This window comes from Magnolia sinica, chromosome 18 (assembly GCF_029962835.1).
Source record: "Magnolia sinica isolate HGM2019 chromosome 18, MsV1, whole genome shotgun sequence".
In the NCBI taxonomy this organism is placed as follows: domain Eukaryota; kingdom Viridiplantae; phylum Streptophyta; class Magnoliopsida; order Magnoliales; family Magnoliaceae; genus Magnolia; species Magnolia sinica.
Genome location: NC_080590.1, coordinates 10,976,212 through 11,048,300, shown reverse-complemented (window position 1 = coordinate 11,048,300; position 72,089 = coordinate 10,976,212). Strand labels below are relative to the sequence as shown.

The 72,089-nt window shown below is 39.4% G+C and overlaps 2 protein-coding genes across 4 annotated transcripts; both read right to left on the bottom strand.

The window, feature by feature from the left end:
• Positions 1-13,476: 13,476 nt before the first annotated feature.
• LOC131233893 (malate dehydrogenase-like) lies at positions 13,477-22,189 on the bottom strand. Of its 3 annotated transcripts, none has more exons than XM_058230729.1 (7): positions 22,037-22,189; positions 19,201-19,359; positions 18,919-19,094; positions 15,821-16,098; positions 15,391-15,526; positions 15,183-15,294; positions 13,477-13,925 (listed from the first exon to the last, which is right to left on the bottom strand). In XM_058230729.1, exons 1-7 carry the CDS (start codon positions 22,080-22,082, stop codon positions 13,831-13,833), a joined length of 1,002 nt encoding a protein of 333 aa, XP_058086712.1. In that variant the 5' UTR covers positions 22,083-22,189; the 3' UTR covers positions 13,477-13,830. The 3 variants fall into 3 exon arrangements, with proteins under 3 accessions (XP_058086712.1, XP_058086713.1, XP_058086711.1); XM_058230730.1 differs by lacking the exon at positions 22,037-22,189 and adding an exon at positions 21,894-21,933; XM_058230728.1 differs by lacking the exon at positions 22,037-22,189 and adding an exon at positions 20,924-21,077.
• A 3,408-nt stretch (positions 22,190-25,597) lies between these two features.
• On the bottom strand, positions 25,598-70,164 carry LOC131233892 (uncharacterized). The gene is made up of 16 exons (XM_058230727.1): positions 69,845-70,164; positions 55,307-57,258; positions 54,672-55,175; positions 48,122-48,286; positions 46,483-46,901; positions 45,934-46,397; positions 45,793-45,851; positions 45,567-45,674; positions 43,660-45,482; positions 43,249-43,357; positions 42,644-42,824; positions 29,635-29,702; positions 29,288-29,397; positions 28,280-29,158; positions 25,871-25,973; positions 25,598-25,778 (listed from the first exon to the last, which is right to left on the bottom strand). The coding sequence occupies exons 2-16, from the start codon at positions 57,246-57,248 to the stop codon at positions 25,756-25,758; spliced, it is 6,957 nt and encodes a 2,318-aa protein (XP_058086710.1). The 5' UTR covers positions 57,249-57,258; positions 69,845-70,164; the 3' UTR covers positions 25,598-25,755.
• Positions 70,165-72,089: the final 1,925 nt, after the last annotated feature.

The following is a 72,089-nucleotide window of genomic DNA, read 5'->3' as shown; positions in this document are numbered from 1 at the left end:
TCCCCACGATGAGCGTATCTCGAAAACCACTCCCACCGCTAATAGAGGTTGACCAAGGGTTCAAAATGGACCGTGTCTATATAGAATAACAAACCGTTAAAAGAAACTGACGAACGGTTCAAATACTTCGTGCATGTACGGCCCACGGGATGATCGAATCTGCACGGTGAGGATCGCCTTATCAACGGGTCCCATCTCACACTTGTGAATCGTTTCCAAGTGGAGGCCGAGGAAGGTGAGTATCTCTCGTTGCTGCCAAACAAGTAGTATGAGTTTTTCAATAGGAAGCGGGTGTACCCATGCCACAGTACGCGCGCGGGGTGATTTTCACCTCGGATTGCATCTTAGATGATGATCTGAACCGTTCATGTTTTCGTTACTGCCATATAATCATGATGATTCTTAACTTTGACTCTTGGATTTGAATTTGATCCGTTAAAACTTTACTTTTCAATGTTCTAATTCATTTTCATGCACTATCATCCCTTCAACAAATGTTCCTTGGGATGGCCTCTGTAGCATAGAACTCAGAACATGAATAGTAGGATGACGAGCCTTTAGAGGACCCACGTCGACACTAAATCCCAGCTGTCAGATCTGTGGCCTTAAAAATTAATAATAATATAACTGTGTGAATGGTCCACATTTGAAGGGTAAAACTACATTAATCTGAAGTCTAGGACTGTCCAATCAATATGAGTTTTGTACCATCAGACGTAGAATATAGGGCCCACTAGATGGACGGCCTAGATTCCTTGACTATGCAGCAACGTGTACGGTGGTGAGTGGACATAAACGGAGACAGATTCACCAAGATGTGGAGGTTTACAAGATCGGGACCGTTTATTCTTCGGACCTGGCCGCACCATATGACGTATGTGTTTAATCCATGCCGTCCAGCCACTTTTTCAAGATTATTTTAAGGACGAGCCCAAAATGAGGCAGATCCAAATCTCATGTGGACCACACTATAAGAAACAGTGGTGATTGAATGGAACTGCGTGTGGCCCACTGTAATGTTTACTAACCATCCAACCTTTATTAGGTCATAACGGCCTGGATGAAGTGAAAACACAAACATAACTTCTGTAGCCCCATAGGAAGTTTTTAATGGTGGACGTTCAATCAACACTCTTTTCTTGCGGTGTGGTCCAGTTGAAATTTGGATCTATCTCATTTTTGGGCTCATGCCCTAAAATGATATGAAAAAACAGATGTACGACGTGGATAAAACAAATATATCATGGTGGGTCCAATGAGCACTGTCCAGTAGCCACCTCGCTACTGTCTACATCAGTAGGCAATCCACGTCCATATGGGCCACGGACACGTCAGCGGCGGATGAGCCCTCCCTGGCTTGTAAATGTCTGACACGTATCCTGTGGGGCCCACTGCCACCAGCCGTGTGCGATTAACACACTCCTTTGTCCCTGGTTTAAAAATCCAATGAGAGAAACATGTTTTCTACGAAAATAAGAGATGATTTACGTACACGTCAACGTTGGATGGTAGGAAGATATCTTGGGTATAACCATCAAGAAATATGAAGGCCATGCATTAAAAAAACTACTAAGAGAAATGATCACATGCATGCACTGTATGTAAATTTTCACGTGCAGACTCGTCCACCCTGCTAAAATCGTTACATTTTTAGGACATCCGAGCCAAGCAAAGGGTGGGCCAGACCATGAAGATTACCTGAGGAGAAACTAACCTGGTTCGAGCCATCAGGTGGGCCTTATGGTTGCAACAAATGGACTGGCCAATGGTTTGACTCAACATACAGTTGTGGCCCACCTAATGAGTAGATTGGCCTGATTTTGATGGTGAACGATCTTCATGGGATGGGCCCGCTTTTTCATGATTTGGATGTCCCAGAAACATGATGTGGTAGTGGGAAAATGGGTCTAATCATTTCTCAACTAATGCATTACTTTTATAATAAAAATATATGGATGAAAGATGAGCATGCCTAATCTTCCAGAGGCCATAGGCGTACAAAATAGGGATTTTGATGAAGTACTGCCCATATTTATATATAATTAGATATAACCACCCAAAAGTTTTCTTTAGATATCACCATCCACATTTTGATGGGCTTCTTTATTTTACCAATTTCTATCAAATACATTACATCCATTAGCTTATTTCTGAAGATCGTCCACCATCAAAATTAGGGCAATCCACTCAATAGGTGGGCCACACCTGTAGGTTGAGTCAAACCATTGGCCTGCCTATTTATTTCAACCATAAGGCCCACCTTAAGGCTCGATCCATGTTAGTTTCACCACAGGTGATCTTCATTATCTGGCCCACCGTTTATGTCCATTGGATTATTTCTGAGAATGAGAAAATAGCCACTAAAAAGTGGCCATACCTTTGCATATATTGATGAAAGGTCCATACCATTGTCCATCATCTTGAAATGCTCAATATGATTGTTGAACTACTTTTGAACGGTGTAGATCACTGTAAACCATCTTGGGAAAGTAAAGATTGTTGTTTACACTTTTGAGCTATCGAAATCACTATTCACAGTCCAAATCACTAATCACCTAATATTGAATGGTCTGGATCGCTGCTTATTATCTTTGAATGGTTCGTATTTATTGTTGATAAATGTCCTAAATCTGTCATACAGGCTTAATGACATCAAGGAAATTCGGCCAGCCCAAGAAAGTTTGGCTGAAAATCCAGCAACATATTCTTTTGAAATTTGTGAGAGGTTCGGCTAGCCAAAGTGTCGGTTCGGCTAGCTCAAGCTCTGCTTAGGCTAGCCTAAGATTACACAGTTTGAATACAGACTGCGTAAATTTAAGGCGGTTTCCAAATTATTCTAAGTTGGTGCGAAAGTTGGATTTCATAATCTATACATTGGAGTTCCTAGGATGCTCCATGTGTCATTCTAAGATATTCCAAGGCTTCCTAAACTATTCCAAAGATTTTCTAAATAGTTTTAGGATTTCAAAGGGTGTAGCAAAGGTTAGATTTGAGAATTGTTCAAATCGTGTAAGTCCTTTCTCTTTGTAATTTCTGTTTTCTAGTAAAGATCTGTCGCTTTGTGCAGTGGTTTTTTCCTGAAAGGGTTTTCCACGTTAAATTGTTGCGTTCTCTTTGTGTTTGCTTGGTGCTTTTGGATTGCGATCCTATATTCATCTCTGTGTGATTCCGCCGTTTATCTCAACGATATTATTGTCCATGCAGTTTTCAATGATCCAAAAAAGTGTTCATGATGTTCTATTTTTTATTTCAAAAAAAAAATTATTTCAGATATTTTAAATTTTTTCTTCAAAAGTATTTTAAAAAATAATATGATTTTTTTGTCTCGTAGTGTTGTGGGTTTACTTCCACATCAAATTGGCAAGGAGAAAATTTTGTGCATATAAGAAGAGAAATTTAGATATGGTTTAAGTCCATTACAAGGGGCACGTGAATTTGGTTGTGTGAGGGGGCTATGTTCTTAGCCCTAATCTATACCATGAACTGCACTTGTGCGCCAGGTCGGGCTCTAAACACAGTATAGTGTAGTGCATGTGCGATTATACTTACCAAAAGTCTAGCTATTTTATTGACGTTTGAAATCTCAGTTTTTGTAACCATTGACAGCATAGTCGAAATAGCATGAGTTTCAACCAATCATCTCTATGCTTTCATACAGTGGTGGTTCATGTTGTACTACAAACAAATCAACTTCAAGCCAAATGATATTCGTCACACCTTGTCTGCCTTGATTTCAATATGTCTTTCTAATTCCAAGTACTTAAATTTTCATTTTCCATTTTATTCTTCTTTTATAGATTATAATTTCAAAATTACGAATATACAGATTCAAAATTCCAACAATCTTAAAATTTATCTTATGATCTGTACATTTGTAACTATGGAAAACATCACAGTCGACCCGACCATTGAAATGTCCAAAATCGAACCATTCTCTAAATGCCATTTTAAAATGTGGAAACAGAAACTCACATTTGCTTTAGATACACTTAAAGAATCATATGTACTGTCTGATCCTTTCAAATATAATCCCAATATAGAATCTGATGTAAGCGATGACCATAAATGCAAAAATCATATCCTAAATTTCATTTATAATGAATTATATGTTGTTTATGCATCTTATGTAATAACCAAGGATATATGGTTTGCATTGACAAAGAAATATATTTTAGAAAAAGCAGGTACCAAAAAGTATGTTATATCTTCTTTTCTAAACTTTGCTTTGATAAATAATAAGCTCGTCTTTGATCAGATACTTGAATATCAAAATCTATTATACATGCTTATATATGAAGGATTGAAAATGGACTATGTTTTTCTTAAAGGTGATTTAATTGAAAAATACTCTCCCTCCTAGAAAGAATACATAAATAACATGAAACATAAGAAAAGTGGAATGTCGATAAAAACTATTATTGTACATGTTCTGGGAAGAACCGAACTAACCTACTACATGAGACATATATGCATTATGAAGAGGGAATAGGGCAATGTTAACGAAGAATCACCTGAATAGGCTCGCCAAACCACCAATGTATCGACCACATAGATGAGCCGATCTGAGCTCTGAGGAGAAATCCCAGAAATAAGCTTCGAGAAGAGACTCACCTATTGAGCTGAATTGCTCAAATTTAGAGCTCAGTAATAAAACCAACCACCTTAGCATATCAGACTAATTTCAACCTTGGACGAGAGATATCTGGAAAAAATCTCACATCGTACCGAGCAAACATAGACCCAACGAGATCTTAATCGAAGATCACGCTGATTGAGGCGGAATCAAAGATATTCTCGGGAGCAGATTTCCACTCAAATTCGAACCCTACAGTATATCTTACAAATCCCACTGAGATACGCAAACCGTCTAACCATCTATAAATACACCCCCTACATTGGGAGGAAGGTACACATAAAAAAAAAAATTTCAGCTCAAATCATATTCCTATGATAGACCTACACACCTAACTTAGGCTTCGGAGGGTTCCCAACCAACAACGTCGCCTTCGTGGTCCTTTACCATTTTAATGGTGCAGTTATCCAAGTGTCAATACGTGCAATCACAAGCTCATCCATGTTCAAACAATAATAATACATATTCGAATGGAGAAAGTAAACCATATTCACAATCAAAAGGAAAATACTACTAGCACTGCTTTAAATGCCAATTTGGTTGAAATAAATCAGGAAAATAAAATGATCAAATGATCATATTCTTATTATGAAAAATTATGTCACTTTATTAATCAATGTTGATACTTGAAAAGGACTCGTTTTCATTGTGGAAATCAGACCATCGTGTTGACTAATGCAGGCTAAAAAATAATAAGCAGGAAAAATAAGTCAAAAAGAAAGAAAAATGCTTTTATTGTGATAAATTTGGACATCGTTTTGAAGAATGTAAGCACAAAAAGAATCCTTCCATAGACAAGATAAAATAGTTGTAGTAGTATCCAAAATAAACATTGTTAATGCTATGCATTCGGTATTAGACACTAGGGCTACACGTTACATCTGTAAGGATAAAAGCATGTTTTCCTATTAACAAGTAGTAGGGTATGAACACGTGTTTATGAGAAATGCTTGAACCTCCTCAATAGTCGGAAAAGAAAAAATGATTCTAAATTTCACTTCTGTAAAGACCCATGCACTGAATGAAGTTCTACATGTGCTTAACATCAGAAAGAATTTAGTTTTTGGCTCTTTCCTGAATAAAGTTGGTGTCAAGTTGATATTTGATTCAGAGAAAGTTGTATTGTTCAGGAATAAAACATTTGTTGGGAATAGTTAATGTTGTGATGGACTATTTATATTGAATATATCCTCTATTGATATTAATAAGAGGAATTCCAATTATACTTATTTGACTAAATTGCTTAATTTATAGCACAACAGATTAGATTATGTATATGTAAATGTTTTGAAAAGAATGAGAAAACTAAGTCTTATATCTAATTTCTCGAATAAAAAACTGAAAAAATATAAAGTGAGTGTAGAATCTAAATTTCATTAAAAAAAAATCATATAAATCACTTTTTAGAGCATCTGAAACTCTAAAACTGATTCATAGCGACTCGGATGATTTTAAGAATCACATATTTAAAAATGAAAAAACATACTATGTGACTTTCATAGATGATTTATCTAGGTTATACCTACTAAGAAGTAAAGATAAAGCTTTGAAGTACTTTAATAAATATAAGACAGAAGTTGAAAATTAGTTAAATAATAAAATTAAGAGACTTGAAATAGATATGGGATATTAAGATGAATCCGTACAGTTTAAGAAATTTTGTGAAAAGAATGATATTATACATGAAACTATTACCTCTGTACACATAAATAAAATGGTATAGTAGAAAGAAAAAATAGAAGTTTAAAAAAAATGATGACTGTAATGTTAAATAACTTTGATTTACCCTTCAATATGTGGGGAGAAGCTATACTTTCTACTTGTCATATTTTAAATAAAATACTTTATAAAATTACAGGTAAGACACCTTACGAACCATGGAAGAAACACCCATCTAAATATAAATATCTTAAAGTGTGGGGGTGCTTAACAAAAATAGGATTACCGGAAACTATAAAATAAAAAATTAAAAAAATTAAAAAAAGTTTGGACAAAAAACAACATACTATGTGTTTATAGAATACGCATAAAATAATGCAGCGTACGAATTCTTATTTTTGAAATTCAATGATAACATTTTGGTTTTTAACATTATTATTGAGGCAAGAGATGAAGAATTTCTCTAAGAATATTTTTTCAATGAAAATTATGTTTAAAGAAATTAAAGATATTGATGCTTCAGGTATTGCCTCAACTAGTAAGATCATATAAAGCGAAAATGTAGAAGAAATAGAAATGAGAATGAAAGTAAGAGTTAGAAAAGAGACTGACTTATAGATGAATTTTATATATTTCTCATTGAGGATGATCTTTTAACTTATATAGAAGTTATTGATTCTCCTGATACATCATTTAGGAAAGAAGTTATAAATGATGGGATAAAAACCATTATGTCAAATAGAACTTAGGAATTAATAGATCTGCGACATGGGAATAAGGCAATAAATTGTAAATGGATTAAAAAAAGTTAAAATCATACCATTGACAAGTTCAAGAATAGGTTAGTGGATAAGGGTTTTAGACAAATAATAATAATAATAATAATAATAAATAAAATATTTTGACATATATTTTCCTGTGGGTAGAATCTTCTCCATTAGAGTTCTTATAGTAACAACTTCCATATATAAACTTCTTCAACATCAAATGGAAGTTAAAACAACTTTCTTAAATAGAAATTTAGAAGAAGCAATATTTATAAATCAACCTGAGAGTTACTATTTTGAAGGAAAAAAAAAGTAAGTTGATTAAATTCCTATATGATTTAAAACAAGCTCTGAAGCAGTGACATGAAAAATTTGATAATCTATTGAGATTCAATGGATACGGAATAAATGATGCCTACATATGCATATATTGTAAATTTACAAGTAATGAATGAGTTATTATTTGCTTGTATATAGATGACATGCTCATTTTTTAAATCAATCTTAAATTGATTAATTCTACGAAGAAATTTTCGTCGTAACAGTTTAATATGAAAGATCTTATCAAGGCTAATGTGTTTCTTAGAATAAAAGTAATCAGAAAAGATGATGGTTTTATTATATCTCAGTATCACTACAATCAGAAAGTGTTAATAGATTTTAATCACTTTGATATCATACTTGTTAGTACTCCTTATGACTATTTCATACATCTAAAGAAAATACGGGTGAAAATTTATCACAACTTGAATATTTCAAAATTATTAATAGTCTAATATACCTAATGAATTATACAAGACTCGATATAGCTAGCTTATGTAGTAAATAGATTAAGTAGATACACTCATAATTCTCATCATGACCATCAGAATGGTTTATCTAGAGTACTAAAGTACTTAAAAGGTACTATTGTATATGGTATATATTATATTGGTAGGTATATTTGAGTTTAGGATAACATAGTAAGACATTTACTACATGATTGAGTAATATCAATTAATTTTATAAGATCAAAGAAGAACTTGGCAGATCATCTAATTAAAGGACTTAGTAAACAATTAGTCATTAATATATTGGACAGAATGAGACTGGGTCCAATACCATGAGCTACCAATGTTGGCAACCTAACTTATATAAATGGAGATTTCATGTGATAGGTTTCAAATGTGTAAACAACAAGGCACTACGAGACTTTTAAGCACTACGATAAGAAAGCTCCTTTTATGGTGTAGGTAGTGCAAGTAACAATTGATGTAGGTCATGCAAACAACAATTAGTAAACTTGAGCCTCAAACTTTTAATGAATTCATATGTCAAACTTGGTGGTGCATTCAGTTGTTGCGTAAACTTAATGGAGTTCACTTATACAAGTATGGAGGTGAGGTCACTTCCTATGAGAATTTAGACAAATTCTCTAGTGCATTAGTAAAATTCAAGTAAAGGTGCATGGCCAAAAAATATCAAACCACATAACTACCTATATCGAAATAATTGTATGAGTGCCATGTATAGCTATTTTACACTAATATGAGTTTGGTTCAAAACTGTTTGTCACCTGACTCCTATAAACCTATTTTGTCTATTCTGAGTATCGATTCAAGTCAATTAGACATTGATATGATACAAAATATTTTTATTTAAACTAAAAGTCGTTATTTTAAAACATGTGTAGGATTGTTATATTTTATATTTCAAAATAATAAAATATCTTTATTTCAAATATTTTGAAAATTCTCTCCAAAAGTTATTTCAAAAAGCAACATGACTTTTTATCTTATAATATTGTAAGTTTAGTTCTACATAGTTAGAATTGACAATGAGAAAAACTTGAATATATAAGAGGAAGAATTTAGATAGGGCTTAAGCCCCTTTCAAAGGGCATGTGAATTTAGTTATATAGGGGTTTATGTCATTAACCCCAATATATGTAAGTGAGTATACTTGTCAAAAGTTTAACCATTTTGTTGCTTGCCAAAAAGTTTAATCATTTTATTGCCTTTTGGGAGAGGGTGCGTTTGCACCCTTTCATAGCGACCATTGAAGTCTATAAAAAGATTTATGTGATTTCGTTTTTTTATATGCATTCAACTTTACTTGCACTCTGAATATCAGTAAGTACAAATTGTTTCTCTTTGATTCATTTTGGTTCTATCTTTCAGTTAGACATATAGTAGTGCTTCGAGTCTTCGTATATCGCGTATACTAATGTGGTGAGATAACAATGGAGGGTATTCTTAAGGTTGATTGTCTAGACAACGTTTAAAAGATGGCAAATCAAGTTCTAGCCAAGTGATCTTCACCATGCCTCGATTCCAATAAGTCTTCCTAATTCCTTCTAGTTGAATTTTCATTTTCTATCTTGTTTTTCCTTTTATAGTTTGTAATTCTGAATTTTTAAAATTACATATCCAAAATTTCAACACGGGACTATCCCTTCATTGGCACATTTTAATCATTTTAAAAAATACATTAACAACCTAAAATGTGAGTAGTTACATCCAAAGAAAATTCTTTTTTGAGTCTCTATATAATCAGTCCAAAAAAAAAAAAATCCCTTTAAAAATTTATATATCGTTCTTATCACCATACATACGAACTTTCACATGCGGAACCATGTTTCCTGCAACATATGGCACGCCCAGGAGATCTGATCCGTCTAAAAGGCAGGCCGCACCATGACGATCGCTTGATCTGAGAGTCAAGCTGATCCACCCATTAAGTTCTTGACACATGTACCGTGATTCACACCATCAGCTGTCCATTGACTTCAATGGCGTGTCCTTCAATTTTTATAAATGGTAGGTGATTTTCATGGCGTGATCCATATCTTTGACCACTACGATATTCTAAAAATGTGATACATTGGCAGAAGCAAATGCATTAACGAGCAGATTAAAATGAACAAACGATGAGCATCATTGACTTGGACATGCAAGCGGATTGCGCGTCGTGACACATGCTACCGAACTCAGTGGTGGGTTGACGTCACTAAGTTCTATGGTTCCGTCATAATGTATGTGTTGTATCTACACCGTCCATCCATTTTTGGGAATGGTTCAAAAAATGAGGTAGGTCCAAAGCTCAATTGGACCACACCAAAGAAAGCAGTGGAGATAGTGATACCCTCGTTGAAACCTTCCTATGAATTCCTAGGGCCGACCATGATGTTTATATGCCATCTAACCTGTCCATAAGGTCGTGCAGACCTGGATGAAGGGAAAACAAAAATATCAAGCACCATAAGGTCGTGCAGACCTGGATGAAGGGAAAACAAAAATGTCAGCTTGATCCAAAACTTATGTAGCCCCAAGAAATTTTCAATGGTAGGCGTTCAACCCACGCTTCTTTACATGGCGTGGTCCATTTAAGCGTTGGATCTCCCTAATTTTTGGGTCGATGGCCGAAAATTATCTGGAAAAATGGATAGAGGGTGTGGATATAACATATACATCATGGTCGGACCCACAGAACTTGGTAACGTAGACACACCACGCAATCCGCTTGCCTTGGAACCTGTCCACGTGGCACTCTCGGGAAAGATCTTATCATGAAGAATCTTTAACCCAACGAACATTAACCTACTAAAGTGACATTTAACGGTCCAAAATGCGGATACAATATGCATGTATCTTACGCAAGGGGGTTGGCGAGCGATAGAGCCTTCACATTTGCATTTATTTATTACAAATAATACTTTCTATTATACAATAGGGTCAATGTAAGGCACGAGCCATGCACGCCATGGAAAATGATACGGTGCATTTACGTGCAATGGAATGGTTGAAGGCATTTTGGGAATCAACGACCAGTAATTTGAAAACAAGGTTTAAAATCGCGAATCGCATCGCTCGTAGCCAATACAGCGGTACCGTTTATGGACAATACCGGCATGTATTGGGACCGGTTCAGGAGATGGGCAAATGGTGTGTGGTTTTTTTTTTTTTTGTTTTTTGAAATTAGTAGGACCGGTTCCTCTTCTACTCACTGTAGTCTTTACCGACTGAGTAAACTCTGTGGGGCCCACCATCCTTTATGCATTTTATCCACTCTGTCCATCCATTTTACCAGATAATTTTAGGGCTTTAGCCCAAAAATGAAGACTATCCAATGCTCAAGTGGACCACACTACATGAAATAGTGTAAATTGAATGCCTACGGTTGAAAATTTCTTAGGGCTACAGAAGTTTTGGATCAAGCTGATATTTGTGTTTTCCATTCATCATGTCTGTATGATCTTATGAACAGCTTAGATGGCAAATAAGCATCACTAGGAGCCTTCGTAATGTTTCAAATGTGGAAATCATCATTCACGTTGTTTTCTATGGTGTGGTCCACTTAAGCTTTAGATATGTTTTAATTTTGGGTTCAACCCTTAAAATGAACATGAACAGAAAAAAGGAATGACAAGTATATTCAGGGTGGACCCAAAGAGTTTACTCAGTACCATAAAAGCGTATGTATGCCATCCAACCCATTGCAGTGAGCCCCACAGTGATGATGGGTGCCCAAAAAATCAAACTTATCCAATCATTAAGTGGACCAAAATATAAGAAAACAATTAACAATCACCCAAAAGTCTCCAAATTGACGTGTCAGCTAACATGAAAGTTGAATAGGCCTGATTTTCGGGGCATCCTACTCTCATTTGCCATCACCATGTTCCGTGGATCCCACCATGATTTGTGTTGTATCCGCACCGTCCAACCATCTGGAGAGATCATTTCAGGATATGAGCCAGAAAATGAGGCAGATCTAAAGCTTAAGTGGACCCACCACAGAAAATAGTGGGGATTGAATGCCTACCATTAAAATCTTCTTTGAGCCACAGAAGTTTTCTATCAAGCTGATATTTGTGCTTTCCCTTATTCCATATCTTTGTTAGCTTATAAAAAGGTTGGATCTGAGATAAACCTCATGGTCGGCCCTGGGAAAGTTTCAATGGTGGGCGTCACTGTCCCCACTGTTTTCTGTGGTAGGGTCCACTTGAGATTTGGATCTGCCTCATTCTTTGGCTCATGACCTAAACTGATCTCTCCAAGTGGATGGATGGTGTGGATACAACACATACATCATGGTGGGGCCCAAAGAATGTGGTGACGTCACTTCGACTTTCTACTGTCGGGTTCAGCAGCTAATCGGCGTCCACTCTAATTGCGGCCCGACCCAGCTGGAGAGGTTGAATGACATGCACATGCTATGGTGGGCCACTCACAACCCTTGTAGAATAGGCCATGAACCCAGAGTACGGAACCAGAAGAGTCCGTGAGGCTCACCACTCAAATACTAAGGTTGGGCCTTTGCTTTTTTTTTTTTTTTTTTTTTGGATTCTGTCAGTTGTGTTTGGCAACCTGGATTTTCCATTTATGGAATTCAGAAATCGTGTTTAGCAAACTAGATTTGTGGAGTTTAAACTTCTTTTGTAAGCTCAAAAATCTCTCATATTGGTAGATCCCAACCATTTTGATCTTTGGACTATTTCAGTTGAATGTGGACCATTGCTGTATGATGTACTCAATCTATTCACAGGCTATTCGTTGAAGAATTGGGATCTTCCAATGTAAAATATTTTTAACAAATCATCCATGGTAGGGCGCAGCTAATCTATGGTTCAGGTGACAAGACTACTGCCTCACATGTTTGGAATCCTACACATCAGCAAATTGTACTTGGAACATATAATTCCTCCTGTCACAATGAAAGATGGGCGTTTAGCAGAAACACCCATTATATTAAGGGCCTGTTTGGATACCACCAAATAAGTTACTTTTTCTAATTACAGCAGTAGATAAGTGACTTATTTCAGATAAGAAAGTTTGGTAGTTTAAGTAACTATTTTACTTAAAAGTACTTAATCATTTCATTACTTTTTTTTTAAAGCTCTTCCTTCTCAAAAGTTGCTGAAGAGAGGCATCAGGAGAGACGAATGAGAGGAGAAGCTGATATGTATGTTGTTTACCAAACATTTTTTTTTTCCTTACACACGGACAAACACACCCCACACACACACGCCGTGGGATTTCACCACCGGTGGGTACTCGAACCCTTGACCCGGTGTTGAAACTCCTGGGAGTCTACCACCCGGGTAAGAGTAAGGACCCGTTGTTTACCAAACATACTTATCTTCTCAATAAGTAGAAACTAAGATAAGCAACTTAAGATCCAAACGGCATTTGGATTGTAAGTTACAACATACTTATCAGCTTCTCCTCTCTCTCTTCCAATGCCTCTCTTCGGCAATTTATGAAAAGTAACAAAGCTATAAAAAAAATTAACTTACGTGATTAAGTACTTTTAAGTAAAATAGTTACTTATTAACTAATCATAAACCAAACTTATCTAAAATAAGTTACTTATCTATTTCTGTAAGTATCGGCCCTAAGTGTACTGAAAAACAATGAAAAAATCCCACTCCAAATGAACAGAATTCCCTTAAATTCTTTCCTAAGTAGACCATATTCATTCCAAACATTTATAGGTAGTTTTGTGCACATGCCAGCACAAGTTTTAGATGCAAGAGGTTGGTCTTGATTCTTCAAGATTGATATACTGCTACAGTAAAGAAACAGTTAATGATTACCGAAGAAACTTAAGAAAGGAGAGCAGGAATCCTTGGATTAAAATGGTATCAGAGACTGAACAAAACAAGAGCGGATTATTGAGTCAGAACTAAAATGCCATTTTCTCACTGAATCTTTATTGGATGGCATTTTATGCTTTTCCCATTTTCCCAGGTCTGTCGGGGCAGATATCCAGGAAGAACAATCCATCTAATCAATTAAGGCATGAGTTGGCAAGAGACTTCTCCTCAATAAGCTCATTTGCTGTGGCATCCATCTTTGCCCTTGAATGCTCATCAATCTTGAGACCTGCCCATTGAAATAAATAATAGAGAAGGTTACCAATAAAGTAATTAGTTAATTAATTAAAGAGAATGGTAAAGATTGAGTCTGACATTTTTCTCATTCTATAAAATAAAACCATAAAACAATTTCTATCATTCATAAACAAGAAATAAATCAAAGAAAGAGGCCAAGAGGAGTCTTGATATTGTGCTGAGAAAAAGAAAAGAAAAGAAAAGAAAAGGGAACATCCTGCAATATTATGAAAAAAATGATGAGACGATGACTGATAGTAAACCATACGCATGACTAACTTGCAAATATATTGCCTAGCGATTTCGAGACAATGTTCCTCATAAAGTTCCTTTTTTTTTTTTTTTTTAAATGATTGCAAATCAGTGTTTTGGTGAATCTGGAAATTAGCAGAGAGCCATTTAGAGCATTGCCAATGTCAACCACATCAAAGAACTATACTCAGTTAAAAACAATGTATAAAACTCGACTGGAGCGCGGGTTCTGTTCTGCTCTGCCCTAGTTGATAGTGGAGATGGGGCAGCGATCACAGGTTTTTCTCTGGATGTGAAAAAAGAAAATCACATCCCTTGCAAGGAAGCAAAATCAAACAATCTGGTTCCAACCTAGTGTCCCAAAGCTTCTTCCATTGGTGCCATTCATACATCTGGATGCCCCACCAAAAACTCCACTAAAACCACCTTCAACTCAATCAGTTCTCATTTATATAAGTTTTCATCATTTCCAAATATAGACGTTGTGAGTTCCCTACGTAAACAAATAACCATAATGGCTGTTCTCTGGGTGGTTTGGGCAGAAAGAAATAATCATTGCTTCCAGAATTCTCCGGTCTCTGCAGCGGGTGGTTTTTCGAGAGTTGTAGTTCTTTTCAGAGATTGGGCACCTTAGTTTTTCCTGTTTGGGGGGTGCTTGCTGCTGTGGAGTAAGCTTTCTATAGTTTCTTTGCTTTTGCTTCTCTCTTCTTTTTCTTTTTCTTTTTTTTTTCCTATTGTGATGTTGTTGTTTTTTTTTTCTTGTTGTCTTTGTTTCCTTTCACTTTCTTTCAATAATATTCTCATCTTTCAAAAAAATAAAAAATAAAAACTTATCATGAACACTTTCTATTCCAACTTAATTCTTCAACGGAAATTCACGAATCAATTCAGAAAAATCAGATGGAGTTGTAACAGGGGAATTTTCTGTAATCTCCTGTTTGTCATTTACTGAAAAGAAAGAACAGACTCCAGTGTCCTACAGATGCAGAAAACTTACCCTGCACAATTGACCATTCTCCATTTTTGCAAGTAACAGGAAAGGAGTAAATAAGACCCGCAGGAATGTTATAGGATCCTTCAGAGTACACTCCCATTGAAACCCATGTACCCTGGAAACAGGTAGAGAGAGAGAAAAGAATAGAACTTCAAAATCAAAAATGCAAGACAGCTAGCGCAAGTCCATTTAGTGTTTAACGAAAGTTAACCTTGGGTGTGCCCAGAACCCAATCGCGTATGTGATCACACGCGGAACTTGCAGCAGATAAAGCACTCGACAGCTTGCGAGCTTTGATGATGGCTGCACCCCGTTGTTGTACAGTTGTGATGAACTCATTATTCAGCCTATAGTAATATTTTAAAAAAATCAATGAAATTAGTAACCTAATGGAAAATGCATGAAGGTGCCTAGATTTATGTGGATTTCTGCAAATTGTTAAATCATCATTTAACTACCTTACCCTTTAGTGTTACATACGATTGGCATTTTGGAAAATAATATAGAGATGCTACAATGGATGCTTTCAGAGATTCAGGCATCTTCAAGACCATTATATGGTAACAATCAATCCTTTTGAGCAATGGCCTTCATTTTGCAAAATTGGTAAACAAAGAAAAGAAAATTTGGCCAAACACTACCATTGATCGTTGGCAACAAGTTCTCTGACAGACTTTTCTCCAGCAGCGGTGGTGACAACAGCATGATTGACATCTGGGTATTGAGTGGAAGAGTGGTTTCCCCATATGATGACATTCTTCACGTCACTGACCTGCACATTTAACCTCTCAGAGATTTGGCCTAGAGCTCTGTTGTGATCAAGGCGTGTAAGGCATGAGATGTTCTTCTCGGGTATTGAAGGGGCAAATTCTTTCAGAATGAGTGCATTTGTGTTTGCTGGGTTAGCGACAACCAGCACCTGTTAGGGTAAATAGAAACAAATTTGTCAGAAGATGAAGAATTGCTAAGTAGCTTGAAACACAAGCACATGCGTCTATGCAGTGTTCAAAATATTGGTATCGTGTTACGCATCGCACATTTGGGATGCGGATGCATATCGGTTATCGCATGGGATATATCGGTTGTATCGCGTAATGTATCGCTGTTGTTGGAAACATGGGGAAACATTGAGAAATTGGTTGAATTTTTCAATGAAACTTCAGTAATTGTTTAAAAAGACATCAAAACACACTTATAAATCAAAACATTATAAAAAACAAGAGCACACAATAGGTTAGCTTTGTATGGGGTCTTAATCTATACATTGTCTAGCTGAATTGATACTAGTATATTCAAAGTCTACATATAATTTATAAACGTAAGAAGACATGTGGAAACACAAGCAATACATTCAAAAGCAAAAGAAGAATAACTAGATCAGGTTACGTACATGTTTGATTTTATGTTTGGACACATAGATTGAAACCGATTTGTAAGAAAGTGAGATTTTTTTTATTTTTTTTTCAATTTTCCGCAACTTGGCCCATCTCCAAATCTGAAAATCAAAGCTCCCAAACAATGAATTTTCACGCAAAACATGAAAAATCATGGATTTGTAACAATTTGACACTGATTTAAGATGATTTACAAAGGGGGGAGGGGGATACATCAGCCAATATCGTCGATAGAACACTGCACCCATGCACTAGTAGATAGACCCATAATGCAAATTCAAAATAGACTTTGGAACAAAACCATGTTTCTTCATGTCAAAAATATCAGAAAAATCTGAAAACAAGAAGTATTATAAAATTTATATCATTTTAGAATATTATCATAGAGGTGGAGTTTGCTGCATGTGAGGAACAATGAACTTCCCTGTTGTGCACCGAGTTTGTACATGTGGGACCAGGGCTGTTTTATCCAATCCATTGATCTGTGGCACCTACCATATATGGAGCAAGCCCAAAAAATATCGTCAACTGGTCAGCTCTAACCTTTCCATTTTTTTAGCATGCAAATACATGGTTAAGAAGAAATGCACGAACAACCCACATTCAATGGAGAAAAAACCAAATATTCGATGGTTAGGATCTTCCTATTTTGGATAATTTTTGGGAATGGTCCATACGATCAGATCAATGACTCAGGTGAAACAAGCATCAGCGACACACATACAAATTTGGTGGACAACAGGGTAGTTCCTGCCTGTCACAACCAGGAAACTCAACCCCATTATAATAAAACATCATGACAATTGTCATGTCAGAGATACCATATTAAATTCTGTTTGGTAGCAAGAAAATATATTGTTAGGAACAATTGCTGCAAAGGTGTAATTGTTACACCTTTTGCAATCACTTACTTGTCTTCAGTGCTTGTAAGGACAAAATGACCAGTGAGAAAAAAAGAGTGCACAGATTGTTAGAATTTTAATATCATGGTGTATTTTCTAAAAGAAGAAAATAGGTGTAGCGATCACAACCTTGTAACAAATGTTCCTACCACAATACTTTGTGTTGCAACCAAACAGAGCCCAAGATAGAATTCAAGTTGAGATACTTTAATGGGTTGGGTTTATAAATGTGGGGCCAGCAAGAATATAGGAAACAAACCAAACAAGACCCACAGAATGCTTGGCAAGGTCTGCCTGTATCTAATAGGGGCAGTACCTATTTTTATAGGCAACATAGCTACCTCTGCATCATGCATCCAAAACCCATCTTAAATTGAGGCTTCAACGCCACTCAAGATTGTATAAAAGTAAACCAAAACTTAAAAACCAACATTGATGAATATTTGCACATATTAGTGGATTGTCTAGGGCATAGCCGATGCCAAAAAAGGGCACCAAAAAAAAAAAAAAGAAAAGCATTGCATGTGGTCAGTGGTCACTTGATTCCCAAACAACCCAAATAATGAAGCAAGTAAACAAGTAAACCAAAACTTAAAAACCAACATCGATGAATATTTGCACATATTAGTGGATTGTCTGGGGCACAGCCGATGCCAAACAAGGGCACCAAAAAAAAAAGAAGCATTGCATGTGGTTAGTGGTCACTTGATTCCCAAACAACCCAAATAATGAAGCAAGTAAACAAGTCATCTTGTTCATGTGTAGGTAACCACTGATAGACTGAAACAATCAAGTTAATGAATAAAATTCTGGAAACGAATACGGTGTGCACTGACAGAGTCAAAGAAATCAAGAGAATGAATAAAATCCTTCAAACAGATGTGGTATGACTGGCTAAAACTCCACAATAGAGGGAAGTTCTTTCCAAGGTCTCTAAACACATGCCCAATAGTTTTAATCAATTCCCCAAGTTCTGATAGACAATGCTTTCCTACAGAAATGCAGGCAGCTATTCTCTTCTCCGCTTACCTTAATAATGAGATTCCAACCTGGTGAGTGGGAGAGTTTGAATTGAACAGAATTAGAACACACTGACAATGAATCCAGATTATGAAGCTGATATCAAAGAAAATCTGGTCGCTCCGTAGAGTTCTGCTAATCCCAAGCATGTGTATAAGGCAGTCCATCTACTAAAAACCAGTTGTGAGCTCCAATCCATGCATGGGATGGATCACCCTGACTTTTGTGCCTGTGCATATACAAGGTGTTACAGACTTGATGGACCAATTGTGTCCTGCACCATGGCATATGGGGTGGCATGCACATTGTAGATAAGCTGCCTTGAACACGTATCTGATTAGCAAACCTCCACTTTGTACTGTCTAGAACTACATAAGAACTGAAAAGATAAGGATAAAAAAGAGAAAGCACTGCCCACATCACCTTGCAGTTTTTAGCTGCATGCTGCTCCAATGCTGTAGCTTGCTCCTTGTAGATGGATACATTTTTTGACATCACGTCTTTCCTTTCCATCCCTTCCTTCCTAGGGAATCCACCAACCATTACTGCTACATTCACACCCTTACATGCTTCGACAGCATCCGTGGTGGCAACAACACCTGTCAAACGATACATACATTACATATATGAAAGGGACCCAGCCAACTGAAAATAAAACAGTACAATTTGGTTCAATCAATCAATTAAAGGGCAAAGATAGCAAACCTTTGAGGAGTGGGAATGCAGCGTCAATCAACTCCATCTTCACCCCGTTCAAGGCCTCTGCAGCAGGTGGAATATCAAGCATGTGCAGAATTACAGGTTGATCAGGGCCCAGCATCACCCCTCTAGCAATCATGGGGACAAGAGCATAGCCTATTTGTCCTGTAAACAAACAGATGTCAAGTGAGAGCTGTTAGTGGAAGTCTTGGAGTAGAAAAGCCCCTATGTTGTCCTTGGTGTTTTAAATAGCTTATGCTATGTAGCATGTAGCTTACACTGTAGCATAGCTTAGCCTTAACACTGTGTAGCCTACACATCAAAATAACTTAACTCGCATGTAGCCTACGCTACATGTTAATTTACATACGCTACATGCTACATAGCCAACACTACACATTACATACCTTACACTACAAGTTATTTTTCACTAAAACAAAAATCAATTAATATTTTCAATGATTTGTTACATTTTTCTATTTTTCAAGAAAAGTAGTTAATCTTTTCAGCAATTTTAGCAAAATAATAAAAGCAACAGTATTAATCGGCTCCGTTGCTCTTTCTTCATCTTTATAGTTAATCTTCTCCCTATTTTCCTATTATTTTAGGCTGTGTTTGGTTGCACTAGTTATCATGAAATTTTATTATTAGTTAGTCTAATTTGGTGCAAAATATCATGAAATTTCATGATATTTGGTGCAACCAAGGTTAATTAAAAATCTAGAAGTACTATGTAGCTTACACCTCATGTTTCAGAGAAGTGAATGCTAACACCACACGCTATTTGCTATTTAAAACACTGGTTGTACTATAGGAAAAATATAAATATACCTAAATGGTTCTCTAATAAAATATCGAGTTGATTTTGTTTCCAACAATAAAATCTAATTCTATTTGAATCTTTCTTTCTTCGATAGCCAAACACAAATGGAGTCCCCAAAGAAATATACCATCTGTCTCTGCCTTAGTCACCCAAATCAAAGCCATTGTCACAGAGGCCAAAGAAGATGAGCAGTCCCGAGAAGTTTTCTTTTGACTCATGAAATGAAAATGGTCATACACAAATATTCTAGATCATTCCAAGTAAAAAGGATAGCCAATTTAATTGATTGGCTTCAAGTTTCTCTATTTGCACTACAAGATCTCCAATATTTTCCAATATTGAATCAAATAGAATAACCCTAGACCTCATGGACAATTCTTCATATACCTCTACATACCAGTGTTGGGTTTGACACAACATGGGCATGGGAATGAGATTTGTGTATGATACAGATCATCCAAACCCCAATATTTTATATTAACAATAAAAATATTTAAAAACATTAAAATATGTATACATTTTTAAAATATATATACTCCACATGTTTTGGTGAGCATTGTATAATACCTTAACAGGAGGGAGAAAAAAAAAAAAAAAAGGGGTGGGTCTGTCGAAAAAATATTGTAGCACTTCACTCAGCTTCTTGCAGAAACGAATGAAATAGTTGTAATATATTTCCACAATCCACACTAACAATAAATCAGAGGGTGCTGACAGCGAAAAAGATATACATGAACAAATGCAATAGCCCACACTAATCCCACCAAATTTAAACGTGTCATTTCAACTAAATATAAATACAATAGTTAGAAGCATAATACAATCAATAACAAGGTACATCTGTTGAAAACCCGGTTTCTGCAAAAGAGAACGAGTTGGCATGCAAAAGAGAACGAGTTGGCATGCCTGCTGCACCAGTCACCAGGACCTTCAAAGGTTGCTTTTTTACGTTTGGAAAACTCGTTAAATATCTAACCAACCTACGAAAGAGAGAGAGAGACGCCGAGAAGGCCAGCATTCTCTCAAGTAAGGTAAGATTCGACATTTGGTTAAGATGCACCAAAGGGGAGTTTTGCTAATGATCAACAACGTGAACATTTCTTCCAATGTGTATATATATATATATATATATATTAATCGAATGATACTTTTCTTCTTCTTCTTTTTCACATAATAGCGTCCCTTCAAAGCATCCTAGATTCCATAGTACGAACTTCCTACACCTCTTTCTTAAGAAAAGAACACAAGAAAATCCATAAACACTGCCAAAGAACATGGAATCGGCCAAAAGGTTGTGCAAAATTTTCATGATTTGATTTGAATAAGCAGGGGCGAGGGGTGGGGGGGTCATAGTTAAGTGATCCAAAACAGTTGATCGTATGGGCCCCAATGTGGATTTGTCATCAACCAATAATCCTAATCCTTCGATAGGTGGTCAACATATAGACAGACGGTTAAGAGATAAAAGGATGAAAGATTGTAAAGCTAAGATCTTCCAGTCTGGGGGTCTTTCAGTGCATGGGCCATCGAAGGTGAAATCTTTCATATCAAGGGTTTGGATCATTCAATCATGGGCCCCACTTGTACCAACTGAAAAGCCTTACGGTGTACCATACAACATTGGGAATGAAGAGTAAAGGAGATGGACTTCCGTTGTTTTAAGAAAATGCTAGAATTCCAATGCTGTGAGTTGTGCAAGAACTGGACATCTGTGATGACAAATTGACAATCCATGATCCCAGCCATTCATCTGGGGGAGCCTACCGTGGACAGGGCACAGTAGCGAAATCCCTCCGACTGGATGGTCCAATGACCTACAAAATGGACGGTAGAGAAAGAATACTGGGAACCGTCATTAATGAGTGAGAAAAAGAACCACACACGTCCTCTTTTTTGTACATCAGAGTAGACAATCCGTGGCCAGTGCGCCGCGCACAGGCGAGAAGAGCTCATTTAAAGAAAGGAGAGAAATCAGATCTGAGAGAGAGAGAGAGAGAGAGAGAGAGAGAGAGAGAGAACCAGCAGCTCCAGTGACGAGAACCCTGAGAGGAGCGTCCTTAGCCATGGATGGAATTCGATGGAGAGAAATTGTGAAGTTGGAAAAGGGATGGGAAATTGGAATTTGTGATTGAGGAAGTGAGGTGTATGTGGGAGTGCATGCATGTCCATTTATAGGTGGATAGACTGCACGGGATTGGATTGGAGATTGAGGAGATCGAGGAATACGATCACAATGACAGCAGCTCTTTTCGCGCCAAACGAAGCTGTTAGTTAGTTTGTTTTAGCCTTGTATCAAAACCAAATGGATTCGCGGGATGACAACCTGATCAAGCGATTCGCATCCTGCGTGCAGTATCCAGGCCGCTCATTCAAGTGGATCCAACACACCCCAGCACAAAGTAGATGATTCCTACGTGTAGGAAGAAAGTTGAAGGAGAAAAACTCTGATACTAAGTCAGCTTGTGATGGATGATACGCAGGTAATTAGAAATTGCATACGTGGCATGCAAGTAATTCAAATTAAACTGGCCAAATTTTTAGCCCCCAGTTTAAATGTCCAATGCACCAATAATTAACATTATTTTATTATCTGACCATTGGATTGGTGGACATTGACTAGACAGTTGAAAATGAGAAATATCCAACGGCCCAATCTCAACAAAATGGCCAGGAATCAAAGGTTAGGATTCTTCAAGAGATGTGATTTTGGAACTGTGACCAAAAGACATTTTCGAGTTAATGCATGACACGAACGAAAATATAGCCAACCCGTTTATATTCAATGTCCAAACAGGGCCGAGGGAAGGGCATCAGTACCATCAAAACGGTATCCGCTCTCACTAGGTAAGCCGCACCTAAATGTCGAGTCTGACCTGCCATTGTGGCCTAACTTATGAACGGACTGGCCTGATTTTGGACCTGTTGTAACGGCTTAGCGATAGGCAATGATCACAAATGGCAAAGGCAAGGGCCTAAAGGATGTGGATGGAAGCACTAAGAAAAGATTTTCATGACCACGGTTTAACTAGTAGGGCCCCAAACTTAACACTTTATAGATCAGCCAATATCTTGTTTTTAGGGAACTCTTTTCTAAGAATTTTTTGACAACTGATCTAGTTCCTGAAAAATCAACGTGCCTCGTCTAAACATTTATTTTACTTTTGATAACCTTGAGGAAAGGTTCCGATTATAAGGTTTCTTTTTTGCCACACGCTTCCTGAGAGATTCCAGAAATCATAAACATGGTTTTGTAAGGGGTTCTACGGAGGCATTACAAAGGTGTACCAATGGCAACAGGGCGCCATGTGAGGTTTTGGAGGGTGCAATAGGGGCCTGCACCCTAACACTAATGAGGGGCATTACACGAGGCCATTATAATCAACAAAAATCCATGTTTATGAGCGTGTTTCAAAACTGAGGTCATAAGTTCGACTGCACAGGCAAGTTGTGTAAAAATAAATAAATAAATAAGGTCTCACTCACCATACAAGCATGATTTACTAATATTAATTTTTTAAGGAAATAAAACTTCTCATAAATACGCCTTCATGAAGCCATAATGCTACTGCATACTCCAAACAGATGATTTTCCCGATATTATCCATATCTTTTCCACTATTATTTGATTCTTAAATATACAAATATGTATATTTTACTCTTGTGAAGCATCATTGAAAAATTCTACCATTTTCTCCATATTTCTCTAATGTTTCCCTAAATTATCATTAAATGCTTTTAAAACCCCATTAAGGAGACTATTATATATGCATCTTTTTTGTAGCTCATAGATTTCTAAATATACAAATGTGTATTTTAACATCCCCTTAGGTTTCATTGTGAAATTCCACCACTTCCTTGTGCTTCCCCCATGTTTCCCTCAGTGAGGGATGCATACAGTGATAATATCAGCCATATCAATACTTGTTTCCATATATCCAAAGCCAACGATATATGTAACGAAACCGATACTATGAACATTGGATGCAACTAATAGAAATAGAAAAATGAGGAAGGAGTTTTTCACAATGATTGGTAAATATCGGGTTACAGAGCAATTTTAGAATAAAAATACACGGTGATTTAACAGTAAGGGAATCTCAAGAATTAATGGTACAAATAGAAGACCAGACTGGGAATGAGGGTCAGAGAGTGTTTGAAAATCCACACGAGGCTACAAGAGCAAATACAAATTAAAAAAGAAAAAGTGATAAAGATAAAAATGCATTAGTCAACCACATTTCTGCATTGCATCCATTCAAGCCTAACATCACAGCACAGGCACTTGGCCACACTGTAGAATCAAATTCAAGATCTCGTAGTAGTTCTCGAAATGGGATGCTTTTTTTCTTTATTTCTTCTTTTTTGGGGGGCGGTACACCAGGGCATGAATCACATCATCCTGGAAGCAGGAGTAGAAATTAATGCATTGTAGTATGGTGGCCATTTGATGCTAAGCTCATCAAAATAAATCCAATTTCCACAGGGTAGAGAACGCTTGGCAGCAGAACCTACAAATGTTGCATACTCAATTCAATAATACCCATTCGTCCCAGCTAACCAGGAATTATGAAAAGAGAGGGAGAATAGGCACCAACAATAGAAGCAACAAAGACAATCCACTTGTATGTTACCCCCTAATTATCATCCAGTTGGCATCACTTGATCATGCTTCATCAGAAGGTCTGAATCTAATGATCCAGTCCCACATAACCCACAGAGTAAAACAGCAGGGTAAAATGACTGATAGACTCATTAGAACCCGCCATTCAGCCACTAAGGACTTTTTCTATTAACGATACATCCCAGCACACAGCAATGTACAAAAAGCAACAGAATATTCAAAGTAGGGTTTCTAGGCTAGGCATTCAACCAATCACATTGGGCTGGATTCCACACAAACCATGAGGTCTCATCATGTTATGGAGTTTATCCATCACACAGGATCAATGGATAAGCTAGTCCTCAAGTGACTAATCTTTTCCTGTGTGCATAAACAAAAGGAAACATTGGAAAAAGGACACTGGAAGGACATGCAATACATTTGGGTTTGTCTGCATCGGCCATTTAAACTGTCTTCAAATACAACTAGAACAAGCTCTCAACTACTATGTGCATTCTCCCATATTTCTGAAATGCTGGTAATTCGTCCAACCATAAATGTGGCATATATGTACACTAATCCAGACTCTGCAACTTGTGGGCCCTTTTCTGGATTGCACATATCCCACGCACTTGGATGATTCCAACCATCCAATTGGTGGTCATCAAATTTCCCATTAAGATCTCGTATGATTTTAGGATATGCTTCAGCCACAATGGGATTGTCACACACAGCCAGCCACATGGCAGGTGGATGATTCACCACTATCCAAGAAGGGTAGAAAGCAAGTAGTCTAGCCCTTTTGACAGAGAAAAGCCCCAAAAAAGAGATGAAGACTCGTACCTGGAAGTTCTTGTTGGCTGAGTAATGTCCAGCTGATCTTCTGAAAAGCTTCAGTTCCTGCAAATTCAAGTCTTTGCAATGGATTTTTTTTCTTCTCTTTTCTTTTGAAAGGTTTACGGGAAGCGGCGTTCTCACAATAAAAAAGAAACTAAAATTAATATTAACCTCTATGAAATATTACAACTGAGCCCAAGATTCAGGTTACATCTCCTAAAATCTATAATATATGTACAAAACACTACATGAGGGATACTCCTTTGCCTAGTCATCAGGTTTTCTAGGGAAAAAGACTGCCCTACTCCCGCCCATGGCTGTTCCCTGTTTTCAAAAGAATAGTCAGCTTCATGAATCACCACATCAAGGGGACCCAAAAAAAAAAAAAAATCTCAAATTGAACTTTAAAAGTGCACCTCTTGAAGATGGTGTGCTTCTGCTTTGGCCTTTGGTGCCTTTGTCATGTGAAACGGAGGGAATCTTTGTAATAATCAAGGAGCTCTGTAGTCCTTCTAACAGCTGTATGCAGCAATGACTGACGGTTACTTCACACCCAAGACCACACATATGCAACAAGGTAGTATTAATTTTCTTTTTCTTAATAGTACAAGCTTTTCTTTTCTTCCCCATATAAAGAGTTGCATGATCCTTTACCGGAGGATATGCACAGTAAGTGGGTTAGCATGGCACACCCTGATCCATAGCTCAAGTGGTAGACCGAGTGAAGATACCCTCGTTTCAACACTGAGGTCTTGGTATCGATTCCCTAGTGGGGGTGGCTAACAGTGGAGTGTGTACTGACAGTGGGGTGTGTACTAAAAAGCTAACCCAAAAAAAAAAAAAAAGGTGGGTTTGCATGGCCCATGCTTCAGTAATCCAAACCACTGGCCTGATTTGAATGTACAGAACATGCCCCAAAAATATCCCGGATTACCAGATCCTAGCCATGAATTTTAGGTCTCTTCTCAGTTGATGGGGACTGTTTCTGTATTTCTCCTTTCAACCATCTTTCTGTGGGCCACGAATTGAAAGGTTAGGATTGTCCTATCAAGGAGCTTGCGGCTTGGTCTGTCCTTGGCAAGGTACAAAAGACCAATGCTCTAGATTACCTCTGGTAAAAATAGAAAATTATACTCTTCATATCCTTAGGTTGAGGATGATATAATTCCGCATTTCTAAAAACCGTATGCCAAAATGGAGCACATGTAAAAAGTGATTGTAAAACAGCCTAAAAGAAAACCTCCATTTTGGTCCAGGCTCAGAACTATCGGCTACAAGAAATAGGACCCAGATCTGCATGAGTTGTAGTTAAATCATTTCAATGTCAAGTTAGCACCATTGTACACAGAAGTAGTCTTGTGTCTGGGTTGGTTAGTTTCGTCATGCAAAGTTAGCTTCTACAAAATACAACCTGACTATACAGGCCGCTGACACAAACTTGGGCAAGTTCACCATGCGAGACAATACCTTATCCTTAATTAAAAGTTTGAGATGCTCAAATTTTTGAGACTGAATGGGCACCAAGCATCAGTTAGCAAACTCATTCAGACATGTTCTGGAAAGGCAAAATAAAGTAAACATGCATTCAAAAAAATGTTAGAAAAATAGAAGCTTTTAGATTATGAAGAGAATTAAGCTATATTTTACTGCTATTTGTTCTATTCTAAAAAACCCTGCTAGAAGTAATGCTTTCGGGTCCAAGGGAGTAGTAGAGAACATGAGGAAGAAAAGCAGCAGGAAAATTTTGTTTTTCTTTTTTAAAGTTTCATGCTGTCCCTTTCTCTCTCTCTCTTTTTTTTTTTTTTTTTTTTTAAAGGTTGCTGGAATTTTATTAGAGCAAACAGCAAAACAAAACAAAAAGGAAATGAAATGCTGAAATGCCGAGTTGGTGATCCAGCTACAACCCCAGAAAAGAAAAATTACAGCCCTTGAGCTTCTCAAGATTTGAGGCCCACTCAACAATTAAAAAAATCGCCCTTTGGGAAATGATTTCTGCCAGCTTGCTCTCATTGAGAAAACATCTGGCATTCCTTTCCTCCCAAATTGACCACCAGATGGCAAGGATGGACATCCTCCACATCATCGTCCTTTCTTTACCCAAACTCACCCCATGGCCCATGCCAAGCTATTAGAAGATCGCCCATTGACGCCGGAAGAGACCACGACACGCCGAAACGGCTCAATAAATTTGACCAAATTGTCCCAATAAAGCGGCAATGAACAAACAGATGGTCACCTGATTCCTCATCACTCAGACAGCACAAACAAACATTCGGAAGGACCATTGCCCATTTCCGGAGGTTATCAATTGTCAATACCTTGTTTCAACCCACCAACCAGCCGAAAGCCACAATCTTAGGCAGGACAGGATAATGCCAAACATGCTTGGTAATCGATTCTTCAGAAATTGGAGATGTCTTGGTAATATAGTCATAAAAGGAACGAACCGAGAATGAGCCAAGAAGGAAAATTCTACATAGCAGTACAAATTCTACCGCTATGGAACAAAATCAGTACAAATTCTACATGGTGCAGGGCCAAGAAGGAAAGGCTAGTATCTGATATGTGAACAAAAGAACAAATGCCTCCTCGAATGAACGATATCTCTGCCCATTCTTATTGTTCACTCAGGTCTGGATTAAGCAAGGTTTAGGGAGTCACAGAGTCAAAACAGAAGTTCTGATATCGTCCCAAAAATAAAAATTGCAATGCCAGTAGGATGCTATGATGCAAGAAGACAGGAAAAAGTGTAACAAAGTCCCCACACAAACCTGTGGATTTTAAAATAAAATAAAACAAAAAGGTAAAGATACAACAGGACTTACCCTTGAGGTTGGCTGAATTCTGCGATTCGATCTCCGGGGTTCAACAACATCGGAGATTGACCTTCCGGAATTCTCATTGAGACTTGGGCCCTTTTCTTCATTTCTAGCCATGTTTTCAGCAGCAGGTACAAGTTTTCTTTTCAAAACCTGCTCTGGTTTGCTGGCCGAGGGCTTCTTCTTGGAGGAAGGAACATCTGATCCCAGCTCTAATGATGGAGATACGAGTGGGTCATCAGCTGCTTTGGGAGTGTCAGACAAAGAACTGTTTTCGTCATGGCTCATGGAAGAAGCTTTGGCATTCATCAAGGGATCTCGACCTGTGCCATCGCTTGACACAGAAACACTGGAGATCAAAGAGCCATTCTTCTCGGATTTAGTTCTACTCTGAATGCTTTGAGTTTTTCTTGACTTTAACACCTTAGGCTTTGAGTCGGCGGCCTGTTTTCCCTTGAAATCAACTTTTGAAGCATTCTTCCATCCACGGGATCCTTGTGGCATCAAGTATTTCGCAAATTTAATTGAATCTGTTCCTTCAGTGATCTTAGTAGCCCGATCTGAAACAAGATGTTTGCTTACTTCCATAAATTTCCTTTTCTTTCCAGGTTTAGGAACCCCAAAAACCACTCTTGATCCTTCCTTTTGCAATCCAGTCCGCTTCATTTTCAGCGCATCAGAATTTTTCGTATCCCCGGTGCTCTTCCCAACAGAAAAAACCGTATCCTTCACAGATAACATCAGTGGCCTTGACTCTTCGGCCTTCCTTGAGTCCTCAATGCATGGATTTTTTGAAAGCTTATCCTTCCCGCTGGCATCAACTTGAGAATCAACTACAACTTCATGCCTGCCCAACTTTGGTCGTTTTTCCTTGGGAGTATCACGCTGATCAACATTACAAATGTTAGACTCGGAAAGAATTCCAATTGATCAGAAAGTTAGCCAAATGCATGTCAAAAAAGCAAAATGTTTTTTTTCCTGTTCAAATCATAGTCAAAAGTACAATGTTCAAACCTCGCGCTGCTGACCATTATTCTCTCTTGACCACTCAATCCAGTGGCCATCCTTCCATACGAGAGACGGACGAAGATTCCAAGATCTAACAATCGATGCATCTCCTTCAGCTAAATAGAAAAATTGAAAGGGAATATTAGATACTTCATGCTGCTAATCTTAGTGCCAAAAAGGTCCCACGTAAACTACTCCCAAGTCATGAAAAGGTTTCAATGAGAAACTACTGTCAACAGTAAAGACAGGATCCCAATCTGCATTAGATGTTTGCAATATAAAAGTGAAACAAAGCAAAAGAAACAGATGTTATGGAAAAATATGTGCATTGTACAAGTAGATGTGATACAAACCTGGAAAATGAATAGTCAGTTTTGTTTCATCTTCCTTGCCCTTTTCTGTGACAATTCCTTCCCTCCAACTGAAAATCAAAACTACAATAATTAGACAAGAGCTCTGAAAAGAATAAATATACTAAAAGTTAAAATAGTAAAAGCATGAAGGGAATTCATGTCAAATAATAAGTGTGAAATATGTTCAATCATTAACAATTCTCTCTTTTTTTTTCCCCTCATTTTCTTCGATCAATAACAAGGAATATATTAATGAGGCCCAGAGGGTGTAAAGGTACAACAACCAAGGGAAATCATAACAATATCAAGCATGTACCTTAACAATGGAAAACAGGTTCTAGCAGAAATATCAATGAAGAGGTGGGGCTAAGTAAATCGCTGACAACAGATAAGAAGATCATGGAATTGATTTCCACAATCACAGAAATTTGACTGGCATGCAGAAATATCAATGAAGAACACAAGTGCAGATTCTGATACACTCCAATTCTGTACGGAGAGATGTTATCTTGTTGTTCACGGATCCTTCTGCAGTGGACGAACAGTAAGAACTTGAAACGCAACTGTGCTGGACACAAGTGCCATTTCCTGTTGTTTGCAGGCGAAAATGTTTACTTCTAAAGTTGAATCATTCGCATCAAATTGCAGTCATGTTTCTTCCAAGTCCTTACTTGAAAGTACTGTAATTGCAATTGGAGCGCAAACGCTCAGCATGAACACCTAGGGAAGTAAAAATAGTAGTTTCCATTTTTTACAAATGAATTTTATTAAAAGAAGGGCCTGAAGGTTCTTACTATCGAATTTTATTAAATGAATTTTAATCAGCGTCCAGTTGGCTTGTTGGTAGGAAGAAAGTTCTTATTATCGATAATCTTCAAAAGAGATCTATGTCATCCCCAAGACATACATTTTGTGCAAGCCTAACAAGGAGATGATGGATCATCTCTTTGTGCATTGGCCTTTTGTGGGGTTGATTTGTGCTGACTTTCTGAGGCGCATCCGAGTTTCGTGGTCTTTCCTAGAGTCGGTAGATGTGCTCTTGGCTGCGTGGCATTGGGGTGGGCTAGGGGAAATTGAAGAAAAAGTTAAGAACGGCTTTGCTTGCAGTTTGGTAGGCCATTTAGAGAGAGAAATGCTGGATGTTTCAATAACATTACTATGTCGGTCAAGGGACTGTCCCAAGGGGCTAGGCTCTTGCCAGTGTTTTGAATAACGTCCGTAGCTACGACGCTATGTAGCGTTAGCAAATAGTGTAAATCCCCTGTAGCGTATGCTACAGGGGTCAGAGCGTATGTAGCGTATGCCAAGCATATGTAGTATATGTAGTGTCATAGCATGCGCGTAGTGTGTGTAGCATGCGCATAGCGTATGTAGCATGTGCATAGCATATGTAGCATGCGTACGCTTTTTTTTATAAATGATCAATGTATTTTGTATTTAATACTCTCAACCTGCAGGATTTTAATTTCTCTTCATACTTATGACTTGTGGCATCAATTAGACATTATTAATTAAAGTGGTTTTCTTATAAAGTTGTTGATGTCATAATGATTTGATTTGGTTTATATATGCGGATTGGCTTTTGATAAATGATAATTAATAACTTGTTTGAACATGCTTATTAAAAATAAAAATAAAAAAGAATCATCGTTTAGGCATTTTTTATATTTTCTTGTTTTTTTTACTATTTATTATAATTTTCCTATTTATAAATTAAAAAATAGAAGTATCGCATAGCGTTGTACACTACACGCCATAGAGAGTTGAATGCTACGCCAAACGCTACGGCTATTTCAAACACCGGTTGTTGAATGGGCCTCTTGTGTATCAGTTCTAAAGGGCTGTAATTTGGATTCTTGGGATGTAATTAGGTCGCCTGCTTAGCGCCCCTGCCTTGTTGTTTTTCTTTCTTCTTTTTTTTATAAAGATGATGACTTTATTGGGTCAAAGCCAAAACGCAAAACAACAAAAGAACAACAGACACAAACACAAGACAGGAAAACAAAGAAATTGAAAAACAAAAGCAAAAACACAAGACAGTCCCATGGCTGGCAGACCCCCAACAAAATCTCTACAGGACCACTCTATGAGATTCTGCAATACAATGGAAATAACCCCAGAAGACGAGCCCCTCTATTGTTGTCTTTCTGTTTGCTTTTTCAATAAAATTTTGCTTTATCTTTCAAAAAGAGGGAGGCACAAAAAAAGAGTACAGCTTACAACAAAATACCAAAGGAATGCATCTTCACTAATCGTCAAAAATTTGATCAACAACAAAGCCAAGGAGTCAACAAGATGTACAAACCTATCACCTGATAGATTGATTGCTCCCACCCACCCAACAAATACCCACATGTGGGCACTTCTTTTTCATTGTTGGGGGGTCACATGTTGTTGGTACTAGCACTATTAGCAATGGTACCAGGAGGATATGGGCCTGCATGATATGCGCATCAGATCCGCCCCATTCATTGCGGTTTCCATCAATGTTAGATCATGGGGCAAAAAAATAGCCTAAACAAAGCATAGGTGGTCCACACCATAGGAGGTAGTTAGGAGGAGACACCCAACCAATATGACCTCCACAGAGGTTTGTGGGCTGTAACATCCCGAACTTTTCAATACTTGAGTATTGAAAGTCCTCGGGTGTTACCCTGGAAATTTAATTTGATATGCATGTGTGTGTAGTAACACTTGTAACCTACACTTGATCATTTGGAGTACACACATGAAAACCTGTTTCTAGGATTCCAATCATAAATGAAACTTCGTATGACACCTTGTTAGACAAATTAAATTGTATATTGTCAGTTTAGGGACCTAAATCACAAAATCCACCATCCATCGGGTCCACAACATGTCGTTGGACGATCCACTACTAAATCACACCAAATTCACCATCTGGTTGGAAAATCAACTGCTAAAAATCACCTAGACATCCTTAGGAATCCTTGGAACACTAATCAGCAATTTGAAAATAATCCAACCGTTGGATTGTCAGAAATAGACAGTTAAACACAAATTTACATTTGTGGCCCACTTAAGCATTAAACACATCCCCTTTTTGGACACATGGTCCAATATGGGTTGATCAATCTGATGGATGGCTCAGATCGCCCAATAGGTGACCAAGCCGGGACCCACAGAACATTATATAAAATAACATAAAATAAAATAAATTTCAGTCACTCGGTCACGAGAACTCCCCTCTTTCCTATTTGAAACAAGCCATTGGAGCCGGTCTCCAACAACGACCCGAAGTCGATCATTCATGATCAGTGGGGTCCACCTTAGAACGATCCAATCCGTCCACGTTCTAGAGCTGGACCGTCTGATCAAAACAATGTAGTCTACATGTGAAGGTGCATGCGTGCGTAAAACCCAAACAACTTTTACCTAGCACGCGAAACTCATTTCAAAATTGGAAACTTCTGATCTCCATTTCGACTCGGATTTCTTACAATCCAGGAGAGTTTTTCTCCGTTAATCCCAGCCATAGGTTCAAGAAATCTCCACCCTCCAATATAGTGCACAAGGGTCGCGGGTCTGCAAGTAAGAAAATGTTGTTTGTGAAAGATTCGGTTGTTACAGAGGAGCGAAAACAAGATCAATTTCAATTGTTCATTGATCTTAGGAGAATCTCTGAATTGTGCGTGATCTCGCGGTAGTGCATAGAAACATCCGTAACTAAAAATCTTGAAATCCATAGGTCCGATTGATTTAGACCTTCGATTTTTAGGTCCTTGGAGCTTTACTTGATCAATCCGGAAGAAACGGTTCGAAGGAAGATGCCCTGGTTGTGAATCCGCCGTTACAGCAAAACCATTCGATCAACGATGGGCCCCAATAGCAGATCCAAGACGTCCATCAGATGTACGCTGAACTCCACATTCTATCCCTTGAATCTTGTCGAGACATGTCAATGGGAAAGATTCCAAAAACGGTTACAACGAAATCGTTCCGCATGCAGTACAGCTCGACCCGACGTTGAGTTCTTGGACCCAATGCTTTCAAATCTGGGATGTTTATAAAAGCCCTTCTCATGATTCAGACATGTCTTTACGACTAGAGACAAACGAGGAATAGAGAGAGAGAGAGAGAGAGAGAGAGAGAGAGACCGACTGTGGGGAGTCAACTACTATGCCGACTCAGGTTCGAAGTCGGAGCGAATCTGGGCAAGTTCTGACCAACTCCAGATCTTGTTGGGCATGCTTTGTCTGAAGGGAGTAAAGGAAGAAGGAGAAGGAAGAAAGGAGAAAGAGACAGAAAGGAAGGAGAATCGTAGTTGAGTCGTTGCCGAGTTGACTTAGTGGATTTCACCGAGTCCAGTATCGAGTCTGGTCTGTTTCGGGTCAAGTTCCAGTCCAGCGAACACTGGGAACCTTGCTGGAAAGCTGAGTATCCATTCAGGCTTGAAAGAGATGTCATGTAACGTCGAATTCGCGTTGGGTTCACAATAGAGTTGAGTCGAGCAAATCAAGTCAAGCCGAGTCAACTCCATTCGAAAGATGAGCTATCTTAAATTGATTTCTCTGTGGTAATTTCCATAAAACATTGAATTCTATTCAAATTTCATTAAGATCTAGGCTTAGACTATAGATCAAACCCATTTCGATCCTAAATCAAACAAAGTGTGTGGTGATTCAATCTAACCGTGCAATTTTCGTAATCTAGGGTAGAGTTTAACCCTAAGGCGCGAACGCCCGATCTTAAGGACGCTAGAAGTCGGCTAACTCAAGAGGTAAGGAAATCCCTCCAAGCTTTCCATCGGATTTAATAGAAAGGCTACAGTTTTGTACACTTATTAGTCTTGGTGAAATTCCTTATATAATGTGTTAAGATCATTAATTAGTATGTTCTACTGTTGACTTCACTCATGAATTAGATTTACCTCAACTCTAATTGTGCAATTTTGATCATCCATGTGGCAAGTTGTTCTTGTGATGTTAAGTTTGAAACAATTCATGATAAGGAATGCGTTGATGAGGTTCATAATCTGCTTTGTAAACTTGAAATGTATGGCATGATCCCCCACATCAAGGACTACATTTGAGACACAACCAATGAAGAGGTTGTGTATGGAAAATCATTCATAGATGAACAGTGTTGAATTGTTGTAAACACACCTCTTTGGACTATACCTTGAAACTTAGTTGGCCTATGATGTTTATGGATTTAATACCATGATGTGTGATAATATTACCGTCACTTTGTGACATGTTTGATGCCTAAGTGGAACAGGTGATAAGTCCTTTGTTTTATGTCCATGAATGGACTCGTGGTTACAATGATTATCAAATGGACTTTGGTATGATGATTTAAAAGGCCACCAAGTGTAAAGGGTTTTTCATAATTGGTTTCTTTATAAACCGGACTAATAAAGGATTGATTAATCTTGCATTCATATCACTTTTTGGGCATCGCTTTATGTCACCTAGGATGCTGGGTCATGATGCCAATGTATGTCCTTAGTGATGCCGGGTCATGATGCCGATGTACGTTTCTTGTGACGTCGAGTCATTGTATGAACTTACCAGATGATGCTGATGTATGTCCTCACTGATGTTGGGTCATCATACGGTAGTTTTTCTACATCGTAGGTTTTACTCACACTGACAGTTGGATGTGCATCCCCAGGCTAATATGCACTCATACATTCATGGGTTAATTAAGATTCGCGTTGTGATATGATTATTGTATTTGCTTTATTCATTTTTGTAAACTATACTAGACTATGATGATGAATGTGTAAACTTGGAGGGGACTTTTCACTAGGATGGCTACTCACTATTTTTTTGTGTATTCGCGTATACACCAATAGACAATGGAGGACTAGAGGAGTTCAAAGACACACTTAACAACTCAAGTGAGGATCTCATGGAAGAAGCGTCCTATAGGAGTGCGGCTAAGCTCTTCGAGCTCAATTAGCAAATAGTTTTGATTTACCTTTCAGTAGAACTGTTAGAATTTCACGAATTGTTTCATTTGTAATAAGTCCCCAATTGAGAGGACAAATTGTGGAATGATGTGATGATTGAAACTAAAATTCAAAGGTCAGTATATCTTGCTTCTGGTTTGATGCATACCATGCGAATGTGAATTGAATAAATTGTCTATTATTTAGCTAATGGCCCCGAATTCAGGAGCTGAGTACTAATACTCGGGTGTCGGGTTTTGGGGCGCAAATGGGCACAATCCTGCATAAGGTATTCAATAATGGTAATTGTAACAGCCAGCCTTATGGCCATTACGATACAGGTTGTAAGCTTGTAACAGCCATTACAACCCTCTAATGGATGAAATTTTTTTAGGAAAAAATATATCGGCCTGTATTGTCCATTGCAGGTCCATCATGAGCCCTTCTTTTCAAATCGGGTGTTGCGGTCCTATATCACATAACAAGCACAACCGTTACTATTACATAACGGCCATCGGGGTCCCAACGTAACCGTTTTCCAACAAGGTAAAAATTACCATAACTTACAGTAAGGTCATACTCTATTCGCCCGGCCATTGTGTCAAGCATCCACATTGTCCATAAGATGCACCCCTCCCTATTAGGTCTAAAGCCTAAAATCCAACTCAATCCATGACTTAGGTGTGCCACATCATAGGAAACAGTTGAGAGTACACATCCACCCATTCAAACCTTCCTGATTATTTTTAGGGCCCAGCAAAATGTAGTTGGGACATTTGACCCATCCATTGCATGCATCCTCCCTGGATGAGGGGTCCTAGAAAATTTCAGGTCATTCAAAAACCCAGTTAAGCCCCACAAAGTGATTTTAGATATAATAGGCAATGTTTTCAATATCGATGATATTGGCCGATATATCCCATAATATATCTTGTATTCCACCTGTGCGATACGAAACGCACAAGTTGTATTGCAAAACCCATACGTAGTGTTAAAAAATTTGTATCGCAAAATATATCCCATTACATGGTATTGTAGATATCGCAAGTTTGCGACCAGTCCTATACAAAAAAAAATTGTATCAACGATATTAATGCATGCAAAGTCTGAGTCTGAGGGGCAGGGGAAAAAAAAAAAAAATCCAAACCCCTTTTTTTTTTAATTTCTTTCCACTTCTAAATAGATCTATTGTGGATTTCGACCCATCCTTATAAATCCCTCTAAAGAAAAACACCAATTTCGAGTCGGAATTAAGATTTAAGCCAAGTTAGGGTCGTTTTCAATCTGATGAGAATTTTTTATTTTTGATCTTTTTTATTCTATAAATCATGTTAAATTAGTGTCAAATGGTTACAAATTCAAAATTCTTCAAATTTTGCATTGAAAAAATGATGGATTTGGGGTAGATTGGTTGAGTTGCGAAAATTTGGAAAAAAAAAAATCAAAATTTCACCAATTTCTCTCAAATCGGTTGCAATCTGTGTCCAAACACAAAATCAAACATACATGTAACTTAATCAAGTGATTCTTGGGAATTTGGGAATTTTTTGAAAAACAAAATATTTTTTATTTAGAAATGTTAAAAAATATTTTTTTCAATATTCCACTTCGATCAGCAGTCAATTGGCACCCATTTTAGGGCATGTTTGGTTTCTGGTATTAGATAGGATTAAGTGGTATTTTATTGCAAACTCTACAGTTTAAGTCTCGTATCATGTTTGCATTCTTCATCTAGTATTAACTTTTACGACATTGGGTTTTGTGCCTTGTTCAATCGCAGGCAGAAGAGGGATTTTACAAATCCCTCTCAGAATTAAGTAGTTGGTCTCAGGGATTTCCCAAATACATATGGGATTTGAGAGAAACCTACCATAGGCATAGTTACTCCTCACGAACCTGTCAAATCCTCATTTATTTTAGGGCTTGCAAGCGCTAGTGGTTTCAGACAAAGGTGAGAAGCTGCAGATGCCAAAGCTTTCTATTTTCGCGGATTATCGACAACGAACCCAAGTCCTACCTCAAGAAAAGCCTTTCCTCCCTCCTTTGAAATCGGTTGGACATCGTGGATTTATTAAAAGGGCGAAAATATGGGCCCCATGATGAGGGGTTAGACGAACAAATTATGCCAAAGCCGTACATTGTTGGGTTCATCCTCCTGATGGATACAGATTGGATGTGACCCTGGGCATAGAGATATGCCTGTGTCCAAGGTTGTGTGGGGCCCTCGCTAATTTCCATTACAAATTCACTCTGTCCATCTATTTTCAAAGACTACAATTGGACAGGAGTCTAAAAATCAGGCATATCCAAAAATCAAGTGTGCCACACAAAATGAAACAGTGGGAACGGAAATGTCGACGGTTGAAACCTTCCTGGAGCTGACCATGACATTTATATGCCATCCAAACCGTTCATAGGGTTACTACCACTCAGATAAACTGTAGGCACAAATATCATCCTGATACAAAACTTTTATCACCCCTAGACATTCAATCCCCACTGTTACGTGTGGTATGGCCCACATTAGTTTTGGATCTCCCTGATTTTTAGATTCATGTCCTATTGTGGTCTAGATGAACGAAGTGGGATTTCTCATGGAGATCTCTGTGGGCCCCACAGCACCGGGCACAGGTATATCTTTGTGCCCGGGGTCATAGTCAATCCGCTTCCAAACATCTTTTTCTAATGGTAAGCAATTCCGTCATCAAGTATAACCTCTATCCAAACGAGGTCTTCACGTGATTCATCGGGAGGGCACATGACCCGTATTTCACCCAAACACAGGCTAGATAAGTTCCAAAACCATGGTGTAGGTAGACAATTCACTGCCAATGGTAATAATTACATTTCACCATATCCATACCATCTAATATCGGGAACCAAACAAACCCTTAGAGTATTCAGGAATTAGGAGTTTTTGATGAAATCATTATCACATACACTCTAATTTTGGAATTTGGGGGAAGATGGGCCAATTTGGGAAATTTTTGAGAAAATTCAAAATTTCTCCAATTTTGTTCCAAATCGGTTACAATCTTAGTGTCCAAACATGAAATTAAACATATATTTAACTTGCTCTAATGATTCTTGGCAATTTGGGGATCTTTCAAGGAAAAATAATAATTTTTTAATTAAAAAATGTTTTTAAAAAAATTCAAAATTCCACTTCGATCAATAGTCAAGGGCCCCTATTTCAGAGTATTTAAGAGCAAGGTGTGTCGTAATGGCCGTTACGTAAAGGTAATGGTGGCAACCGTTACACGTTATTGGGTCATAAAGGCCATAACAGCCGTTACAAAAAAAAATGACCCATAAAGGCTGTTACAGCCCCCATGACAGCCCGTTACAACTCCCATAAAGGTCGTAACCAATGTTTGAAATATCGATATCACGTTACGTATCGCAACCTTGGGATACGGATACATATCGGTTATTGCATGGGATCTATTGGTTGTATCGCGTAATGTATCGTTGTGGTTGAAAACATTGGAAAACATTGGGAAATTGGTCGAATTTTTCAATGAAACTTCAGTGATTGTTAAAAAAGGCATCAATACACTTATATATCAAAACATTACAAAAAACGAGTACACAAAATAGGTTTTCTTTGTAACAGGTCCTAATCAATACGCTAACTGAAGACGTTCGGAAACACAAGCAATATATTCAAAAGCAAAAGAAGAATAACCAGATCAAGTCGCATACATGTTTGAATTAATGTTTGGACACAAAGATTGCAACTAATTTACGAGAAATTGGAAATTTATTTATGTTTTTAATTTTCCGCAACTCAGCCCATATCTTCCAAATCTCAAAATTGAAATTCTCAATCCATGATTTTTCATACAATTTGACACTAATTCAACATGATTTATAGAAGAAAAAAAGGATCGAAAATCAAAAATGCTCACCAGATCAAACATGTGGAATATATCCCGCTAGTCCGCTACTTGTGCATTTCTCATCACACAGGTGGGTTACAAGATATATCGTGAGATATCGGCCGATATCATCGATATTTAAGACACTGGTCACAACAACCCTATAATGGTCCATTATGGGGTCGATAGTCGATACAGGTTCTTCGGGTTTTTTTTTTCCATAAAAAAGAGAGACCATAACATAACAACCATTACGGCCCATATCGTAGATGTAATGGTGGTGGTCGTTATGACCACCGTTACCGTTACAGAATACCTTGTTTAAGAGTGTTTGATGAAATCATTGTCACATAAACTCTAACTTTCAAATTTGGGAAAGACGGGCCGAATGGTTAAAAATGGGAAAAAAAATATCAAAATTTCTCCAAATTTTCTTAAATCGGAGAGGATGAGTACCAGCATTAGTTTAGAGAGTATCCTTGCTAGTATCATTCTATTATTACCTAGGCATAGTATTGTCGATTTGTGTAATGGTACTATGCTTAGCCTCATCAAGATGGAGATGATGAATTTAAGCCACTGCACATCTCTATGCCGGTCTGAGCCACGGCCACACACATTATTCACAAGTATATTTCTAATTTTCTACCTTTTTACTTTTCTTTTGCTTTTGAATGTATTACTTGTACTTCCACATATGTCTTCTTACATTTATAAATTATACGAATTGACTTTGAATGTACTTGAATTAGTTCTGTCAGACAATGCATAGATTAGGACCCCATACAAAGGAAACCTATCATGTGACACTTATTTTTTGAGATGTTTTGATTTCTAAGTGTGTATTGATGTCTTATTTAACAATCCCTAAAGTTTCATAGAAAATTCAACCAATTTCTCAATGTTTCCCAACAACGGCGATACATTAACAAGTTTATTAGCCTCTTATCGCACTTGCAGGAGTTCTCCCCTTTCTCGTTTTGAGAAGGATGCCATGCGTTGGTCGTTGTCAAGTTCGGGCCTGTTTTCGGTTAAATCCTTCTACCAGCACTTGGTAGTTCCTACAGTCCCAGCTCAATGTTGTCATACAGGAGCACTTTGAGCATATGGTGTCCCTCTTAAAGTAGCGGCCTTCGGATAGCTAGTTGGAAGGAACCAAATGCTCACCATCGATAATCTGAAGAAAAGCGGAATGATCCTCCCCAATGTGTGTCGCCTTTACTTAAACAACAAGGAGACAGTAGATCATATGTACATCCATTGCCAGTTTGCTCTAGATCCGTGGTGGAGGGTCCTCAGATTGGCGGGAATCTCATGAGCAATGCCCAATTCTGTTGATCACCTCTTTTGTTAATGGCATGCAGACCCTGGAGATATTCTGGGAAAGAGGAAATGGAGATCCATGTTGCTTGTTGTTGTCTGGGTCATTTGGGTAGAGAGAAACAGTCGCTCTTTTAGGAAAAGAGGCGTCTCCTCGGCAGGTGTATTCTACATAGTTCTGGTGTTGTTTAGGGACTAGGCTCCTTGAATGATATCTTCTAGGGTCTCGTGGTCTTTTCCAAATGTGGGTCTGGCTTTTGTTTTTTAGCCTTTGAGTTTTTTAGTTTCTTAGGTTTGTTCTAATTTGTTGTTAGGCTTTTCTTGTTTTTTCCTTCGTTTTTCTCTCTTTCTTTTTGTATAGTTTCTATTAGGTTTCTTTTTCTTTCTTTGTTTCTCTTGTTTGTGTTTTTATGTTCTTTGTGTCTTTCAATACAGTACTCATCTTTCAAAAAAAAAAATTTGCACGATACAACCAATATTTCCCATGCGATAACCAATATGTATATGTATCCCAAGGGTGCGATACATTATGGAATAACGATATGGAAAGCATTGATTATAGGCATTATTTCGCATTGATCCACATGGTGTGGCCCAGCTGAGTTCCTGATACACTGGTTTTTGGATATACCGTCACCTGGAGATGACTTAGCAGACGCACGGTTCAGATGTCCGACAAACGTAACAGTGGGGCACACAGAGCTCAACCTTACTGTAAGCTACGGTAAGGCTAACCTTACCATTAAAGGCTTAAAACCCTGAAATTAGGAAGGTTTTAACGGTGTGGCCCACCCATTAAAACCTTTCAGATTGTTTGTGAGGCCCACCAAGATGAAGTTCAAACATCCAACCTGTCCATTGTGTGCATCCCACCTGTATGTGTCCCACCAAATTTCAGGCCATTTGAAATCTTAAATGGACCCCACAGTGATTTTAGATGTTTTAGGCATGATTTCTCACTGTTCTAGATTTTGGGCCCCACTTGAATTCTGGACACGGCTGATTTTTGTATTACCACCACCTAGAGGCGAGTCACCAAATGCGAGTCACCAAATGCACAGATCAGGTATCCAACAAAGATCATGGTTGGACCCACAAAGCTCAGCCCTATGGTAAGGTTGACTTTATGAGATCGTTTCCCTGTGTGTGTGTGTGTGTGTGTGTGTGTGTGTGCACATGTGTGTCTGTAGGACTGATATGCCAAAGTGAAGTTCCAATTGCATGCACTCTGAGAAAGCAATGTGCTTGCATGACGACCATCGATCTGTACTACTCCAATCAGGGCAAACAATATTTGATTAGTCCTGGATTCCACCATGGCTCATTGTCTGTGCATCCTAACCATTTCAAAGTTCTCAAGAAATGCACACATGTTAAGAGTAGGCAACTGCAGACACATGGAACAAACCCAGACAAACAAAATTTGGGGCCTTTAGTTCTGCTGGCTGACTGCAAACCAATACGAATGACAACCCACCTTGAGTGCTCAACCAGCAGTCCCCCAGTCCTAAACGATTGAAAAGGTGATCCTAATGTGCATGGGTGAGATGTAGAAGCAAGCATAAACAATAGCAGCAGTTGCACTTTTCTCTGGCAGATAAATAGGTAACTACATGCATGGCACTTCCAAAGAAATCAACCCAAATTAATAAAGCAGGATATGTTTGAAAAAGAGTGGACAAAAGATTCAAACATTCATGCTTACTTCCTATTAAATATTAGATGCAATCCAGCTAAAGTCTGTGAAGCTACACAAATGACAAAAACCCTTATGTGCAGGATGGCTATAACTAGCATCACTGTGACTTGTATGGAGGCCTTCGAACTTCAGCTTCTAAATAGCCAGCAGATGTTAAGTATGCAATTAGAAACTAGCCAGGAGCATGCCTACCTGTCACGCATCAATGCATCAACCCGATCTCCAACAGACCACACATAATTTCCTACAGCAGCTCTGCGTCGCTTTCTTGTTCCTTCGAATTTTGCAGCAGTCATTGGATGAGCAATGCGTATTTTGGGAGCTTTATTACCTTCACCTTCAAGTGGGATCCACTCCTTCAACTGAGCGCGGACTGCATAAACGAAAAGTCAGACAGGTGAAAAGAGTAGGTACAAGATCATAACATGCTCAGCAGAAGACATGCATTAGTGGTTACAACAGAGTTAATGCCAATGTGGTTGCTTGATCTTTTGTCAGCATGTGATCAAAATGTCTAGGAATTCAGTCATCTTTACCATCGGCTTAAAGCCTCGTCCCAGCTATTATCTCATGGTAACTTGGAAAAAGAAAAATGCAATGACCGGCTTGTCCCCCTGACATCCAGCCCCCTTTACCCAAGACAGGGACTGGCTGGGGCATTTGCAAGGCAGAGTTTCTATGAATACAATTATAATAAATCTTTTCTTCTTTTTTTTTTTTTACTTACGTAAAAACAATAAGAATTTTTTATAACTGCTAAAGGCATCTAATGGAAATAAACAGCCTCTGAAGTTTACCTTCATCTTGCAGAAGTTCGCCGTAACGAACATGAGCATTTCCATCCTCCAAACTAAGTACCTTGGCTGAAAACCAGGCCCCTCTAAGACCAACCTCATCAGAAGCAACCTACATTGCAATTAATATTAATAAGCAAAAATCAGAAGATGAACTGCATGTTGAACACCAACAACCAAAGCTTAGCCAAGAAAACTTTTTATCAGGAAGAAATCATATAGAACTTTAAACAGCAAGAAGAAGATTAATGTGATCAATAGTTTCCAAACAAAATGAACTGTATAAATTTGAATGATGTCCAGGTAAAAAGGACTTTATTGTGGTGCATTTGTTTCAGGGACAAACTTCAAATTCATGTTTAGCTCATGAGAAAAACCTCACAAATTAAGTATTATGAATTACGGGCCACATACCTCAACATGAGATCCCTCCCTAATGCTATTCTCTTTTTCTGTCCCTGCCTGTTGATGTTTTTCATATTCATTGATTTGGGAAGTTACAGAAGCCACTCTCAGCGCAACCTCTGTCTCAGCTGAAACCCCAATGGTGTTAGCAAGGTCAGATGTTTTACGACCTTTTCGTACTTCCTGTCCTTTTTCATTTGCAACAGCATCTTTGGACAGTTCCTTCAGCATAGGTATGTTCTCCACTGGTTGCCTCGATAGTTCTTTCAGAGCAGGCATGTTCCCTTCCTTTGCAGTTCCCTGTGTTTCTTCTGAATTTGATGGCTGCCCATTGGCACCATCCATGCTTGACTGCTCTCCTCCATGTGTACCATTTGCTTTAACAGTTTGCTCAGCAGGCACTTGTTGTACTTTCCAATTACCCTCCGGACCAGCTTCTATCAATTCACTCAATGACAAGGGTATAGGATCACCCATTGCAATGATTGCTCCTGCTTGTGATACAGCTTCTGCTGCTAGTTCAGCAGCTTTAACAACCGCATCCAAATTCTCTGCTCGTTTTGTTGCGGCTGCAGCAGCTTCAACCCTCTTTCGAGCAGCCTCCCGTGCAGCAACAATAACTGAACTGGAACTGTTGGTTTTGTCCTTGCCCTTCAAAATCAATGCAGGAGTAATCCTTCGCAAATTTGCCCCGCCGTCAGGAAGACTAGTTTCAGAATGCTGACCAGAACTCCCCATTTTAGGCAGAGCCATAGCCTCCTCAGCCATTAATTGAGCTTGCAAAGCAGCCTCTGATGCAACCTTAGCAGCTGCAGCTGCAGCTTTTGCAACAGAAGCAGCTGCAGCTGCTGCAACAGCTGCAGAGGCCAGCTTTGCTTCCACCTCTGAAACTAACCCAGAATTCTTCTGGACAGATAACTGACTCCAAATTCCTTGGCTGTGCCTGACTGCAGAAGCAGCCATAGCAGCAGCATCTTCTGCATGTAACTTAGCCTGCTCTATTCTACTGTATGTCTCCTCAGTAATGACAACCCTCTTCTCTGTGTCACTGCCACCTACCATCCGGTTCTGGGTTGAAGCCATTGGAGAACTGTTTGAAAGAACACCATCATCAACAACTCTAGATACAGGGTTAGCGGGTGATGATATGCCTACAGATGTAGTTAACTGCTTCGTGACACCAGTAGTAGGTTGTGTTTGAGATTGAGTAATCAAACTGATCTGACCACCAGGCTCCTCAGATGCTGAACTCTTTTTTCTCTTTCTAAATTTCTGGTCAGCAGATGGATGCTTTACAAGTGATGCCGAGATCTTCTTTGCCTCCATCAGTACAGCTGTACTTGCAGGAACACTAGCAGGAACCTCAGCGGGAGCCAAAGGACTAGGAGGGACAGGCTGAGTGTTAGAAGCACGTGATGCAGATGAATCTCGAACAGATGTTACTTGAACTGCTTCCACAACGGGCAATGCAGAATATTGCACAGCAGCGTCAAGTTCTGGAGTTTGAGGAGTGACAAACCATGGAGCAGGAGAGGAGGAATGCGGGAGCCAAGGAGTGCTATTTCCGACATACTGTTGTGGGTGCGGAGATCGGTAAGGATGCAATGGTGAAAGTGACTGATGAGAGTCCAGGAACGGGCCTCTTGGCATGTTGCCTGACTGCAGACCATCACGAGAAGGAGTAGAAAGACTCCATACTGGCGATGAGAAAGAGAACATGGAACTTGCAACAGAAGAAGGGGCACCCTTGCTGCCAGTTTGACCAGCAGGGCTGCTATGGGCTTTGTTCTGAAGGGGGCTGCCCCTTGGTGCTTGTTCAGGGACCCTAATGCCTGCACACATCAGTTATCCACCACAATGACATAATTAATCATAAGCTTTAATAAGACAACATTCACTTTAGGCAAAGCATGTACCTGATCGAGAGTGCATAGGGGTGTCAGAGTTACTGAGTGGTGATCTCTGATTTTTAAGTCTTTCTACCGCAAGACGCCACACACTCTCCCACATACTCTTTCCACCATCTGTTCATTAAACACCGTTCAGAATTGTCAGGATTCCGGTGAAAACAATGAATGTCAATATAGATTATTTGAGAAATGCTGAGAATGGAAAGGGCCATTAACACAGTGGTGTACAAACCGCGGCTGGTATCTCCAAAGGCCGATATCATACAGGCCTCATCAGGTGCTGTACATTGACTGCAACGACCCATTCAAATGTAATTAGGAAAGAAAAACCAAGTGAGAGACAACTGTCCAAAATAGGAAACATGCTACTCACATCAGAGATCCATAAACAAAAATCTGAGCACGTAATTGCACTTGTTGTGGATCTGTGAATGGCTGGTGAAATAATCTTACTGGAGAAGCTGAAGAATTCAAATCTGGCAGACCAGATGTCTGGACAGTTTGAACACCAGATGTCTTTGTACCACTGCCTTCAATATATGCATATTGCCTCATTGCTTCACCTTGCATGGTGCCGCCTGTTGTCCCTACTGGCTTAGCTGACGCACCGCATGATTTGCCATCCCTTTCTATTGTCTGCTTTTGATAGGATGCTTCTTTAGCAGGCTTCCTATGCTTAGAACTTCCTCTTTCAGTTGCACTGCCAGATGCTGTCCTAGTTTTATCCTTCCCAGTACCCTTTGTACTCGCGCGCACTTTCTGTGCATCAGATACTTGAGGACTTCCGAGAGGAATTTTGGGTGAGACCTTAGGAGTTACTGGAGACCCCTCTCCAGACTTTGGAAAAGATTCAGGAAAAAACAGAAGATATCAGGAAAAGAAAGCATAGCTTCAAGTGACCTAGTAACAGCAAGTGACATACCTGAGGTAATTCAAAAGCTTGTATATTGGCAAATGGTTTCCATCCTTTTCCGGTCTCTCTTTCAGACAGATCTTTCAGTGAACTGACCTCAAATGTGAAACTTTTGTCATCCTCAGAAGAATCCTTTTCTTTCGGATCATGAGCAGTAGACTTAACATCCTGCCTATCAATGCTAGAGGAAGTCCAAGGTCGGTCTTCAGAAACAGTAACATTTTGAGGTAATGAACATTGATCACCACCCTCTTGGGGCTCCTTTTCACTATGCAAAGGCTTGCTGCAAGTAATGACAGTAGGCGAACCACAGTTAGGTTCAGCAGTATTTGGACTACCACTTGCAGCTTCCAGGGCATGGGAGGCGATTTTTACAGATGAAGTAACAGGTTCAGACAAGCTTTCTTCAAAACAGTCTGGGACATTGCCTGCAAAGGCATTCAAATATCTTAGTGACAAAGTCATCAAAAGGGAAAACTCTTTTAATGTAATGGGCATTGGTTAGACTCAATTTCCAAGTTTCTGTTAGCCTTTCCCAAAAAAAAAGTTTATGTGGTCCTGTCTTTAGCAAATCACCATATGCACAGGTTAACGCTTTGCGCAAAAGTTGCATCAAAATGAAGATTGATGAAATGTAAGGAAAGCACATCAAGAGTTGGTAATACAGACCTAATCACCCTCAAATTTGAACCAACTTGCCCAGACATTGCATTGCATAATTCAGAAGTAAATCCAGATACAAATTGCAGCTATATGTTGCAAATTCACACACAAACAGCTCAGCCCATGCACACGCTGCCACAGCCCAAAGCTTGCACGTGCGAAACATCCAAGTTTTCCGCAGGTGGGCAGCAAGATAATGAACAAATAGCCAGTAAGTAGCTTTGGCACACCTGATGAGTGGACCAGTCTGATTTTTGGGCCATGTCATCTTCATTGAGAGACACTACTGTTTGGATCTTGCACATTCATGCCATATCAGCTCATGGGACCATCGGGTAAGGGCATCAAAGGGCCGGGCATCTTTGTCCCTAGTGCATCATGGGCAGGGTCAGGCCTGGACTCCAAGACCAGTTGGATCATGTCAGATTTAAAAACTCGCGCCCAAAAACAAGAGGATCAAATCAAGGTCATTGGTCCAATATGTTAGGTTCGGCAAGGCCAGGCCAGGCAGCCATTGTAATAATATTAGTCTATGTCAGTGTTATACACAGTTACATGCGTGTCACATATCATTAACATACATGCAGGACCTGTTTGGCCAGACGAGGTATGAGCAATGATAAATTGATGATGGTAATGTATATTAATGACACAATCATGTGAGTGAATTACATATCATCAACTGTTGGCATTGCAAGACAGATCAGATTGGTCCTGACACTTTTAACAGGGTTGGACTCTGCCTAGAAAATGGGCCCATTTCAGGCTGGGCTTGGGCTCAGGTTCTAGTATTGTATTGCATCAGACTCAGGCCCTGGCCCAGCCCATCGACATCCCTAAAAGTCTGGTATCTGAAGGGGTTGGAATTAGCAAAAAATCGCCGGATCTATTAAACTTGAAAACAACAATATATATATATATATATATATATATATATATATATATATATATATATATATATATATATATATAAAATGCTTCTCACCTTCTCTGCTTGCAAGAAGGATATTCTTGCCCCCATTGTCACCTCCAGTTGCATAATTAGCTTCACAATCTTGCTGATTGTTCGGGCCAATATCATGAAAAGATTCATCAGCAGATAAAGGTAGAAGAGGCTGTGGGCATCCCTCACCAGAGCTACCCATTTTCCCTACAAAAGAAAAGCATATGCATGTGTAGCAAAACACCTGATATACAGTCACAATTTTGCATAATTAGCTTCACAATCTTGCTGATTGTTCGGCCAATATCATGAAAAGATTCATCAGCAGATAAAGGTAGAAGAGGCTGTGGGCATCCCTCACCAGAGCTACCCATTTTCCCTACAAAAGAAAAGCATATGCATGTGTAGCAAAACACCTGTATACAGTCACAATTTGTGAAAACCTAAAAAGAGGGTCAATGCAGTTGGGTACAAGGAATGATCCAATACAGTCGATGCAAGTGTCAACTCCTCCCGATGATGTGCATGACATCCCGAAAATCGGGTGTGCCGAATCATGTTAGGGCCAGGGCCCAACAATCAGGCCAGTATGTGAGTCATGTGGGCCACACCAAGGGAAATAGTTGGGAGGTGGATGCCCACCCTTGATTTTGTACAGGCCCCACCGTGCTCTCTACATGGAATTGGGTCCATTCAGCCCGTCTGCCCTGGATGAAGCATGCCAAAAATCAGCCCATTTTGCAACTCGGGTGAGCCACGGTGACATCAAGGGTGGGAGTACGCTCCCAATTGTTTCCCTGTGTTCTGGCCCAACTCAATCACAGATTCGCCTATTTTTGGCCCTGCGCCTAATCTGTAGGGGTGCATGTGATAGTCAACTTTTATAAGATGCACACATCACGGTGCTCTCTCTCTCTCTCTCTCTCATGCACACATCACGGTGCTCTCTCTCTCTCTCTCTCTCTCTCTCTCTCTCTCTCTCTCTCTCACACACACACACACACAAATGCTCACATGCAACCACTCGGACAACAAGTCACTATCCACTTATATTTTATTATTTATCAATGGCTACACATCATTTAGTATGTGCAGCCCACCTGATGAGTGGATAGGGTTGATTTTTGCCCAAGGTGATCCTCACGGTGGGACCAACCTATTGAAGGGGGTGAATGTTGCACACACATGATTGGTTGGAAGTTATCTATTGGGTGGACGGTAACTTACCATCCAATCAGCTGGATGTGAGAATCTACGTCTCCCTCCATAATATAACTTCCAATCTATCATTTGTTTGCAACATCCAACCCTTCCAACAGGTTGGCCCCATCTTGCAGATCACCTCCTGCAAAAATCAGCCCCATCCACTAATCAGGGAAGGAGGGGCCGTAGAACACAATGTGTAACGGTGGTAACAGAAGAAAGCAATATGTAGGTGGTGGTAACAGAAGAAAAAAATACATAGTTGGTGGCACCAGGCTGTTATAGGGTCCATATGGTGCATGAATGGCATCGAACCAATCCAATAAGTGCACCCCACCATGATAACAAGACACCAAAAATCAGGCCCAAACAACCATTTCATGGGCCATTCCATAGCAAGGCATTCAATAACAATAACAGTAATGGCCAGCATTATGGCCGTTATGATTACAACCCTGCAATGATCTTTTTTTTTTAAGGAAGAAAATTTATTGGCCCGTATCGGCGTAATTGGTCCCATCATTGCCATTAGGTAACAGCCATAACATAACCATTTTTCAACCATGCTCCATAGAAACAGTGAACAATCACCCAAAAACCACCAAATCCAAATGGTGAGCCCACCTGTTGATCAAGGCGCCTAATCATCATGGTGGGGCGACATTGTTGGCTGGGTTGGATGCCATACGCATACCACATGGACCCCACTACTTGAACTTAGAGGTTTTTGGGTGGATGTACATTGTTCTTATGGTGTGAAGCACCTAAAGACTAGATGGGCATGGTTTTTGCATTGGGTGCACATCACCTGTTGGTCCCAATATGTGCAAATATCAGAGTTAACAAATATCCTATATTTACAATCCATGTACGATGATTTTCAAACTAAGTTTCACTGAGAATATGCTCCCAAATACCAAAAACCACAAAAAGCTAGATTCCCCTTTAAAACTCTAACATCTGCTCCCCAAAAACAATGGTAGATGCTTTTTCCCTCAATGATCTGCGCCAACAGGGAATTGCAGTGCTTGTCATTGGAGAGAGAGAGGTGTGCAAGGATCTTTGAGAGCCTGAATTTAATGGAATATCTTTAGTTTCATTACATGGTGGTCAGGAGAACATTGTTTTTGGGTGATGGTTTAGTTATTCCTTCTATCATCTTTTTAGGTTTTGGCCTGGGGTTTGTAGGCATGTTCCAGTTTTATTTCTTCTGTTGTTTGGTTTTTTTTTTTTTTTTTTTTGAAGGGAAACGCAAATTGTATTAAGAGAAGAAAGGAAAAACAAGAGAAAAGGGAAAAACAACAAAACATTGGGCTAGGGCCGCTGAGATAGCGGACCAACTAGACGCCAAGAAACAAAATATTACATCCTTCTATTGTTTGTTTTGGCTGAAGCAGAATGACAATTGGGTCACCTCCTGCACTTGGATGATCCTCTTTCTGCTTTTGGAACTTTTAATGAATTAGTCATCTCTTCAAAAGAAAAAAGAATTGATGGCTTTGATTATCGACAGTGCTTCCCAAGAAATAATTCCTATTTGCCATCACAACATCAGAACCACATAACTTATTTTCTTCCTCTTCTTCTTTCTTCTTTTTTTTTTTTGGTTTGCAGGTGAGCAGGTCTCAAACCCTAGACCCAATGTTTTAAATACTTTCGCCACATAGCGTGTACCGTATGCTGCGTAGTATACCTTAGCCTAAACACTGCGTAGCTAATAAAAATGGCTTAAGTCACATGTAGCCAATGTTTTTCATATCGGAATCGACGGATGTATCACACCACTGGCATACGGAAGCATATCAATTATCACAAGGGAAATATTAGATGTATCACGTAATATATCATTGAAACATGAGGGAATTAGTTGAATTTTTCAATAAAATTTTGGGGGATGTTAAAACGACATCAATATATACTTAGAAATCAAAAGATCACAAAAAGAGGTGCACATAATAGGTTTTATTTGTATAGGGTCCTAAACTATGCGTTGTCCGACGGAAGTGATGCAATTATATTAAAAATCAATTCATACCACTTATAAAACTAAGAAGACATGTATGAAATCACAAGTAATACATTCAAAAGCAACAGAAGAACCAGAAAAGAAGAGAAATTGCAACTTAAATGGGTGAAATTGGGGAAATTTTGTATTTTTCCCAATTTCGTAAAGTAAAGCATATCTGATGTTAATATCAGCCAACACTCCTAAACACTTGAAAACTAAGGCCAAGTAACTGCTGATCAAATTGAATTTTCTGGGAAAAAATATTTTTTCTTCTTTTTTATATTTCATTAATTAAAAATTATTATTTTTTCAAAAAATCCCCAACCTCCATGAATCTGTAGATTAACCTCCAACATGTCCAATTTGACTTTTCCATAGTTTAATTGCAATTGAAATGGGTGCAATTGGGATATTTTGATTTTTCCCCAATTTTTCAAAATTCAGAAATTAGAGTGTATCGAATATTAAAATCAGCCAACACTTCTAAACATTTGCAAATTAAAGCTAATTAACTGTTGACCAAATTGAATTTTCTGAAGAAAAAAATAGTATTATTTTTTTATATTTTTTTAATGGAATTTTTTTTCAAAAAATCCCGAAACTTTTATGGATCTATAGATTAGCTTCCAACATGTCCAATTTGATTTTTCAATAGCCAAATTGTAATTTAAATGCATGAAATTAGAGAATTTTTGGATTTTCCACATTTTCTCCAAATCCCAAAAATCGGAACTTCAAATCCATGATTTTGTATGTTTCATTTTATTTCTACTCATTTCAAGTGATTTACACAATAAAAAGAATCATAATTTTTTTATTTTTTTAAAGAAAGAAAAGAAAAAACTCACTGTTTCAAAATCGGACCCAACCCCCATCCGAATCTTGGTTTCGCCCAAATAAATTGGTTTCTCCTCCCAAGAACTAAAAGGGTTTGGTCAGATTTACGTTAGGAAGGGAATAGATGTGAAAGATATGGGAAAAATAAGGACTCTTTTTTTTTTTGAGGGGAGTTATCGCTGGTAAATAGCGTGATATAGTCGATATACATCAATATATTGCGATAATATTTTTTATACTAAAGTAGGGTTTCATATTGCTGGAATCAGTCAATATTAGCGGTATTGCAAAATTTGCATACAGCATACGCAACAAGCTAATTTTGCATTAGCCTATGATACACACTATATAACTTACGTTAAAGTTATTTTTCACTAAAACATTAAAATCAATTATGTTTCCAATATTTTTCAATTTTTTTAATAAAAATTAATCAATCTTTTCAATAATTTTAGTAAAATAATATGAGTAATAATATTAAATCAGTCAGGTCACTCTTTCTTTACATTATACTTAATCTTTGTCTATTTTTCCTATTATTTTAAGTTGCCTTTGGTTGCACCAAATGTCATTAAATTTTCATTATTAATCATACTAATTTGTGCAAAATATCATAAAATTTCATGATATTTGATGCCACCAAGCACAACCTTAACTAAAAATCTAGAAGCAGTGTGTAGTTTACGCCACACACTATAGCTTAAGCCTCATGCTTCAGAGGGGTGAACACTACGCTACACACTATTAACTATTTAAAACACTACCTACTCGATGTTAAAGCGAAGATCGCCTACCATTGAGATATAAGTTTAAGCCCAGTATACTATTGCTATTCCTCTCAAAAAACCGAAGCCCAAAAAGAACCAGAAGGCTGCATTTAGCTCAGGCAGTTAGAAAATTATTTGTAGTTTGGAATTCTACTCTTACTAGAATTTCCAACAATGATGAAAAGAAACCCATGAGGACACAGAATTTCGTCCAATACAACGCAGAAAGCCTCAGTGCCTCATTTCAGAATTTTAGAAAATTCTATTAAACTAGAGATTCCAAAATCATAAAGTATTTTTATCTGCTCTGGAAATGGCTATGACCCAAACCTTTTTTTTTCAAATTCAAATAAATCAAAATAAAAAATAACCTAAAGTTTTCCCTTCCTTTCACTCCCATGATCTTGTGGAAAGCAGTTCGCCAAGTATTTTGTGCAAAACTGAGTTTGGGAGGCAATGATTATCTGCTTATTTCACACACATGCCAACTGATGGCATGTGTGCAGGATCCAAACCTTCCATGAGGAGGACCATCGCCTGAACATACCATGCCCCACAAATCAGGCCTGTCTATTGTTTAGTTGGGCCACACTAGTGCCGCAAATCAGGACCTCTTGGCAACCTCCCCAACAGGCACTGACAGCTGTCATGATTGTCGGTCGACGATAATAGTTTTCTAATGTCAACCAAATGGACCTTGCATGCTCCAGTTCTCTGCTCGTGGGAATTTTCCAGGTTTTATTGTGAAACAGACCCAGCTTTAACTGCTACCAGTTTTTCTCAGTCAGACCAGCAGTCCAGTTCAGCTTCTAAAACAGTCCATCAAACTCCTCTTGTGAGACAACCAGTGTTTTAAATATCGACGATATCGGCCGATATATCCCATGATATATCTTGTATCCCACCAGTGCGATACGAAACGCACAAGTAGTGCGATATATCCCACATGTTTGATCTAGTGAGCATTTTCGAATTTCAGTCCTTTTATTTTCTGTAAATCATGTTAAATTAGTATCAAATTGTTACAAATCCATGATTTTTCATGTTTTGTATGAAAAATCATGAATTGGGAGCTTCGATTTCAAGATTTGGAGGAGATGGGCCGAGTTATGGAAAATTGAAAAAAAAAATCAAAATTTCTTAATTTCTTGCAAATCGTTTACAATCTTTGTGTCCAAAACATAAAATCAAACGTGTATGTAACCTAATCTAGTGATTCTTCTTTTGCTTCCGAGTGTATTGCTTGCGTTTCCACACGTCTTCTTACATTTATAAATCATATGAAGAGACATTGAATATACTTGCATCAATTCAGTTAGACAACGCATGGATTAGGACCCCAATACAAAGAAAACCTATTATGTATACTTGTTTTTTTGTAATGTTTTAATTTATAAATGTGTATTGATGTCTTGTCTTTTTTAACAATCACTGAAGTTTCATTGAAAAATTCGACCAATTTCCCAGTGTTTCCCCATATTTCCAACAACAGTGATACATTCCACGATACAACCGATATATCCCATGTGATAACCGATACGTATCCGTATCCCAAGAATGCGATACGTAACGCGATACCGATATTTCAAACACCAGAGACAACTAACATAATAGCAATCAACCAAAAGTTTCAAACCCTGGTTAGCCAGTATCAATGCCAGAGAGGGAAAGGCTGCCACAAGGAATTCCACTTGCTTTCATGCAGAAAGTAAGTAGCAGAAAAAATCAATTCGAAGAGCAAAATACTTCAGGCAGGCAAAGTTCGCATATAACTTACCTATAACGTGTAACTCAGTCGTTTCACAAGTTTTAGAAGCAGCTCCCGATGCTCCAGATCCATCCTTTACAGAAGCAGGGAAAGTAGGTTGCGGTTCCAAATCCTGACTACATTCTGGAGTGATTGTAACAGCGATTGATGCTTGGGGTTCATTCTGGCATGCATCATCAACAGGCTTCTCTACAGAAGCAGAAGGCTGAACAACCAACTCAGATAGCGGTTCTTCTGATCTGTTATAAATTTTATGTCGACAAGATTCGGAATGAGGAATCAGCCCACTTGGTGAAAGGGAATTAGAATTCTCCTCCAAAATTGATGAACTTGGTTTCATTGAGATTCCAATTACTGTTTCTTCCTTATCCAGGTCAATAAAATTGGATACAGGCAAAGACAGTTTTCCTACTTCTTTCTGTTCAACGACTTCATCTTTGACCAGGTTAGCCTTTTCCAATTTGGTAAAAGATGTTAACTCAGAGACTCCTCCCGAGACATCTCCATTTGACACTGTCCAAAAGGATCAAGTATTAGATTCTTTTTTTCTTTTTCTTTTTCTTTTTTCTTTTTTTTTCTTTTTTTTCTTTTTTTTCTTTTTTATTTTTGAAATTTCAGCATAGAGAAAAAATAGTAAAGTATACCTGACTTGTCACTGATGTTATGTTCAGCAGGGGATCCATGCAATTCATCAGTTACTATACCATCACTGTGTCCATAAGCCAAGGCATCCACCCTCTTCTCCTTGATAGGAGAATCACCAATTTCGACTTCAATATTACGTGAGTTGGTAGATGACCTTTCAGTCTCCTTTTCAGCAATAGGATCATCTGAATGAACAATATGAGCACCACCGCACACAACCCCTAATAAACTAGAAGATTTTGCATGCAGAGAAGGTGAGATATGCAACTCTGTGTTATTTATATCGAGTAAATCATGCGTACAATGTACTTTCTCCGGAATAGCATTTCCTGATACATTCGAAGTAACAGCAGGATTTCTAATATCACTCTCGGTTACTTTGTCCACCATTTTCTTTCCTGTCGCTACAAATTCCACATCTCGAGAAGCAAATTCTGCAGCATGGGCCCCCGAAATATCATGGCCATCATCTACTTCTACCATCTCCTTTGTTTCTTGAACAATGTCAATTGGAGAAGACACTTTCACTACTGAACTGGTAAGATTTCCAGCATCCTTTTTGCTGCTTTCAGCCAACTCACCTTTTAAATTATGCTCCTCTCCTGTTACTAGAAAAGATGTCTCCTGTGTACTTCCAATACAGTGATCATCCGCCTCATCATCTTTGCTGAACACCCCAATTCCTAGTTCACGTGTATCAGCTTTTAACAAGTAATCTTCCTTCTCAGAAAATACAACTTCATTGCATCTTTCTGGTATCTGCAATGAAGAATCAGTGCTCAGCATCGGACTGGAAGGCTTCAGCACATTACCGGTACAACTTTCCACTGCTTGTCCTTCAGAATGCTGATCACCTATCCGGATGCCTTTGCTCAAAAACTGACTTTCCCTTTCCTGAGCATCATCTTTTATCAAACCTTCAGGCTTCTCACAACATGCAACCTCACTGCGATCAACTGTAGCCTGCTGTGGGAGCTTTTGATTGTTCAATTCCTCAGAATCTATAACAGGATTCCCAATGGATGTGGCTGAGGGATCAGCTTCCATACTCTCAAAGGCAGTATTATCAGAACAGGCATTAATCACTCCACATGTCGCAGAAGCATGACTGTGATGTGCACTCTTTCCCACTGAGGTATCAACTTCCATACTCTCAAAGGTAGTATTACCAGGACAGGCATTAGCCACTCCACATGCTGCAGAAGTATGGCTATGCAGTGCAACTGTTCCCACAGAGGCTGAAGTTAAATTTGTGTCTAAGCTACATTGATTAGCAGCAATAGTCACACACGAGTCTTTACCAATAGAACTCGAGTCCAAGTCTATCAAATTTTCAAACCCTGATTTTTCATTTTGGTGAGTTTGTGGGATGTATACAATGTGAGGAAGATCCACTGCTGGCTCTTCACTTAAAGCCAATGAACTTTGCAGAGCTTTGTCAGGTGGCAGTGTAGGATCAGCATCTGTGATATCCCCCGTCTTAGATGGAAGGGAAGCATCTCGATTCAAGTTGGGATCCATTTGGTTGTTTAAGCCATCCAATACATCACTGGCATCTGACTCCTCAATAATAGTTTGTTCTGTGATCATCTCATCTTGCCCAACGGATTTCAATAACATTTCAACAGATTCAGTGGAAGTGGCCTCGGACCAAACATTGTTACGCATTGATATGGAACGAGATTCAGCAGTACCTGAACTAAACTCAATTCCACTACTTCCCTGTGAGAAATCCTCAATCCAATGGTTTTCTTCTTGACTTCGGATGCCAAGCAAAACCTCTGCTTCAGCTAAACTATCAAACCTTAGGTCAACCTGGAGGTGTTCGTCTAAATCGAATTTGGGAAGCACATATGATCGTAATCCTGGAGGAAATTTGCTGTTGTCTTCACCACCTAACTGGAAGTTTTGACTTTGGAAATCATTGTCATTATAATCCATGTGTGTATTCCTGCAAGATTAAAACGAAAAAATGAGAAATTATATAGGATAAAGTCTATTGAAAATTATACAGGATGGAATTTCCAACGTAGTCCATTTTGGGACCTTAGGCTCAACCAGGGACCCCAATTTCCAATAGTGACCATTTTGAGACCCTAGGGGTAAGCCAGGAATAGGAATTCAAACTTAGTCCACTCCAAGTCCTTGGGCAGGCTTAGCTAGTGTCCTGAATATTTAACTGAGTCCCTATTGGGGCGATGGGGTTAGCCCAGGTCCTGAATTTCCAACTGAGTCCATTTTAAAACCCAGGCTCAGCCAATATCTCAATTTCCCAGTAGAGACTGTTTCCAGAACTCAGGCATTGTATGTTGTTATTAATCATTTTGTTACTCATTACTTTGTTACTATCCATTACTGATCTACTCCTTTCAACTAAAATTATTATGTCCACCACCAACGCCTATCAAAAACCTTAAAATGTTATTTTGAATTTGACATTCATATTAATACTTAATGACATTAACTAATATCCTATCATCATCATTATCATAGCCTTGCCCCAACATTTGGGTCAACTTCACAAATCCTACTTCACCATTCATTTCTATCTACATGCCCCATCCTCGATAAGTGAAGCCTGCGTACCCCTTCTCCCTAACTCAATCCAAGTCCTTTCAGGTCTTCCCCTCATCCTCGTCTAACCCTAACCAAGGTTCCCCTCATCCTCGTCTAACCCTAACCAAGGTTCCCCTCATCCTCGTCTAACCCTAACCAAGGTTCCCCTCCTTAATGGTACTTCTCCAGTTTTAGTAGCACATGAGCAAACCATCCCAATCAACATTCGACCATTTTTCTCCTGGTAGGGCTACTCCTAGGCTTCATCGAACAACCTCATTATCATTCTATCCTTCCTAGTATTCCAGAATCCATCTCAACATCCCCATCTATCCAATGCTCATTCTCTACTCATGTTGCTTCCTCCTTCACGCAACACCCTTCCCCATGTAGCATGACCAGTCAAATGCTGGTCTTAAATTCTTCCCTAGAGTTCCATTCTTGATTCTATCCTTCCTACCCTTAGGTTGTGTTTGGCTAATGACCATTTCATGAATGGGGAAAGATGATTTATGATTTTGGAATTTCTACTCGTAGTAGAATTTCGTTAAATGTGTTGTTGTACTGAAAAGAAACAGCCCTTTCATGCACAAAGTATATGTCATGATTTTATTTTTATTTTTTGAACTTTTTTTAGCCAACCTCAATCCCTTGACTTCCTGGTCGCATGACAAAGCTCACTTCTACCTAGGAAGCTCATGATCGGCATCATGGATTACTTTTTTGATGGCCTAAGCCAAAATCAGACTCAACCATTCAAAAAAACTGTGTTTTTAACTTAATTGTTTAGCCTAATATATTAAAGTTGAAGTCCTTTCCTAAATGAAGCTGCCTACATCCCCCCTCTCTCTCATTTTTCTGTCTCCTTTCTCTGATTTGAAATTTTTTTAATTCAATAAATGCCTACTTTTTCTTCCCTCTCCATGTGCACTAACTTCTTGGGAATAACAAGATTTCTCAGTGATCTGCAGATTACTCAAAGAAAGCATACTAAAAAGTTGGCACCATGGTTTTAAATAGCAGTTTCATAATACAATTCACCCAGACCCATTCCATATTGTTCCTTAATTCAGTCTGGTGACCCGTTTTGTTGTGCACCAAAACTGACACATCATGGCTGAGTCTACTCCATTACGGACAACATTTAGAACCTTGATTGCCACACATGCCAACTAGGTACACGAATGAGACTCCCACCTGAGTAGCCAACCCGCTTGATTCCTGGACCGGCAAATCTTAAGTGTGAGTTCCGCTTATCAACAGCCAAGATAATCCCAAACAAATGTACCACACAGGATGTACACATGAAACACCCCATTCGTCTCACATGAAATAAGTATCTCATTTGTATTATTCCTTTGCAATGTTGTTAAAATCATTATCATCTTGCCTTATGGTGGGTTGTGTGGGAAGAAAGAAATGGTAGATGCTTTCATAATGAGAGCAAGTTAGTTGAGACTATTTCTCAAAGGGTGAGGTTGGTAATTATCGAGTGGGCCTCCACTATCGATAAGCTTAAGGGTTGTAATCTTCTTTTTCTTGGGGTGTAGCTAAGCTGCTATCTCAGCAGCTCGGCTTGGCTTCTTTCTAGCTTGGTTTGGTTGTTTATATATATATATATATATATATATAGGGAAAAGGTACTATGCGCTCGACCTCACGAGTCCGTCCCATGAGGTCGAGCTGTGTGGGCCCCGCCATGATGCATTTCGAAGATCTACCCCATCAGTCAGATGCACCATTCCATCGTGGGCCTAGGTCTCAAAAATCAAGTCGATCCGTGACTTGTGTGGGCCACACCACATACAGAAGTGGAGAGGGGCCGTGCACCATTAAAACATTCATAATCATTTTTTGGGCCCACCGAGATGTGGTTTGCAAATCCAGCCCATCCATTATGTGTCCCACTTGGATGAGGGTTCAGACCAAGTTTCAGACGCATGCAAATTTCAGGTGGGCCCCACCAAGTGCTTTTATATGTTTTAACGGTGTCTTGACATGATTTTAGATGGTATGGCCCACATGAGTTCCATATACGGCTGATTTTTGGGATATCCCATAATTTAAGGGGACCCATCAAATGCACGGTGCTGATGGTCGACACGCATCATGGTGAGGCCCACACAGCTCGACCTCACGGGAGCTTATCGTGAGGTCGAGCGCATAGTACCTTTTCCCATATATATATATATATATATATATATATATATCTTTTTAAAAAAATAGGGGTTGAATTGTATCGAATTGCAAATTATATCACAAATCGTAAGATTTTTAATGATTTACTTAAAAATATAAATAAGTCAAAAAAAAAAAAAAAAAAAAAAAGGAAAGAAAGAAACAAAGAAAGAAGAAAACTTACACTCTATCATGACATGGTATTACTTAAAAATTAAATAATTCTTTTCTTTTCTTTTTTGTCTTTCAAGAAATTTTCCTTAAAAAACAAACAAGGATCCTTTAATAATTTATGTTCTTATTATTTTTCTTGAATGTTAAATCCCACTGGAAAAGCAACATTTGATTCTGTAGAGCGACAAAAAAGATATTTTGATTTCTAACCATCATTCCATAATACATATAACTAACCATCCATAATACACCAATCTCTGGAACCTAATAATCCCAACGCACCCACTTGAGATGACGACCTCCCCTAATGCACCCAACTCCCGCACCCATGGATTCCCGGCCAACCTCGGAAACAAAACAAAAAAACCTATACCAAAATACTCCAAACCATCGGTATACCCTACCCTCTTTGTAAAAGGGTATCCGGATGACTGGTTCCCCATCAATCTCACGAGGGTATTCGAACGCGCCAAAGCAGTCATGGACATCATTATGCCGAGAGATAGATCATCCAGTAAATACGGAGGATTCGCCCTCATCAGAATGGGCTCGGAGGAGGAGCTGGCTAGAGCAGTGCAAATGCTTCACGGCGAAAGATTTGGGACTCCCCCCTTCTAGTCCAAAGAGCTAGATTTGGCCCCCACTCATCTCCATCAGCAAACCCCAATCGAAAATCAAATACAAACAGTTTTACCGATAGGATCGGCTCGTCCCGTCGTTCGAAACAGCTCGTAGCTAGCCCCTCATTCAAAGACTCCCTTCTGGGCCCAAACCCTCCTCCTCAGATACCCAATCCCCCAGCCTCACACTCCCTGGACACCATGCCTATATCTGACCCTCCCCCTGCCCCTCCAATCACGGTATCGAATAATATCCTATGTATCAACCTCGACTCCCTCAGACGATTGATGAAAGGTCTGGAAGAATCCGTGGTGGCAATTACCAAAGAGGGATCTTCTCTCTCCCAAGTTTAGGGATGGATTGAAGAATGCTGCAGAATAAAGCCCTTCGATTACATCATCAAACCAATCGGGTACAACGAACTTTGGATCAATCCAGGCTCAGGGGTAAGGGCGGACCTCCTTCTCATGGCAGGCATACTTCACTCAGAGGGGCCAGTCCTAAAAATGCTTCGGTGGGAAGATTTCTCTTCGTTTGGTTCGGAGGACATGTGGGTCCTTATCTGGTCGATCCCTCTAGAGCTTTAGTATGAGGATTTCTTCATGGCAGCAGCATCTATGTTGGGCTCTTTCATCGAAATGGACCCCAAATCCAAATGTGGAGAAGAGATGGTTGCTCTCAGAGTCCGGATTCGAAGGAAAAAAGCTGACAGCCCCCCATCCCTCATCAAGGTCTCCGTCGACGATCGGATCATCTCCTTGCCGGTCCAGATCGAATCCCCCAACGATTCGCTGCCTAGATGGGGTGATCTCTGGCACTTTAGGGAACTCCGGCCTCCCCCTGCTTCCTTCGCCACTGCTGAAGATGCTAGTGGAGATCACCTAGTTGGGTGCTCCCGCGGATCACGTTCCAGCAATATCATGTCTGCTGAGGCCCATCTTCTCTCGTCCAACCCTCCCGACTCCTCATGCAGATCACCCGTTACGTGGAACTAGTGTTTTAAATAGCGATAGCGTGATACGTAGCTCTCAGCCCTCTATAGCGTGTAGCAAAGGTACATGGTACTTCTATTTTTTAATTTTAAAATAGAACAAATATAATAAATAGTGAAAAAAGGGAAAATAAAAATAAAAATGCCTAAAAGATGATTCATTTTATCAATTATAAGCATGTTCAAAAAAGTTATTAGTTATCATTTATCAAAAGCCAATCCACATATATAAGCCAAATCAAATAATTATCACATCAACAACTTTCTAAGCAAACCACTTTAATTAATAATGTCTAATTGAAACCACAAGTCACAATTATGGAAAGAAATAAAAATCTCATAGGTTAAAAGTATCAAGTACAAGACAAGTGTCACATCCCTCAACATTAGAAAAAAAGAAAACGTGAAAAAATAATAAAAAACTAAAATAGTAAAAAAAATACATTGTAGCTTACGCTACGAACGCTACGCGCTACGTAGCTGTAGCGTACGCTACGACCGTTGTAGCACACGCAACAGGGGATTTACGCTATTTGGGACGCTACTTAGCACTACGCTACGTAGCGTACACTACGGTCACTATTTGAAACACTGCGTGGAACCACTCCAGTCGCGACACGTGCCAGAACTAAAGGCGACGTGCCTCCCATCCCACCCTGTCATAGGATGACGTCATCGACTTATCCACATGGTGTGATCTCGACCGATCTTCAATCCAAGCCCCATTCATCGTCGTTGTCCGGCATTGACACGCGGCCTCTACCCCGAGAAAGATCCATACTCGACCCGACCATCTCCTCGGCCCCCCTACCGTTAGCTTTAACCCTTCTGATCCCCTAAACACGTGGTGCAATCCCCTCAGCTACCTCTCCCGCCCATCGCCTCCTAGCGATTCCTGATGCAGCCACGCGTCCGCCTCATATCAATAACATCCTTGGTCCAGTCCCTGCCTTGATCCAGGACAATTCCAGCGCACGTGTCGGCTCCTTGTTAGCAATTTCGAACATCAGTACCCATTTAGGTCCTTTTTCCAGGTCCGGATTCGATTTTCTTCCCTCTCTACCCATCGGGTCGAAGACGAATCCGAGGATAAACCTTAATTTATCCCCTTCTTCAAATCATATCCTTAGATCTACCCCCAAGCCCTTCTCCTCGCACCATCCAGAGCCTTTCGATTCCCGTTCCCTCCCATCCAACCTTCTCTCAGGTGAAATGGGAGGTCTAGATACCTTGTCCTGTTCTTCGGAGAATCCTTCTTCGCTGGCCTCCATCCCTCCCTCCTCCCCTGTCTCCCCCTCCTCGACCACCGACCATGGCCTCACCTCCCTTTTTCAGGAAGATGAAGGGATCCAGATAATCAACGTTGAACCCCTTCATATTTGCATTGGGCCGACAACAGATAAAGTTTCCCTCATAGATGCCATCTCAGACAACGCCGACAACAGAGGATCTTATAAACACCATCCAAAAGAAAAAATGGATCAGAAGTGCCATCAGCCACGTAGGAAGATCAATGGGCCTGTCTTTCAGGGATTTTCCCGAAGATTATATTGCTTTATTTCAGTGTGCGGAATCTCGCGGAAGACCCCTGGCTGCTTCCAAATACCCCAAGCCTCGCCTCTTAAAATCCTACGGTAATAGAGAACTTCAACGTCTCTTATCCTCCTCGACCACGGGTTGTGAATCCTCTGCTGACCCAGCCAGACGGGTAGTTCGGGGCAGCCGGGTTCCCCAATGAAGATGATCTCCTAGAACATCAGAGGCGCGGGCTCTAAGCAGAAGAGAAGGTTGATCAAAGACTCCGTTAGCTCCTGCAACCCAGAGATCGTCTGCTTCCGAGAAACCAAAATCCAAGATTTATCCGACAGGCTGATGGCCTCCCTTTGGTCGGCCCCTGATGTTAAATGGGTTTCCTTGAAAGCTTCAGGTAGTGGGGGGGGGGGGGGTGGTATTTTGATCACGTGGAAGTCCTCTAGAAGGAAATTGGAGGATTCCTAGTCTGGAAGCTTCTCCATCTCGGTTATACTTCTCGACTCCTCGTCTAATTAGAAATATCTCATCTCCTCTATCTTCGGCCCAACTGTTGATAATAGAAGAGTTGCTTTCTGGTCGGAGCTGAGCCTCTCTAGGAGTAAATTTCAAGGCCTCTGCTGCTTTGTTGGTGACTTCAATATCACCAAATTTGCAGAGGAGAAATCTCACGGCCGCAGAGTCTCCCCTGCCATGTGCCTCTTCTCTGCTTGGATTGATGATCTTAAGCTCGTCACTCTTCCCCTCCTTGGAACTAGATTTACATGGTCCAAATGCAGAATGGCTCCTGTTCACTCCAAACTCGATAGATTCCTAATCTCTCCGGATTGGATGGAAAGATTTCCCTTAGTCTCCCAAACCTCCCTTCCTCGGACGACTTCTGATCACAGCCCGATCATGCTCGCTTCTAATGACTTCAATTGGGGCCCAAAACCTTTCAGATTCAAAGCTTCCTGACTTAACACGAATAGCTTTTTTCAGATGGTTTCAGATTGGTGGGTTAGCTTTCAGGTGGAAGGATACACAGGATACAAACTCGCCTCCAAACTCAGAATGCTGAAAGGGAAACTCACAAATTGGAACAAGGAAGTCCTTTTGAATAAGGATGTCGATCTGGATTCTATCAAGGTTGAAATTCAACGTATCAATGTGGATGCTTAAGACGGATCTATGTCATCGGAGATCCTTTCAACAAGAATCCAGCTCATTCAATCCCTATCAGCCAGGGTCTTGGACAATGAAATAGCTTGGAAGCAACGTTCCCGGGCAAAATGGTTTAAGGAAGGGTATAAAAATTCTAAGTTTTTTCACTCTGTTGACAGCATGCACGCTAATATCAACAGAATCAGCAACATATCAGTGAATGGGCGTCATATTGAAGATAAACAAGAGATTGCCAAAGAAGTTATCGATCACTTCAGCTCCCTGCTCAAAGCAAATTATTGGGGACCTCCTTGAGTTTGACAAACTATCCTCCCCAGCGACCGATGCTCTTACTGCTCCGTCTCTGAAGCTGAAGTCAAATCTACACTGTCCTCCCTCGATAGTAACAAAGCCCCGGGACCTGATGGTTTTCCCATCTGTTTTTTCATCTCTTTCTGGGAAGTGATAAAGTCTGATATCATGCTTTTCCTTCAAGACTTCCATAATAGAGGTATCCTCTCCAAAGGCCTAGGCGCCAAAGTCATTGCCCTAATTCCCAAATTCCCGGGTGCCTCCTCCCTTTCTGATCGGAGGCCCCTATAAGATTCTCTCAAAACTGCTAGCCGATCGCCTAAAGCTCTCTATCAGCTCGATCATCTCCCCCAACCAATGCGCCTTCATCCCAGGAAGACAGATCGTCAACTACGCTCTGATTGCCAACGAATGTTGCCACTCCAACTCTAAAAACGGATTGAAGTCGATATGTTGCAAGTTAGATTTAGAAAAAGACTATGACCATGTCGACTAGAAATTCCTCTAGTACATGATGCGGCGAATGGGGTTCCCTAACAAATGGTGCATCTGGATTGGAGAATGTCTGCGTTTAGCACACTTCTCCATTCTGATGAATGGCTCTCAGGAGGGCTTCTTCTCCAGCTCCCATGGTATTCACCAGGGAGATCCTTTATCCCCCTTCCTCTTCCTCTTGATTGGAGAAACATTTTCGAAAATGCCCCAGGCAGACCAAGCTGCTGGTATTATCCATGGCATCAGTATTAGAGGGCTTCCCTGATCTCCCACATACAGTTCGCAAACGACTCCCTTATCTTCAGCGACGCCAATCCGATCAAAGTCGACAATATCCGCATCACGATCAGGTGCTTTGAAGCAGTCTCGGGCCCTAAGGATCAATCTATCCAAATCGAAGATGTTTGGCGTCAACCTTGAAGACGAGGAGGTTAAGGAATTTGCTCTCTTCATCGGATGCTCTTCAGCCTCTCTTCCCCTTACCTTCGTCGGTCTTCCTCTCTGCTTGGGCCAGCCCCCTTCCTCTGTTTGGGACAGGATCATCAACAAATTCGAAAAAAAATTTGCCAGATGGAAAGCCAAATACCTGTCTTTAGGTGGCCGAATCACCTTGATAAAGGCCACTTTGTCTAACCTGCCAGTTTACTACATGTCCCTCCTCAAATGCCCAGCAACGGTGATTTCAAAACTTGAAAAAATTAGGAGGGACTTCCTTTGGAATGATTGCAATGATGCCAAGAAATTCCCCCTCACCAAATGGGCCCAGGTCTGTCAGAGACATAGACGTGGTGGGACAGGCATCAGAGATCTCAAAAAAATGAATCTAGCTCTAATGGGTAAATGGATTTGGAGGTTGGGCATGGAAGACGATTGGCTATGGAACAAAGTTATTAAAGGAAAGTATGGGAGATCGGTTAGTGGCTGGTGGACTAAAGACACCGCTCATCGCAACTCCTCGTTTCTTTGGAAAGGTATCCTCTCACTGAAGAAGATGGTCCTCCTGGGAGTGGGCTTTTCGATAGGTAGTGAGGCTAAAATTCAATTCTGAGAAGACATTTGGGTGGGCGACTCTCTGCTAAAATTGGACTTCCCCAACATCTTCCGCATTTCCTCAAACCCCGCTGCCTTTGTAATTGACAGCTATTCCCTCTCAGACAATGCCATACAATGGAATGTGGGATGCCGGAGAAACCTCCAGGACTGGAAGATCGACAAGTACGTGGGACTTCTTCAGCGCATCCAATCGACTTCCCTTTCCCCTCCAAGTCAAGACACTCTACAATGGAAAGGGGAAAATTCGGGCCTCTTCTCTGTCAGATCCCTTTACCGCATGATCGACTAAGGGCCCCCTCCTTCCCCTGATCTCCCACCTGCTTCTTTCTGGAGGTACTCTGCTCCCCCCAAGCACACAGCTTTCGCCTGGTTAGTGGGAAACAAAAGGATACTCACAGTGGACAATCTTCGGAAAAGAGGTATGCAAATTGTCAATATATGCCTATGTTGTATGAAGAACGAAGAGACAGTCGATCACCTCTTCCTGTTCTGTCCTTATATCTCTCTAATATGGGCAGAATTCCTTTTTCGTTTCAACCTATCCCGGTGCTTCCCAGCCTCAGTCACGCACCTTCTCAAATCCTGGCACGGTGTCAATCTAGGTAAAAATCGGACAAAGATATGGCGCATGGCCCTCATAGCCATATGGTGGGCTGTCTAGGAAGAAAGAAACAACAGGTGCTTCAGGGACTCTGCCTCTTCTGCGTCGGTAATCGCCAGCAAAGCCAAACGCATGCTGATCGAGTGGCTGGTTTATGTAGTAGGATTTAAGGATTTTGATTTCAGTTTTCTTGGTTTGTAAAGGCCTGATTGCCTGCTCGGCAATCCCCTTTCCCCCTTGTTTCGCTTTTTGTGCCTGTACCTCTCTTTTTCTATTCTATAAAGTAACCTTTCCAAAAAATTAAAAACAATTTAAAAAAATAAAAAAATCCAGAAAACCAGTTAAGAAGGGGTAAAAAAAAAAAAAAAAAAAAAACTATACAATTTAACATTGAAAAGAACATATATCATTTAATCTCCTATAAAGAACAAAATAAAATAACTTACACTTTCTAAATGATTCTTTTTCTTTTTCTTTTTCTTTTTGAAAGGTTTTTTTTCTAAATGATTCTTAAAGCTCCTCCCACCAATTTAAATACATAAAATGAAAGCTGAGTGAAGCTTAAAATAGAAGAAAACAAGTATTAATTTGAATCATAAATCGTAGGATTTAAATCATAAAAATCATATCTTTCAAAAAAAAAAAAAAAACATAAAATCGTAAAATTCATATAAAAAGGGATTCAAAGGTGGGATTCAAATCATCTTGCTTAAGATTTGACTCAAATCGTACTTCGTGAATCGTAAATCGTAAGGTTTTGACAAGAATGCTCCTTTGATACAATTGTGTGCAACATCAGGCATAATAAATTTAGGCTATGAAACATACATAGCGGGTATCACCTATGAATGGATAGGATGTTGCACAAACCTTCTACATTAGCACGTGATGTCTTTCCAGTGCGTGAATCCACACATGGCATGGTTCCCTAGAACTTCGCTGTTAAATAAATCTTTAAGCAACCTCTCAAAATAAACATAAATAAATCTTTAAGCGGCCTATGGAAAATATTCCAAGTTTTTAATATCTTCATATTATACATTGATGGTGGATATAATAAATTGTCTAAGAAAAACAAAAAGGAAAAGATTGTGCGTGCATGGAGAGTCAGTGAGCATAAATCTCCCAACATCCCATAATGGAAGGCGGGAATCTTCCATTATTGTTTTGACAACAATGCTCCTTTGATACAATTGTGTGCAACATCAGGCATAATAAATTTAGGCTATGAAACATACATAGCGGGTATCACCTATGAATGGATAGGATGTTGCACAAACCTTCTACATTAGCATATGATGTCTTTCTAGTGCGTGAATCCACACATGGCATGGTTCCCTAGAACTTCGTTGTTAAATAAATCTTTAAGCAACCTCTCAAAATAAACATAAATAAATCTTTAAGCGGCCTATGGAAAATATTCCAAGTTTTTAATATCATCATATTATACATTGATGGTGGATATAATAAATTGTCTAAGAAAAACAAAAAGGAAAAGATTGTGCGTGCATGGAGAGTCAGTGAGCATAAATCTCCCAACATCCCATAATGGAAGGCGGGAATCTTAACATGCATTCCAAAATGGAGATTTGAATTTTGAAATGCTTGCTAGATTCCTTCCAACTGTCTTCTATTGGCAAGAGATAATGCACAAATCAACTATGGTGCTCACTACCAAGGTATACAAAAACAGTTACATAACGGTAACAGCCATAATCGTTACGCATTATGGGGCTGAAACGGCTGTAACAGCCGTTACAGAAAAAACTGCTTGTAACAGCCCGTAACGGTCCAAAAACATGTTTTTTTCAAAAAAAATAAAAATAAAAAATTGTAACAGACGTTACAGCCCGTATCTTAACAGTAACAGTGGTGGCTGTTATGGTGACCAGTACCGTTATTGAACACCTTGCTCACTACGCACATTGAAGTTCTGCTCCTACAGAAGTAAATGAAATCAGCAATGCCCATGGACTACAATACCTATGACGATGTGTCTAAGTACCCATAACCATGTCCTACTCGTACCCTCCTAACACTGTGTGTGAACTAGACACACTCGCAACACAGAAACATTCATGTCCAAGACTGTTTGAAAAGGGCACATCAACAATACTCACCAGCCACAATCAATCACTAATGGCAAGAAATAGCAGCAGCATAATAAGTAGGGGCTGTCAACGGGCTGCAACTAGGTTGGCGTGGGCCTGGATTTCAATTGATCAGGCCAGGACTGTGGACCAGGCCTATTCAAAATTCGGATCTTGACTGGCCTGGGCCCAGTCCATTGAAAGACCTGGGGGAAAAAAGGAAGGAGAATGATACAGTGAGAAACACCGCTATCAGAACTTCTCCGCTGCTATTTTACTGTGGCGGGGTCTTAACTCATTAAAAGGGGGCATGATCAAGTAGGGACCACTTTGCATGACCGTCTTATCAGATCAAACAGTGATTAGTTCTACCACAGCAAACAATTCAATGACTGTCCCACACAGAATAAATTCCCACAAAAGAATGCATTTTTAAAGCAAAATAAAAAATAAAAAAATGAAAATAAAAAAATAAAAAAATAAAACGCCAGTTAATGAACTTACCAGAAACCACAAATGCACGCCTTTTTTAATATCTGCACCAAAACCACTCGCAAAAACCCTAATTTCCCGGAGATCAGGGGGTGCGCACGTCTTTAACGTACACCCCCAGCCCCCAGACGAAACGCAAAGGAAAAAGATATACAGAAAGGAGACTTCCCATGACTCACCATTGGATATACGGACCAAATAAAAACCCTAACACGCCGTACAGAGTAACGAAACAAATGGCGAGAAAAACGAAAAAGAATGTTGTAATTAGATCGAGCAGGCCTAGAAAAAAGATGCTAACCTCCCTCCATCCGGAGACGAAATCGTGGCCGTTGATCAACCAGACCCTATATCCGACGGTCTTCCGCGGGCACATTACCCTAGGGCAAGAATCGCCTTAAATAGCAAAGGTAGATCCTTGTCCGCCGAAGAAACCCTACTCCTGTGGCTTCTCGGCATGAAATTCACACTGAGGCGGGAAAGGTTGCCGGAAAATGTTTGTAGCCGGAGTACGTCAGATTCCAGCGGATTGGCGGTTGTTTTTTAGCCGGAGAAAAAAAACCGTCGCTCGCTCGCTCGCACACTTTCTTCGCACGGAGGCGGAATGGAATGTGTGTATCAGGTGGAATTTAGGAGGACTTTTGAATAGAGATAAGCTTAGAAAACTACTCCCTTCTTTCCGGAAATTTACGAATCCACCCAATATTATCCCTGCTAACGTGATCTGCACGTGCTAATGTCACATCCGTGTGAGAGATCCGATCCGCTAGCCTAGTGGGATCTCGTTGGTCTTCTCATCACGTATGCTACAAGTTTATGAAACGAACGGACGTTGTAAAGAAAATTGATCAATGGTCCATATTAATTGTGCGTGTTTGGCCCAACTGCCATGATTTTTTTTCCAGTGTGTCCACGTGTCCAGCGTTGGCACATGCAGACAGGTTCTCGTGCTTAAAATGGAAGTTACTTGATACTCTGGCACTGTGCGGGTTGGTACACGGGCACTTCGTCATTTTACATGAAGCATACATTGACTCAAGTTCAAACCTTTAAGAACTGTGAAACCTACCATTACTTAGATTAATAAATCAAACTAAGATGGAATAAAATATCCTAAAATATGATTAATAGACAATTCAATTCGATTACAGCCGTCCGTTAAATACTCAGCATTTATCTAATTTTGGTTTACGATCCAAATGTTTTCGTAGTTTCACTTTCATCAAGTGTACGTTTTCATTAGTAATAGAAGGTAAATGCACCGCACACGTGGAAGGAGTGTGTAAATTGGACCGTCCAACATGCCACACCACCTAGAAAAGGTCTATCTAATCATCGTGTAGCCACCTCCAGACCTTGGATTGGTTTCCACTGGCCACGATGTGTGTGTACGTGGTGAAATCCAACCAGAAGAGACCATCTTGTGGCAGAACCTACGCAAAACAAACGGACGGTTAAGATAAACTGAACACTTCGTACATAAGTGGCCCACCTGATGATCGTATTTTCATGATTTTAGATGCACCGAATCAACATGGTGAGAATTCCTGACTAACCGGCTTGATCTTACACATGCGAGAGTTGCGGCTGGTTCCACGTATGAGACCGTGCCCGTTCTCAAGCGAGTGAAACTAGCGTACCGCGAACTCCACGAGCACGTACAGTCTTACATCTATGCACAGTACATGCGCTAGTTTGAAACGTGGCTTTCAAGGAGGGCAGCTTGGGGGGAGACCCCCTAACCAGCTACGTGGGTGACGCCCTGACCGTAGAGGCTCACCTTGATGTATGCATTGTATATCCACGCAGTTCATCTATTTTTCTAGCTAATTGTAGGGCATGGTCCCAAAAATGAAGCTGATGTAGGCTTCGAGTAGACCACACAAGAAACAGTGGTTGACAACCATTGAAAACCTTCTGTTGGGCATAAAAGTTTTAGGTCAAGCTCCTATTTGTTTTCTCATTTCATCCAGATCTTATGATCTTATCAATAGGTTGGATGATCAATAAACATTATGGTGGAGGCTAGAAAGCTTTTAATGGTGGGTATGGTGAATTCTAATTCTTGTTGCGTGGTCTACTAGAAACTTGTATTGGGTTCATTTTTTGGACTGTTTCAAGTAATAAGCTGAAATAACAGGTGGAGGGTGTGGATATACAATGCATACATCGCGGTGGGAACTACAGTCAGGTTCTCACGTATATTGTTGGTTTAAGGTTTTTGGTACACGTGGCCCATAAGGTGATATGGTTATGGATGGAGCCTCATACAAATGAAAATAATGAATTTTGGCCCTTAAATCACTTTTTTTTTTCTTTTTTTTTTCTTTTTTGATGAAATGTTATTCTGCCACAATGCCACCAATACGTGGACTCAAAGGCAAAAGAAGAGGGACACCATTTGCTACTAACAGCAGCAAGAAATGTTATTCCTACAATAGTGGATCAGGTATGCAACGAGCAGAAGTTATGAAATGTCCACCTAATATTAAAATTCGACACACCCCTTAATTGATATGATCTATTTATTCTAATCAAATTGTCAT

What these genes read in the sequence shown, in the direction of transcription:
- LOC131233893 (XM_058230728.1), bottom strand. Translation starts at nt 21,062, where the DNA reads ATGTCGAATCTTACCTTACTTGAGAGAATGCTGGCCTTCTCGGCGTCT. An exon ending in CCTGGTGACTGGTGCAGCAG is followed by an intron (nt 19,360 to 20,923) that starts GCATGCCAACTC and finishes GTTTGTTTACAG; the next exon opens with GACAAATAGGCTATGCTCTT. An exon ending in TGCATTCCCACTCCTCAAAG is followed by an intron (nt 19,095 to 19,200) that starts GTTTGCTATCTT and finishes ATCGTTTGACAG; the next exon opens with GTGTTGTTGCCACCACGGAT.
- LOC131233892 (XM_058230727.1), bottom strand. Translation starts at nt 57,248, where the DNA reads ATGGATTATAATGACAATGATTTCCAAAGTCAAAACTTCCAGTTAGGT. An exon ending in GGGAGGGATCTCATGTTGAG is followed by an intron (nt 43,358 to 43,659) that starts GTATGTGGCCCG and finishes ATTGCAATGTAG; the next exon opens with GTTGCTTCTGATGAGGTTGG. An exon ending in GATGCATTGATGCGTGACAG is followed by an intron (nt 29,703 to 42,643) that starts GTAGGCATGCTC and finishes TTTGATTTTCAG; the next exon opens with TTGGAGGGAAGGAATTGTCA.